We start from the raw sequence: 72,089 nt of genomic DNA on the forward strand, positions 1-72,089 counted from the left end.
TTCAAGCTCCTGTCCATAAACATCTTTCATCATCTTGCTGTTTAGCTTCATACACCTGCCTACAGTTTTTGGCAAACCTTTTTCTTATATTGTAGTTCTCAAACCTGAAGTGTACAAGCAGTTTCCTTTCACTTTGTAAGCTCCTTAGTATGACTAAATATTCATTCCATAGAAAGTCATTCTTTTTAGAATAAACTTTTATTAAAAACAAGTCTGCTTATACTAGGGATTTAAATGTCGAAATTCTTTTTTTTTTTTTAGCAGTGCATCCTGGGCTTTGAAACATAGTCATGCTATTATCTTATGCTAAATTAGATATCTTTTAATCACAGTACTTGTTTGGATGAGATTTGTACGCACAGGTTTCTGAAAAAAAAACACAGTGATACTGCACTTTTCAGATCAACACTTCTTCATAATATTTACCTTTGGGCTGCAATGGCTACCCTTTTTCTAACATATATCCACCCTGTACATCCTTTACAGCTCAGGCCAATAGAAATTTTGACCCCCATTATAATCTGTTTCATCTCCAAACAAGCCTTCTACCTTTACACTTGCTACTTAATCAGGAGGATAGAGTCGTTTTCAACTCCACACATCACTTATCCACTACATCTACATATTACTATGGTGACACTGTTCTCCACAGTGATTTGTTACAATAATGCAACTGGTGCCTGCAGCATATAGCCCTGCCTGCACTGTTGTGTCACAATGCTATCATCCAACTGTTTCAAGTACATACATTTTGTACATTGTACTTTTGAACAATGCCATTTTTAAATCACTTACTGTCCTAGGTTGCTTTTCCTCAGTGCTGCTTTGAGAATTTTCATGTGTGAGGATAGGACAACATTTGTTATGTTGTTTTCTTATGGTCTGTACTTTCCAGTTTGCCCCCATTATGCACTCTTACAAGATTGCAAATATTAAGCATTTTATCAAATCCAAATGTGCATTTTTTCATTTACTGAATACTATTTGCTTTCCATCCACATGTGTCTGTCTGTCAGTTCTACCTGGCCATTCTCTATGTGTCACATCTGTAGTGTTACTTCATGTATAAAGTGCTGTCTGAGTGTCACCGACTTCTGTTCTTACCTGCGTGCTGGTGTATGTCTATCATTTGATGATATTTATTTATTTTAACAAACTGAAAAGTGCATTGATCCTATTAAGCCTTTTTCAACCATAACCTGAAAAAAAAAATCAAAAATGAAAAAGGGTTGAGATATACTCATAGCACCAGGGGTGCACAGTGAATATACCACTGCATGTGAGCAAAACAGAAAGAGCACATTCTGTTGCCCTTTGATGCCTTGTTGACTGTGATTTGCTGAATAAATAAAGAGAACTTCAGGCAGACAGTTTCAGAAATGCTTCCTGACACTATCAGAGCTAATTTATTTCAGTTTCAGGAATCTTTTCAGAAGTTTTCTATCTGGATGGATGTCCATTTACAATTTTATTTGCTCATGGTCCATTGTGTAATTATAGACCCAGGACACCTGAGCAGTCTTGTCTATAAGCCTGTGGAAATGATCATTATGGAATTAATATAAGGACATAGGTAACCTACAGACCCCTGACCCAGCAGTCTGGATTAATCAAGGGCAGGTCCTCCCTGTTTAACCGGGTTGACTTCTTCAAAACAAGTTACTGAAGTAATGAATGAGGGCAAAACAGTTCACACCAATTATCTAGACTTCAATAAGTGTTCAACATCACCCCACACTTGGGTACCATAGTTAAACTCTCATGGCTAAATGTAAGAAACTACTTAACTTATTGGATAGCAAATTGCCTCTCACATAGAAGCCAGGAAGTTAGGGTGGGTGGGTGCACCTCTTTCAAAAGACCTGTTAGAAGTGGTGTACCTCAGGGTTCAGTCCTTAGGCTATTTCTCCTTGCCAATTGAAGGTCAAAGCTAATGCTAAAGATTTGTGGCTGACCAAGTATGCAAATGACTGCAAACTTGGTACCATCATAAAGTCCACAGAGGACATCAAGATCTTCCAAGAGGCCCTTTTCCAAATAAATAGATGGTGTCAAAACCATGGACGAAAATGAAATGCCAAAAAGTGTATAATTGTATCCTTCAGCAAACATACTCTCCTTATAACTATCACATTGATAACACTTGTGTAAGGAAGTCCATTTTCATTGCACAGCTTATATCTAAAGCTATTGCATCCAAATCCAATAATGTAATTGTTCCACTGTACTCTGCCTTCATTAGGCCATTCACTGATTGCCCCTTTCAGTAAGTACCTATCCAAACACTTATCACAAATGGAACAACCACAATGTTTTCTCACTAAAAAAGTCAAGGTCCTAAATTATAAAATCTATGCAGGCCATCTCAAATTCATATATCGCTGTTAAGTATCATACAGGCTACTGACAGTCAGTCTTTTCTTTGCAAATAGAATCTATCCTGTCAGACATATTATACATTCACAAGTTCAATGGTATCATAGCCACCCACAAAGGGATCTGAATCTCTTTTGCAAAATAAATAGAACATGTTGACTGGATACATTTGTGTCACAGAGAATATCAAGTCAATGGAACTGTTCTCCACTCTACATAATGCAAAACACTTCTTTTACTCTAGTCAAATGTAATTTGAATGAATAGGGTGGGTAACTACAAATTCATCCCTGGTTTAGCATCCCTATCCCTCATTTATAGGAAAAACATGTAAATATCCCAATATAGCCTTGTTCAGCCCATCTGTGAGTTATTTGTATGCAGAATATAAGGGCTAAAAAACACAAGAAAGTAAGGCTAGACTTCTTTAGTTTCTCACATATCACTGGCCTAGAAAGTATACCTATGAACCTATGCACTTTATCCTATTATAGGTAATAGGAGAGACATAGCCTATCCCAGCAAACTGTGGGCAAAAGGCATAGAGCAAATCCTGGACAGAAATACAGTCCATTGAAGGATATACATACCTGCAGGTAAGTTGGAAGATCATTAGTTTGGCTATCTGCATGTATGTGTGTATTGGATGTGAGAAGAAACTGGAGACCCCAAAGAAAATATGTATGGACACTGCAAGATATGGCAAGTCCGTGTGGAACCAAACTGGAGAACCAGGTGCTATAAGGTAGCAATGCTAACCACTCAACCTCCCAGAGTTCCAGTCAGTTATGTTTTAAATTTGTGTGTATTATCAGTCAGTAATTAGCAGTTACCTAATGCTCATGCAATATAATAAATCATACCAATATGAGTGACCGTATGCTTACTTGTGCCCTGTAAGGATGATACCTCTCCTGATGTGCTGCCACATGAATGTAGCTGGTGGGGGGCTTACGTGGAGATCCTAAAAGATTTATAGAGGTGCAGCCCCTGAAGTACTGTGGAAGAATGTTCCATCATACAGAACCAGTAACAGTAAAAAACCTATCAGAAGCAGTACGTTTGTCTTTGGAAAGGTACAAACTGGCTTGTGAGGAAGATGAGAAGAAAGAGCACAGGTTTCTAATATGTACAGACTGACCCAAGGCATGACATAAGGAAGTGAAGTAAATACGCTTTAAAGTATCCCAGAAAGAATCGGGATTGTGATGACCAAGAAGTCCAGCTTACCCTTTGCAGTGCTTTGCTGTATTTCTGTACAATTACTGCTGTTTTGCAGTGCTTTGCTGTATTTCTGTACAATTACTGCTGTTTTGCAGTGCTTTGCTGTATTTCTGTACAATTACTGCTGTTTTGCTGTGCTTTGCTGTATTTCTGTACAATTACAGCTGCTTTGCAGTGCTTTGCTGTATTTCTGTACAATTACTGCTGTTTTGCAGTGCTTTGCTGTATTTCTGTACAATTACTGCTGGTTTGCTGTGCTTTGCTGTATTTCTGTACAATTACTGCTGCTTTGCAGTGCTTTGCAGTATTTCTGTACAATTACTGCTGTTTTGCAGTGCTTTGCTGTATTTCTGTACAATTACTGCTGTTTTGGTGTGCATCTGCAGTACAGTTTGCTGCACAATCCATCTGACATATATCATCCTGCTACAGTATGGAAATATTAGTAATCCTCGTCTGCTGTGTGTTTGACTTTTCTCATTTATGGTGTTGTTTCTTGCCTACTATGAGCACTTCTTTTTCACTCTATCCTTTCTAACATGTTCTCTTCATAGCTCACAACCGTCCATCTCTAAAATGGGGAGCATTTCATCTTATAATGTGGAACAAATGGGCAAAATGTGGAACACTTACTAACAGCTTACTAATAACTTAACCGATGAAGCTCATATGATGGTTAAAATATGCTATTTTGACTTATAAAAAAGTTATTTTGATGAGTTAATATGATTCAGTTCTCTTTATCATGGACATCAGTTAAAAAACTCCCTAACACTAAATGTGTGACAGATGCTTTCAATGTGGAACTTCGAGGAACATGAAACTTTTTAAGACCCCAAATGAGGAAGGTTCCTCATGATAAGGTACCCTTGAGAGGTATGGTTTTCTTGTTCTGTTGTGCTGTTGTGGTCCATGTCACATCAGTTATCTCAGAATGACCAATGCTGCTCCTGTTTTACATATACAAATGGATTTGCTCCTCTTTTCCATGCAGTGATACCTTCCTTCCTGAATACCTGCACTAACACTTCAAATTGTGTGTTAGACTTCTGTGCACGATATTCCCAGTATCATCCTTCTATTCACTTCCTCTGTTCTGTGTCCTGCCATACTTTTCATTAACTGTGTGTGCATCCACGGAGTGAATGAACACTTGATCTACTCTTGTTACGTCTGTTTATGCACCCATGAAAGACTGCCCTCATTTTAATGTGCTTCTTGTATAACGCACACTCTAATGAATACATGCATTGTGTCCATACGTAGATCCTACGCACAATGCATGTAGTTTAGTACAAACAATACACTTTTGTAAGCTGCATCCTGAGCTACAACTTTCCTGCAGTAACACATTTCAGGCTTGCACTAGGAATACTGTTTGATAAATCTCACTCAAGAGCAATCTCGCCTTTTTAATTCTGTTTCTTCTGCAGTGAGCCCAGATGTGAGCATTAAATGCAATTTAGTATTTAAAGAGTCCAGTGTAACTTAGTGTGGTGGGCTAAGGCCATTGAAGGGAATAAAATTACACAGTAATCGGAAACTGGCAATCAGGACAAGATGATAATGTATAAGTCAGGCAGTGGTGTGTGTTGGTTGCAGTTGTAGCTGCAGTTCATAAACCACAAGTGATTACAGTATGAAACTGACTGCTCGTTACGCCTTGTCAGTCAAAGACTTACAACACAGCAGTCAAAGTCATAAACAAAAGCAGCTCTCCACCCCCCACACACACACACACACACACACACACACACAAGTGTCCATTACCAGTGCTGAACACTTCCAATAAGGGATGTTTATCTTCTTCTGCAGCATTTAGTGGCTAACTACACTGTTAACTAAACTCGGTAACTGCAACATAATTCTAAAGAAAGGAAAATCTTACCACTCTGGTGCAGCACACTAGAATATGGACCTGTCTGCTCTAAAACTGCCTGCCCACGTCTTACTGGGGTCACACCTTTCATTAGTGCCAGGACCAGGAATGGCCCATAGGGTATGAATTAAAGGCCACATATATGATGTGGAAAATATAGATTTCAGTGAGGAGCTAATATTTGTTCACTGTGCATTAATACAGAGTCAAGGATCATCATGTTGGTACTGATAAAAAAAAAAACCCTCAAGGTTGATGAGAAACAAGGTATAGCTGAATGCTTTACATTAATGGGGTTAATTTAATACAGATAAACTACTCTAAGTAGAACGTTACAAAGCAATGTAAAAACTGGCTTTATATGCACTAGCACAATATGACCTTTTATTGTGTATTGTAAACTGTTGTTACTCTATCAAACATGTTATATACATACACTGGTACAGTGGAATTTTCCATCTTGTATTGTGAACTTTTATTCTGTTGGAGTGGTAATACACAAACATTAGAATGGAATGATTTTCTACCATATACTGCAAACTTTTATTATTTTGGTGTGTTAAATATAAATACATTCTTACCAGGTGATGTTCCACTGTGAATCATTGTGGGAAGTCACGGTATAAGAGATGTAAGTAGTATGGGAGATGCAGCGGTGGCCAGTTGAGGAATGCTCGGAAGGTCATCAGTAGAAGATATCTTGCAATGAGAGTTGGTGAGTGTTGTGTTTTTATTACTGTCTCCCTCTTCTGAAGTTTTTGCGATGCTGACGCATGTATATAATTCAGGACTGTGGGGGGCTGTTGCCACATTGAAGGGGGGCAACTTTCTTTTTGTGTTTTTCAGCCTTGGGACTATTGCTGTTTTGAATAGTGACCTCCCAAGGTAATAGATGTCTTAGGTTCAAATAATTATGCGTCAATTAATCAAGGAGAAATTATTCATAGTAAGCCTGGATAATACTGCAGATGGAGAACGTCCTGGCTGAAAAATGACTTGTACAAAAGCAGCAGCTTTTCAGGATGGGAAACAATGTGTCCAGAAATTGGCCCTTTGTCTTGCTCTGCATTGTTAGTGCTAGTGGTATCTCCACACTTGGCTACAGTGATGTGCTTTTTTCTTAATTAACAGATTTGTTTTTTGTTTTTTGTTTTTTTCACATTTCTAAACAAAGCAACTTCTCATTTCTCAGCCATATGAACTGCAAAATTGAACTAAATGTGATTAAGTGTGGGCTCCTGTCCTGTGACAGAGACACTGATCTCCTATCATCCTCTGGGCGTGGCAGCAAAGAGGGCTCCTGCTCTATGACAAGATGACACTGATCTTTCATTATCCTCTGAGTTTGGCAGAAAACTGAATTCGATTCCCAGAAAATCTTAGAGAGAACCTTATTAAACCAAGGGGAATGCTGGAAATCCGGGTACAACCAAGCTGATTGGATTATAGATGGATGCTATGCTAATGAGGAGAGTGGTGAATATGAGCTGTGTGTAGGAGCAGGCTGAAGGAATTAACAACAAATGTGTAAATGGATGGCAGCATGCAGTAGTTACTACATAATATATATACTACTCTCCCAAATGCCATCAGTGATCACCTCACAGCCTTTGTTTCTAGAACAGCTCCCTCCTTTCATAAGCAACAGCATTACAAACAAGGAATCTAACCGATTCAACCCACACGTTCACCAATATACTAAAAAATATGAACTGGAACAACTTAAATGTTATTCTTCTAGATAAAGCACTGGATTACTTCAATACTACATTTTTATTTATTTAATGATTGATTGATTGATTGATTGATTGATTGATTGATTGATTGATTGATTTACTGATTGATTTTGTTATTTATTTATTGGCATTTATTTACCGGGATAGTCCACTGGGCCAAGCAGAGCCCATTTTCAGTGGATGCCCGGGGAGAAAAGCTCCAACAACTAAGATTAATACAATACAATTACAATATAATAAATTAGATTGTAAGTAGTACATATAGTTATGCAAGACATGCAAGATAAGCTTGATTGTAGACATTACATATAACATAATGGAATGGATAACATAAACAACATTGAAAAAATTGTGTAATAGTGACGAATGAAGCTTTGAGAGAAATGACGAATGCACAGAATGTAGTGGTTAGGGGGCAGAGGATATAAGAAAAAGATGGAGCTGGAGTTTATTTGAAGGTGAGGGGGCAAAAAGAGCACAATGTAGTTTGGAGAGAGGAAAGTTAGTGAGGAACAGAAGGGTAGACTAGAAGTGGATTAGAGAAAATACTAGGTGAAAAGTGAGAAAAATAAAAACTAGGTTATGGGAGGCAGAGGCTTTGCACAGCTCCAGTTCTAGGTAGAGTGAAGTGACTATGAAGGGCTAGTTTAAAGGCAGCAGTATTTTGGGTAATGTGGATGTTTAGGGGGAGACAATTCCAAGTTTAGCTATGTTCCAAGACTATAGGAGTTGACCAGCTGGTAGCTTAGGTTTGTGGACTTGCAGTAGGTGATGGCTTTTTGATCTCTGTGGCCTATTGGGGTTATATTGGGAGAATATGGAAGCTACAGCAGGGCTTCAAGTAAAAAGGGTGAAACCAACCATGACCAATGGCTAACTAAACCTACTAAAGAACTTGTTCTAACTAGGAATAAAACATGGGAACGGTGGCAAAAATAAAAATCCTTCAGACCAATTGAGATTTAAACAGCTCCATAACCAGGTAAAAAGACAAGTAATAAATGACAAAAAACAACATTATTGCATCAAATTTCAAAGCAACTATAAGCAGAACCCCGAAACATTCTGGTCATCTATAACATCACTCCTAAACCCAGGCACAAAAAGCAACCCATGTCCACATCCAGACAAAACACCATAACAAATAGCCAGTCTCTTTAACTCACACTTCATAAATTCTATAGTAAACATCATTGCAAACTTTACACAACCTCATTCTAACACAAATGATACTGTATTAGCTACATTATCCCCTCCCTCCCTGTCCCCTTCTGCTACAACTTCATTTCATCCCAATGAACCAGCCAACAACCCTCACCTACATTCTCACTTAATCCCATTCCAACTTCTGCAATAAAACGGCTACTCCTCAAACTAAAACCTAGCTCTAATGCAGCAGATACTCTACCCACAGAATATCTAAAACTTGCTGCAGAAGCCATTGCCTACCCTATTAATATACTAATCAACAGTTCTACCCAAAAATCATATGTCCCAAAAAATGTGGAAAAAAACTTTTATTCTACCCCTTCACAAATGCAGTAGCTTGACCGATATCTCCAACTATCATCCTATATCCATCCTGACACCTATCTCCTAGTTCCTTGAAAAGTGTGTACACATGCAACTTCTTGATTCTGAACAACCAAACCCTATCCTGTAGTCACCATGGATTCAGACCAGCTCACATTAACACAGCTGCCTTAATATCCTTCATGGACACTGTCAACAAAGCCTGAGATTCTTGCAAAATTGTCTCCACCCTATTTCTCAACTTATCAAAAGCTTTTGATATAGTCTCTCATTCACTTCATCTAAATCAACTCTCAAAAACTGGTCACTCAACTTCTCTCTTAGCTGGGTTTCCAGCACCTGTCACTCAGACAACAGGCAGTTAAATGGCAAAACTCTTCATCTCCATATCTTCATAGCTCTAATGGTGTTCCCCAAGGCTCTATATTAGGACCACTCCTGTTCAGCATCTTTATTAATAATTTTCAGTCTTCTTTCTGTCAGGGTCCCTCATACAATATGCAAATGGCTCTATTATCATATGTTCTGCTGACTGTACAGCAGATCTACAATAGATTACTCAGTCTGCTTTTACATCCGTTGAGACCTGGTTACGCAATAATCATCTGTCTCTCAATCCTAACAAAACCAAACTTATTTTATTTAACCCCAAGAAAAATACCCCCATAAACAAAACTCAATCCATTATACTTTCCCAGAGCAATACTAGAATCAAAGTCATGCTAGGTGTAATAATACATGAAAGCCTAAAATTCCACCTGTACATACAACACAACATGAACAAAATACACCAAAAGCTAGGCATTCTTTAAAACACAAACATGTTCTTAGTCCTTCCACTAAACAAACACTTGCTACCACTTATCTATTTCCGTCTGTCACATATGGTGCCCCTCTACTTACTAACCTGCTCTCCACCCTATAATCAAAGTATGAAACCCATTATAACAAAATCATGTTTGCAACAAATGCCAGACATTCTACTCACCACTGCAGACCTCTACATTCACTGAACTGACTCCAATTCCCACGATCTCTCACCTACCTAAAATTAACTACACCACATAAAATAATTTACAGACCTTCAGACTGTTCTGCTCTTATTTCATTATTCACACACTATCTTCCCCAAAGGTCTCACAGATCTGAGAATCAACACCTATTACATGTTCAGAGGCCTAATCTACCTTCAGGCCAGCTGCTTTCTCTTGCATGGTAGCTAAAGCGTAAATCCCGTGCAGTACTAATTAGAACCATACACTGTCGTTCTTCTTGCAAAACTTCTTTGTGAGAACACCTGTCTGCTAACTGGATCTGTACTTTTACTGTTACTTCCTCTTCTATAACCTGACATCCATTTTCCACTTGTATTTATTCATATTTCATTTTACACAATCTATAAACTCTCCGCAGACTACTTAACTGCACTTGCAACAGAATCGTTTACAACTTTTATTACCTATTCTGTAATTGTAAGTTTGCATTTAATTGTACCTACCATTCATTTTCACTTTCTGCTTTAACTAATTGTTGATATCTTCTATTTGTGTATTTTTGTGTTAATTTTCATAGTTAATTTGTTTTATATATTCTATGTTTATGGAGCTTTTCTCCCCTGTCCTGCACTGAAAATGGGCTCTTAAAAATATCAGTAAATAAATAAATAAATAAATAAATAAATAAATACTGCTGCTCCAAAGCTCTTAGTTTTACAGTTTGGCTCTTATCTGGGATGGGTGTGGAGAATGCATATCCTCCCTGTGTCCTTGGAGGGGTTTCCCAGGTCCCTTAGCATCCCTACATATCCTAAAGACATGGAGTAAGTCAGCTGGTAATGTGTGTATGTGTGTACGTGTGTGTTTGTTGGTGTGGGTGTGGATGTGCACACACAAGCACACAAGCAAGCATGTGCATGCATACACATCTTGTGATGGGCTGGCACACCATTCAAAATGAGCTTCTCCTCCTTGCATCCACTGAGTGCCAAGGCCGACTCTGAGAATGAATGAATATATATGTTGCTCTTAGTAAGGAGATGTATGTGTGGTTGTGGTACACAGGAGTGGTTGGTAGTGTCCACACTTTTATAAATATAGAAAGTTTTAGCATTAGGACTGCAACTATGTATACAAGTGTTTGTGTGTTAGGGTTAGAGTTAGAGCTAGAGAAGAGAACAGGTTTTTGTTTTGTGTGTGTGTGTATGTGTGTGTGTGTGTGTGTGTGTGTGTGTGTGTGTGTGTGTGTGTGTGTGTGTGTGTGTGTGTGTGTGTGTGTGTGTGTCTTTTTTAGGAGCACTATTAGGGAAATGGTATAATGCAGTGTGTAAGGCTGGGGTTATGGGTGAGGGCAGGGTTAGCGTTAACACTTATGAGTAAGATGGCACATGGAAGGTCATATCCTCTCCCTCACGTCTGTCTTTGAATGTGCACAGAAACATCTTTCTGTCAGTGCAGCTTTTCTGTTTGTCTGGCTTTCTCTTGTCTTGTCTGTATGGTCCCTGGAATCGTACACAGTACCGAACCATGGTCTTAGTCCCCTTCTCATACTACTTATCCCAGCATTGTATTGGCCTTTACCATTACCTTTTCATACTGCAAAGCATGTCTCAACTTGTAATTATTACCCATGTACTCTTTGTCTCATTTAATACTACTGCATCATGCATGTATGTTTTCCATTCAGCTCAACTCCAAAATGTACAATGTGTCACTTTTTTACATTAAAGCTCATGTGCCACCTATAGTAAACCATCACTTTTAATATCCGTTGCACTAAATTACCAACACATTAGCAAAAAATGCAGGACTTTTTTCCCCATTACTAGATACAGGCTAAGGGCTAAATGGTGCCCATGGTTAACAACAGAAATAAAAAAATATATAAAGCAGAGGGAGAATGCCAGGGTAAACTGGAAAAAAGATCCAGAAAACACAGAGTTGCATGACTGTTTCTCATCTACTAGAAAAGATGACAGAATAGCAACCCACAGTGCTAAAGCCCTACATCTAAGACAAAAACAAAACATCCATCTCTCCAAAAACAACTTAATCTGGAAAGAAATTAAACAATTTACAAGAAACTATAATAGCATTGTATCCTCTAATAAATCAAAACTTTCCCCACCAGCTTTAGCAGACAGCAAAAATACTTGCTTCTTTACTCAATAAGTTAAATTATCAAGAAATGTCCCTGCCACTTTTGGAAAAAAAAATCCCTACCACCACAAACAGCTTGGACAGTGAAGTCATAGCTCGTCTACTCCCAGCCTTTTTTATAGCATTGTTTCATTCCTCAGCTATAACAGCAAGTGAAAGCAAATCCCTACTACTCAAACTAAATGCTAAAGGAACTACAGTCAGTGAGCTTCTTTCTATGTTCCTTATATTAACATAACTAATACTAACAGTGAGAAAAAATTCAAACCACTTACATACTTCTTTAATCTCTTACTCACCACAGGACCACCCTTCCCCATTTATTTAAGCACTATCATAGGATCATAGGATCACAGGATCATAGGAGGTTACTAGGCTAACAGCCCCAGGGCCCTTACAAGCCTAGCCAAGTTCAACCCATGTTCCCAAGGGTGTCTGGTTCAAGCAGACACTAAAATCAGTCCCCTCTAAGAGGGACACAGGTGGAAACCCTGGGGTGAATTTTCAATTACCCATCCAATCTTCCAAATTGTGCTTAAATAGGATCAATGAAAGGCTTTGTTTAACATGAATAGAAAACTTGTTCCAAAGGTGGGGCAACCTCTGTGAGACAAATCTGTTTCTCCAGCTCTGTTCATGTCACATAGCAGGTTAAGGTCCTTTGAGGGAGTAACCCTTTGTGCCATTTGACTTGTGAATGTGCAGCATTTCCATTAAAGTTGGGTCAGAGATTGCTCTATATGCAAGGCACAGATCACCTTTGAGCAGTCTGTATGACACAGAGTAAAGTGACAATGATTTCAGTCTGTCCACATAAGATAGATCTTGAAGACCCTAAATTTTCTTTATAAGGAACCTTTGTGGTCTCTCCAATTCCTGCAGGTGTTTGGAAAGGAACATGCCAATGGGCACATTGTAGTCTATTATTGGCCTGATGAGGGAAGAGTACAGGAGGGTTATAAACTCTTTTTTTCTGGAAGCAATACCCTTACTTATGAGATCAGCAATATAAAATGCCCTTCTTACTACTGTAGAGACATGGTAATAGAAATTAAGGTTGTTGTCCACCTGTGTGCCCAAAGCTCTCACCACTGATTGTGAGCTTAGGATATTGCTATTGATGTGGTAGTTTGCAGGAACATCACCCTTGCTGAAGGGGGATGATAATGCTTTTTTGTGTTAAGTTTAAGACAATGTCTTTAGCACCAGTCATTGGCCTGCGTAAGACCTTCTTGCAGGATGTTGACATCACTAGGGGGTTTTAAGGATCACTCCCAGTTTGCAGTCATCAGCAAACTTTGTCAGCCAAAGTCCTTTCATTTTAGCCTGTACTTTGGAGAAGTAGATTCCAAACAGTAGGGTTCCCAGAACTGATCCCTGTGGGACACCACTGGTTACAGGACTGCTGGAGGATGTGGAGTCCCCTATTTTGACTGTATGAGTTCTATCAATGAGCCAGTTTGCAACCCACCTGACAATATCTGGGTTGATACCCAGCTGGGTGAGTTTATCAATGATGCCTGAGTGGGGGATTGTGTCAAAGACCTTGGCTAAGTCCATGTAGGCAATATGCACAGTTTTGTCCTCATCTAGGGCTTTGGTGACTGTCTCGAAAAAGTCCACCAAGTTTAACAGGCATGATCTCCCCCTAAACAAAGCCAAACTGTGTGGGGTGGAGGATTTGGATTTTCTATGTCTTTGTTAATAAGGTATATGATCATTTGTTCCATGACCTTGCAGACAAGGCTGGTCAGACTAATGGTTCTATAGTTCCTGGGGTCCGTGGATGCACCCCCTTGGTGCAAAGGGATGATAATAGCTGTTTTCCGTTCTGCTGGGACAAAGCCAGTGCTTAGGCTGTGACTGAAAAGCCTGCTCAATGGTGATGCTAATGCCTGTTTTAAGCCATATATCCAAGTAGGCTGAGTGGATGTCCTGATTCATGGAGTGGGTTCTATAGCTGAAAATGGCCTGAAGAAGGGTCTTACCTACAGTCAATTGCACCTGAAGTAATTCAAGTGAATTGCGCTGTTTAACCAGTCTAGAGGTGTATTTATCTTTAATGAATCTTGATACACCAACTCCTTTAGTTATCATGCCTTCAGTTTGTGGCCTGAATGTGTAGAAGGAAATGGAACCTCATATAGATGGGGTGCTCTCCACAGCCTTAAACCAGGTCGTAGTGCTTGAACAAATGTCAGCATCTTCCAGGGTGAGGACTGCTTCCAGTGAGTGTAGTTTCTAGTTTAGACTATGAGCATTTAGCAGCATAACCTTGAGGCTGTTTTTAGAGGGTATTTTTACATCGGGAATTTTCTTCTTGTGACATTGCCTAAAAAAGGCACTATGGAGATGGCAAGAGCCTTAGCCGGAAACTGAAATCCCAGGGATGACAGATGAAGACCATCTCTGGCAAAGCATCGAGGTCTGTTGACCATGTCATCCCAGGCTGACAGATAGTGGATCCCCTTTGAATGACACCAGAAACTAAGCCAATTGTTGAAGCCAACCATTTTTTTGTTTATATTGAGGTATCATCCCAGGTGAAGATAAAATGTTGCTTAGGGTTAGGACATACCTTCCTGAGACACATAATCTGAGAACTCAGTCATGTCTGTCTTCAAATATTCCAGTGAGGTATGTCTCAAGTTGTTCACACCAACATGGACTATGACGGAGTCGTAACAGTGCCTGTTGTTGAGAGACTTGAGTGCATAGGTGATGAGGCAGATCCTGGCACCTGATAGACACCTGACCATGACCTTTTCCTTATCCAACCTGGTGAGAGGGACATCTGTGTGTCTCACAGTTGAGTCGCCTATGACTAAGATGTTTGTTTTTGTGTTATGCCTTAGGGGCTTGACTGATGAGACACTGGTGTATGATATATTATGTGTGCTATGTTCTGCAGTAGATGTATTATGTGAGTGAAGTGTGCTTGTGTTTGGGAGGTTCTTGATGTTTAGGTAAGCTTCTTGTAAGGACCTCTGCATATGTAAGTTTATATGTTGTTGGTTTGGTAGGTGCAGAAGGTGAGGTGTGCATGCTGATAACCTGCTTAGTATCAGATAGACTGACTGGTGAGCAAGAGAGCCTGGATTCTAGGTTCTTGATATAGATGTAGCTCTCACATAATGAATTTTTGTGGACTAGAAGAAGTGGGTTGTCAGTGTACATGAGGCAATTCCTTCATTCCTTCAGTATGCCCATGTCGACCAGGTTGGCTGGGAAAAACTGTGGAAAATTGTCCATCCATAATGCTAGGTAAGTTGATGTGGTCAGAAAACAGGGAGAGGACAGGAAGGACCAGGTAAAGTAGAGGACAGGAGACGTGGACAAAAAAAAGGGGCTAGTGCAAGGATCTGTGTTGGTACCTCAGGAGCTACATTGAATGCATCACCTGTCAGTGAGGGGCCATCACAAGTACTCACCTATGAAGCACCAGCAGAGTACTAAGGGAAAATTTGTAGGCAAAAGTGTTTGCGTCTATAACCACCAACAGTGCCCACTGCTGCTCGGCAGCGCACAATGCACAAATGCAGTGCTATGTAGCAAATGAGCACAAACTGAGCTAAACAAATTAACCGATACATAGCTCAGAACTGAGCCCTGTTTCAGCAACTTTCCACTAGGATGCAGAGGAACCCTCTCCAACAAAAGATGGCCTGGTTTAATGCTCAAGTTATACAGAGCTATATTCAGCAGGTCTGAATCTAGTCTATGCTACAGCAAACAAAATGCAACAATTTCAGAACAAAAAAAAAAAAACAGTTAAAATAAGCAGACACAATACGCCTTCAACCATCAATTCCCACCTCAGAAGGGCAGAAGCTACCCTCTCCTACCATGACAGTGTTGACCACAAACCTTCTTAAGGTAAAATAACTGGCCTGAAGCCCAAGTGCTTAAACCAGAACTAAGACACTTTTAGAATAACAGACACACTAAGCCTTCAACTAGCAATTCCCAACTTAGAAGGATGTAAGCTACCTCTCCTGTCACAAGAGTGTAGACCATGAACCTTCCTAATGTAAAACTGGCCTAAAGCCCAAGTGCTTAAACCAAAAGGCTTAGATTAACCATTACAGTTTAATTGGGCTACTAACAAGCAGTAATAAGTTCAGCAGAATAAATTCAATTGAACACTTTTAAGAATAAGGAGCAAAAGCAAAATAAAATAATAAAGTAGGAAGAAACACAAATACAGTAAAAGCAGCTAAATAAAGTGCATTTTTAGGTTGTGGGAAGGCAGGAATCAGAAAATAATTCACGGTTGAAAAACTAAGGGGGCGGGGCTTCCCAAATGATCTCTCTGTACTCAGTAGAATGAGCTGACAAGATGGGACTAGGACGAGTGTGCAAATCAGACTTATAGTAGGGGCATGCAACTCAAAAGCCTCTAAGGCAGACAGAAATCAGCAATATTCAGGCAGAGTACAGCAACTCTTCAGCTAAATAGAAATATTCCTAACTAAAAGCAATGCTGTTTCTCAGCTTCTACCACTAATTAACTGGTGTTATTCACTGTTTGCAAAGGAATTCTTTACTAACTTTAACTGACCCTAGCCTAGACTTCTTAAAACTCCAACAGAACAGAAAACTTGAAACAAAACAAATGTAATACAAGAATAAGATATAAAATAAAAGTAATGAAACCTTAAATGAAAAGCTTCAATTCAAAATAAAATGCAGCCAGAGATCAGCAATATTCAGGCTGAGTACAGCAACTCTTCAGCTATAATTATCTCACTTCCAAAACACCCAGCATCTACAGACCTAAAAGATTATTTCCTCATATCAGACCTATGCCCTATCACCAAAGTATTTGAAACATTACTTTACAATTATTCAAACATATAAATAGTATGGATTTTGCAACACTTTGGGCACTACAACTATCTTAATAACTGCTACCAATGCCATCTATAACAACATTAATAATGGATGTATTACAGATGGAGTGTTTATTGATATGACCAGTGTATTTGAAACAGTTAATCACACCATCATACTTAGAAACCTATCCAGGCTTAACCTCAGGGCCAATGTACTGCTTTGGTTTCAAAACTACCTAATAGGTGGATCATTTCACATTTATGTCACTAACACCCTCTCAACATCAGCAGTTATGAATACTAGAGTGCCACAAGGATCAGTCCTAGGGCCTCCCCTATTTTTCCAACAAATGCCATCAGCATAGATCTGTTGCACCCTATATACAAATGATATCCTGGCTACTTGAATCAAACAGGTCTTATAATGACCATCGAAACAACCTTCAATCCAAGTTCTTAGAACTCTACTACTGTACAGTGTCAAAGAAATTGCTCATTAATCCCAAGAAAAGTAACCTTATGTTATTCTCCACTAAATAAAATATATCATCCTTACAGCCATTAACAGTTAAAGACATTAATAATAACATCATTCCAAATCTCGCAGAAGAGCAATTCCTCAGTCTAGTTTAAATCAGTGCCTAAACCCTACTACACACAGACAGAATTATCACAATGGTATTATCCCATCTTAAATTGTTTCAGACCTCTGCTCACCTTCTGCCAAGAATTCCATATTAAGAAATGCTCTTATGGCAAAACATAAGTATGGCCTACCCCTATTATGCTTCAGCTCAGCCCAAAATACATAGATGTTCCAGACCCGCAAATCTAGAGTATACGGATTTATAATCCTATCAGATCCTAGAAATATTGTGATGTATTAAAGAATATCAGATGGCAGCCTGTTTCTCTCTATTTCTCAGAGATAGCCTTCTGATTTGTACCCTGCTGTTAAAACTTGGAGTTCTGCCATTCACTAAAAAAACAAATACTGCCACCAAGGAAGCAAACAGTCTCACAAGTAATTAAGATGAAAACCTACTTCCAGACCCTTTCCCCATTTGAGGCTACCATCATAGAAAAAGTCTTCTCCAAATTAAGCCCAGTTTTGTGGAATACACCACTAAATAAAGTTAGAAATCAATAGACCATAGTAGGTTTAAAAAACAAATTAAAAAAAAAAATCTGCCTGAAAGAAGCCACATGCACCTGTTTTATGGACACAGGTTAATGATTATCCTAATCCCACTGCTTCATCCATAAACAGTTGCAGAACTGCTCGTATATGTACAGAATGTAAATATTGTAAATGCTGCACTAAATAGCTCTATCATATCTTACAAAATTGTTCTTTAATGCATGCATGTGCAAGTTATGCTAGATTGCTTTACACTATATTGTTTTATTTCTGCTTTTTAAGAAGCCAGGTCATGACTAAAAATGGTCAGTAGACCTAATCACCAACTCCATTATCAAATAAAAAAAAAATAAATCCATTAGAAAATGGGTAAAACTTAAAACATGATACCCTCTTGGGGAACATACATTCACAAACAGGATATTACTGTACAAGGAGAGCCTAGAAACAAGTCTTTGTGACAGCATCATAGCATATTAAGCCGCTCTGAAGCAAGGATAGAAAAGAAATGGCCACAATATTGCTTGTGGTCACAAAATGCAGGTGTTTAGCATTAGACAAAGAAGAAATGAATGAAACTAAAAAAACGACAGAAAAATAATGAAAATAACTGTAGCAGCAGTTACAAAGAGCTGCCATTTTATTTTCCAGCACTATCTGCAGCACTTAAAATGCACGTCTGCATCAGAAGGACACGTGCTTGTGTGTGACAAAGAGAGGGACAGAGACAGACAGAAAGAAAAAGAGAGAATGTGTGCCTGTAGTTTTCAACGTTCTTGCTCAAGAATCCTGGACAAAGCCAACAATAATGGGGCAACAAAGACTCAAAATCAGGGACAATTTAAAGTCAATAGAGCAAGATGTTCTACATCAGCCTGCTTTTTCTGAGCAATAAAAAGTATTGACTTATAATGCTGGGTTTACTGACTATCTGAAGTACTCATAATTTACTGGAAAATCAAACATTTTACAAGGGACGGAGCATAAATATGGGGCAAAATCATGAACAGTCAACAAAATCAAGGACAATTTAGTGGCATGTGTGGAGAGAGATATATTGCTTTGTAATACAGTCTGCTCTACTTAAATACTTATCTGATAACAGCATATTTTGCTTAAATGCATAGAGTCCATTCAGTGCCATTTTTAGTCAATGGAAACTTATTGGAGTATATTCTGCATTAACGCATATCGGTTAATTACATATTTCATTTAAATGTATAGCCGTCACAAAACCAGTATAGATCACTGCCATGTTATTTTACTTCACATAACTGGACAGGTAGTAAGGCTGCGCACTATGACCACAGGGTGCATTTACATGTACATATTGTAGTCATTGTGTGAGCAGGAAGTCTATCGGTTATCTAAGGGATATTACAAGAATGTCGAAGAAAGTTCTTAAAAAGACTATTACTTCAGCTGAGCGGGTTGACATTATTAAAAGGCTTGATAATGAAGAAAGTCAGACTTATATTGCATTGTCCTTAGGTGTGCACCAAAGCATTATTTTAAGAATTCTGAAAAACAGAGAAGAAATTATTAAAGAGTGGCAAACAAATGCCAACCCTAAATGCAAATGTAAGAGGTTCAGTAAAGCTGAAGATGTCAAGAATGCCCTGTTGTGCTGGTTTGCACAAGACCGAAGTCAAAAAATTCCCATTAGTGGTCCATTGTTAATGGAAAAGGCCAGCCAACTAGCCAAAAGCATAGGAGTTGAGGATTTCAAACCAATATCTGGTTGGTTAGAGAGATAGAAGTGATGTCATGACATCGTGTTCAAAAACAGTATGATGAAAACAAGACACAGAGGATTTTGGAGCTGAGCAATGGGTGGTGGTGGGCCTTGAGTTAGCAACCTAAGTCCATAAAGACTATAACTGCTAGAAAAATGAGTGCTTAAAGTTGCTCATTGCCTCATGTATCACATGGTGTGTAAACAGGAAAGAGAGAGAGAGATGGGTGATGGATGTTTTTTCAGACATCATGAATGATTACAATCCATGCAACATTTTTAGTGCTGATGAAATGGGGTTATATTGGAGAACTATCCCAGATGGAACATTGACATTTAAAAGTGTTGAGTCTGCTGGGTCAAATGCTGTGAAAGATCAAATGACCTTACAATTACTTTGCAGTATGAATGGCAGTGAGAAGTTTGATCCTCTTGTGATCAGGAAAAGCAAAATCCCAGGGTGTTTCAAGAATGTAAAGAAGTTATCAGTCACTTACAAGGCAAACAAGCATTCTTGGATGACTGGTGAAATTTGGAGAGAATGGCTTCTGAAAACTCACAGCTCAATGAGAACTAAAAGAAGGAAAATCTTGTTGCTGTGCGACAAGTGTGCTGCGCATAGCGATGATGTAAGTTTGACGAATGTAAAGCTTCAGTTCCTGCCACTAAAAATGACATCCCTTATTCAACCAATGGATCGGGGCATTATCGCTTGCTTCAATGCAGCACATTGTCGATATCACAGATAGTACATATGAATCACAGACAACAGTAGCTGAGCTTGCCAAGAACCTATCTGTACTAGATTCATTACACATGCAGAGAGAAGCATGGAATACAATTTCGCAAACTGTGATAATCAACTGCTACAAAAAGGCTAGTTTTGTTCTGCCGAGCTCAGATGACATCACAGACAATAGTGAAAGAGATTAGCATGAGAACTTTTGCTTCCCTTCAGGCTTGACGGCGGATGATTTAGAGCAGTATGTTGTGATTGATGAAGAACTTGAAACAGACGAAATGGCCACCAATTGTAAATTTGTTCTGGAACAGTGCACTGCTGGCAATCGAAAAGAAGATGATGACAGTGGTGATGAGGATGATATCTCTACTGCTCCAGTTCACTTCCGTGACATTATTCAGTCTCTGGATATATTGTGCAGATTCATGGAACAAAAGGGATGTGAATCGTTTTCCACTTTCTGGAGGCCACAGTGGTGCAGCGGTTAGCATTGTTGCCTCACAGCAAGAGGTTATCTGATTCGATCCTCAGCTGGGGTGCTTTCTGTGCGGAGTCTGCATGTCCTCCCTGTGGCCGCATGGGTTTTCTCCGGGTGCTCCGGTTTCCTCCCACATCCCAAAGACATGCTGTAGGTGGATTGGACACTCTAAATTGGCCCTAGGCATGAGTGCGTGCGTGTGTGTGCCTTCCGTGGAAGGTTGGGTGCCGGGCTGGCAACTCGACACTGTAAAACTCCACTGCCAATCATGAGCAGACATGTGATCCACGGTAGTGACCCCTAACCAGGAATAAGCCAAAAGAAGAAAAAGATGAACTGAAGGCAAACAGCTGTTCAGATATCAATAACATTTTTTTTTCTAAACCATTAGGGACTGTATTGACTACTGTAAGTGTTGTATACTGCACATTTTTCTATAAAGTTTCTGAAATGTATCACTGTCTGTGCACATTGCCTAACCTAGCATAAGAAGACAGAAAAGGCATATTGTGACTATAGGGAATAAAATCTATTTTAGATGGAAGTCATACCATGCTGATTTTGTAAGCTAGAGACATCAGAAAGTACACAGGCTGAATGTTAAGCAGAATAAAGCTAGAATAAAGTGAATATGTGAATATGTGAATAAGTGGTACTGAAGCCTGTAGAAGGTAGAAAAATGATACTGTAGTACAGTGCTTTTTCTTTGTAAACAAACAGGTGGTGGTACACATATGTTGCATTTGGGTCAACCCCCCTCACCCCCCCCCCATGCAGTCATTCCAGTGTCCCATTATTTGGCTATTTCTCCCCAGTTGCCATAAACACTGTTCAAAACTCTCAGTGTGCATACTGCTTTCTGCTTTACTTCTACAATCATTACACATATTTGGATTTAATTTAAAATTTTATTTCAAGTTTTCCAGCACAAACACTGATTGACGTTTGCTAAACAAAGGAATACAGTCTCACAATGAAAACAGACTTAGCATTAAAACTTCTGTGACTTTGAAACTCACATTCATTGAAACAGCATTGAAACCCACATTCAAAGAAAATCCATCTGGCCAGTAGCGGATTAAGTTTACCTTTGGGCTGTTTTCAAATCACAGACCCCTTGCACACATTTTTAGGGCCATGCAAAATTTCTTTAATTCACCTTCATGATTGAATTAAATTATAATATATAATAATTAAATTATATCCCTTGTATAATAAACCACTTGTTAGAGAGTGTTTAAATGTATAGCCAGTAAACAAAGAAACAAAACATATGAACCAATAATGCCAAAACTGCCCAGTTCAGAACATTTCAACCATAAAAGGCCACTCAAACTTCTGTCATTACAACCCACCAATATCAGTCAATATACACAGTCTCTGCAGAAGTAAAAGTCATCTGAATAATTCCACATTAAAGAAATCTGACTGTAACTAATGAAAAGGCTGCTGTTAACAAAAAAACTTTATATATAAGTATTTCATCTACAAATTCACTGCCTGCTGCCCTTGAAGAATAAAGTGCCTATGTTACATTAAAATGATAAGCTGGTAATATTGCAATAGGGAATGGATGGCAAACTAAAACAGGTTCATGGCTACTAGGCATTTTATCCAAAGGAGGACATACTCAGGACTGTAGCACCCCACCCTCTTAAAATCCAGCAAAGTATCATCAATCCATCTACATGCTGTGGGAATAGAACCCACAGCCTTCTGCATCAAAACAAAAGTATGCTACCTGCTGTGCTACTAACACTGCTTTAAAACTCTAAACACACAACAGTAATACTATTTGTTATGCAAAACAGTTGCATATTTTGAGTAGAGGATTCAGGCTCTTGTTTCCTGTAGCTAAGGTACAGGGCCTGAGCCTAAGCAAATTACTAACCACCTGCTAACCCTAACTAGGGCATTTCACTGTCTCACACACACACCTCATCCTTTTAATGCAAGAAGTCAGGACAAAGTCTAAAATAAATAGGAACAGATTATAAATATTTCTCTCATGAACTTAGAAAATTGTTGGATAATAGGATTTGTGTTAGTATGCATTTTTCTAAAGGATATGAAGTCTAAACCTTAAATATATGTCATTATTTAGCAACTTTAGTCTTTTTATGAGGAAAAAACAAAAATATGGGGCAAAAAGCTGATCATTCTGCAAAAACTTGGGTAGTTGAGGGATATACTACCTATCTCTTACACGCACACACACATGCACACACACACACACACACACACACACACACACACACACACACACACACACACACACACACACACACACACACACACACACACACACACACACACACACACACACACACACACACACACACACAATACCTCTCAACCTCTTAGCACAAGAAGTCTGGGCAAAGCCTATCATAATGGGGGGACAAAGGACCAAAACTAGGGACACATTTTAAATATTGCTCTTATAAATTCAAAAAGTTGCTAGAATAACAGGATTTGTGTTAGAATACATTTTCTAAAATATATGAAGTCTGAATCTAAACTCAAATGCATGCCATTAGTTAGCAACTTTAATCCTTTGATCATCCCGGTGATTTCTCAAAAAAAAAATGTTTATGAGGAACAGATGAAAAATATAAGGCAAAAATGTGGACATCTGTGAAAATCTGTACAGTTGAGAGGTATTACACACATATATACCCCTACCTCCCTCTTAGACCCTCCCCCATACCTCTCAACCTTTTAGAGCAAGAAATCTGAACAAAGACATACATAATGGGGAGACAAATGTCCAAAAACAGGGACACTTTTTAAATATTGCTCTTGCAAACTTAGAAAGTTGACAAAACAAGAAGTTTTACACATGCATGAACTTTCTGAAGGATATGAAGTCTAAAGCTCAAATGTCTGTCATTATTTGCTGTCTTAATCCTCAATGATTTGCTAGGGATTGCCAGAAAAATACAGCTGATACATCATCTTTGCAAACACCGACACACTAATTTGCATGCACCAACAATCTCAGTGTATGCAAAACCTTTAATAACAAAAATAGGTTAAAACATCATTTATGCAGCAAGGCAAGCCCTCTGCACCCCTCATGGGGGGGGGGGGGTTGCACTTCCATACACCCCAGCTAATTATCTATACTAACTCTGAGATCGCACAAACTCAGGGAAAGGGCATATTTCTCTATCCCAAGAACTCTAGGTTTAGTTGTCAAGATGTAACAAATTTGTATGCTCTTATGTATACTACATTTTGTTTACTTTATACTTTATTGATTATTGTAATGTGTGCATGAAAACTTACTGTTACTCATGGAGCTTTTCTCCCTGGACCTCCGCTGAAAAAGGACCTGTGTCCAGTCGGACTTTCCCGGTAAACAAATGTTAAATAAATAAATAAATGTAATTGGTATAGCTAAATACTCAGAAAACTGAACACTTTTTTTGCCAGTTTTCCGACTGCTTATAGTTCTTTGTGAGAGGTTGTGGTACAGCAGGGTTTGTGAATTTACCCTTACTTCACTACCATGTGATCTCAGCTCTCTGGTACATATAATTACAAGGTAGTGCCCTTACTTCACTACCATGTGATCTCAGCTCTCTGGTACATATAATTACAAGGTAGTGCCCTTACTTCACTACCATGTGATCTCAGCTCTCTGGTACATATAATTACAAGGTAGTGCCCTTACTTCACTACCATGTGATCTCAGCTCTCTGGTACATATAATTACAAGGTAGTGCCCTTACTTCACTACCATGTGATCTCAGCTCTCTGGTACATATAATTACAAGGTAGTGCCCTTACTTCACTACCATGTGATCTCAGCTCTCTGGTACATATAATTACAAGGTAGTGCCCTTACTTCACTACCATGTGATCTCAGCTCTCTGGTACATATAATTACAAGGTAGTGCCCTTACTTCACTACCATGTGATCTCAGCTCTCTGGTACATATAATTACAAGGTAGTGCCCTTACTTCACTACCATGTGATCTCAGCTCTCTGGTACATATAATTACAAGGTAGTGCCCTTACTTCACTACCATGTGATCTCAGCTCTCTGGTACATATAATTACAAGGTAGTGCCCTTACTTCACTACCATGTGATCTCAGCTCTCTGGTACATATAATTACAAGGTAGTGCCCTTACTTCACTACCATGTGATCTCAGCTCTCTGGTACATATAATTACAAGGTAGTGCCCTTACTTCACTACCATGTGATCTCAGCTCTCTGATACATATAATTACAAGGTAGTGCCCTTACTTCACTACCATGTGATCTCAGCTCTCTGGTACATATAATTAGAAGGTAGTGCCCTTACTTCACTACCATGTGATCTCAGCTCTCTGGTACATATAATTAGAAGGTAGTGCCCTTACTTCACTACCATGTGATCTCAGCTCTCTGGTACATATAATTACAAGGTAGTGCCCTTACTTCACTACCATGTGATCTCAGCTCTCTGGTACATATAATTACAAGGTAGTGCCCTTACTTCACTACCATGTGATCTCAGCTCTCTGGTACATATAATTACAAGGTAGTGCCCTTACTTCACTACCATGTGATCTCAGCTCTCTGATACATATAATTACAAGGTAGTGCCCTTACTTCACTACCATGTGATCTCAGCTCTCTGGTACATATAATTACAAGGTAGTGCCCTTACTTCACTACCATGTGATCTCAGCTCTCTGGTACATATAATTACAAGGTAGTGCCCTTACTTCACTACCATGTGATCTCAGCTCTCTGATACATATAATTACAAGGTAGTGCCCTTACTTCACTACCATGTGATCTCAGCTCTCTGGTACATATAATTACAAGGTAGTGCCCTTACTTCACTACCATGTGATCTCAGCTCTCTGGTACATATAATTACAAGGTAGTGCCCTTACTTCACTACCATGTGATCTCAGCTCTCTGGTACATATAATTACAAGGTAGTGCCCTTACTTCACTACCATGTGATCTCAGCTCTCTGGTACATATAATTAGAAGGTAGTGCCCTTACTTCACTACCATGTGATCTCAGCTCTCTGATACATATAATTACAAGGTAGTGCCCTTACTTCACTACCATGTGATCTCAGCTCTCTGGTACATATAATTAGAAGGTAGTGCCCTTACTTCACTACCATGTGATCTCAGCTCTCTGGTACATATAATTAGAAGGTAGTGCCCTTACTTCACTACCATGTGATCTCAGCTCTCTGGTACATATAATTACAAGGTAGTGCCCTTACTTCACTACCATGTGATCTCAGCTCTCTGGTACATATAATTAGAAGGTAGTGCCCTTACTTCACTGCCATGTGATCTCAGCTCTCTGGTACATATAATTACAAGGTAGTGCCCTTACTTCACTACCATGTGATCTCAGCTCTCTGGTACATATAATTACAAGGTAGTGCCCTTACTTCACTACCATGTGATCTCAGCTCTCTGATACATATAATTACAAGGTAGTGCCCTTACTTCACTACCATGTGATCTCAGCTCTCTGGTACATATAATTACAAGGTAGTGCCCTTACTTCACTACCATGTGATCTCAGCTCTCTGGTACATATAATTACAAGGTAGTGCCCTTACTTCACTACCATGTGATCTCAGCTCTCTGATACATATAATTACAAGGTAGTGCCCTTACTTCACTACCATGTGATCTCAGCTCTCTGATACATATAATTACAAGGTAGTGCCCTTACTTCACTACCATGTGATCTCAGCTCTCTGATACATATAATTACAAGGTAGTGTTGGGGTGTAGGGTGTTTCCCTGCCCTGCAGAAAAGGGTGTTTTTTATTGAGAATATCCAATCTTTTTAGATTGATCATTTTTTGAATGCTTTGTTGATATATATGGATACTGTACATGTACTCATGAATTGGTTTCATTGAATACTATTTTGGGAGTCACAATGCAGGATTTGTTGAGTGGAAAAACAGTCTAATGCTGTTTATCAAATGCAAGTATGTAGGAGAAGTTACAATGCTGAGACCTTCATTATAATGAAAGATGGTGCAGGTTGACTATCCCTGAAAGAATCTACTCCTTCACAATTGGAGCTCAGGTAAGTTTCTATGGTTTGTAGCATGGAAAGCATTTTCCATAGAATGTCACCAGACAAGTGCCCAACATCCCCAAGCAAGAAGAGGCAAGCAGCGAAAGCCTTGTCCCAACTTTCTCATTCTAGCTTCAGTGGGTGGCAGAGCTGCTAATCAAACTTGACTTGCCCGGCTCATACTCATAGTTTTATCATTATACCAACCGAGTTGCCACAGTTTTTATTCTAGTTGAAGCTTAGACCAGTTTGTTTCAACTGGCTAAACCTTCAGCGAATTTTCTCACTATCAAATGTAGAAGAAGAAATTATATAATATTGAAATTCTGCAGATCCTCATAGCAACTTACAACAATTAGTGACACTTGTACCATAATACATTCTGCATGGACAGCAACAATGCATTTTTCTGTCTCCTACCATGACATTTCTCATGTGGTGATCTTGTATACCTACAACACACTCAGGTGTGAAACTATGAATAGAAATATGAAAACACACAACAGCTCACACACAACGGTCGGTATTCTCATACCACTGCAAAACACACAAACACTCTCACTATAATTTTGTCTTTTACATCCTGGCCTTTCATACCTTATTGTATTTAGTTTGTGAACCAATAACCTGAAGAATTACAACTCATACAATTTCATGATGCTATAAGGAGGTTTGCCTTTCAATGAACAATACCATAAAAAGGTCCTATTAAGTTTAAAGGTTACACTATAGCATGGCACTTACTCAGTATAACATTAAATAGGCATTTGAAGGCATCATGCAACATTTCTTTATAAATAGTCAAATCAATTGCAACTAATACATTTGAAAATCATTTCTAGTACATTTTGGATGGGACGACCCTTCACTGTTTATCAGTATAACACACGGAAGCACATTGAGGTAAATAGTCTCTACTTTTGTTTTGTTAAGTCTGAGTGCTTCTTTCTTCACCAATATGATTCAAACACAAATATTCAGTCCCCCACCACCTGCACACATACACATACTCACTCACTCATTAGTCACACTGAAAAACAGAGCACAAATGTGCAGGACCGGCCTTTGGTCAACTGGTGCCCTAGGCAAAAGGGCTCCATAGTGCCTCACCATCACCACCCGGTGCCCCCATCCTGGTCTACATACACCATCCAAATTACTGGAAAAGTGCCCCTGCTACAACGGCGCCCTAGGCGGCTGCCTAGTTGGCCTATGCCTAAGGCCAGCTACGCAAATGTGAGACTAAAATCTTGACATTCTGCTAAAATCTGGACATTTCACTCACTCACTCACTCACTCACTCACTCACTCACTCACTCACTCACTCACTCACTCACTCACTCACTCACACTCACACACACACACACACACACACACACACACACACACACACACACACACACACACACAGACCTACCTACTTCTTATAAACAAACACACACACACACAGACCTACCTACTTCTTATACACACTTACACACACACACCCACACACACCCACACACACACACACACACACACACACACACACACACACACCCGCATGCCTATTTCTTGCACGCATACACACACACACACACACACACACACACACACACACACACACACACACACACATACACACACACACACACTCTCACAAACACACACACACTCCTCTTAAAAACACACACGCACACCTACCACTCACTTGTCCGGTCGTGGTTCGCAGTCCAGACATCTTCAGCAATTCAAATTCTGTGCACACGAACCAGGAAGATATAAACGATTGGTAGCACATCACACAGATGCAAAAGGTCTTCTGCATCTGTGCGACCCAATGCAAAGGGGGTTCTTAAAAAAGAACTCCCTTAAAAAAGAAAGTTTTTTTTTTTTTTTAAAGAAACAGGGCAGCAGAGGTGCCATACCGGCACGTACCGGCCCAAAAAAAGCCTTGCTGTAGTACAGTACCAGTTTGCAAGGAGACTTTTCTCCTGGAACTATCTGTAAATAATTCTGTTAATGACAGACTTCCTGCTCACTTAACTGTATATCATCTGAAACAGCAAACAGCTATAAACAGTAACTTTTCTATAAAGTTTCTGAAATGTATCACTGTACTTGTGAACCAAACACAAAAGCATGTAGAAGGCACAAACCACACAGGGACAGAATGGATCCAGTAACAGAAAACAGCAACACTGTAGTAAATATCCAAAGAATGTATTTGTCCACAAGAACAGAGATTAAGCGCTTTCGTATAATACTTCATCAGAATCACTGATGAAGTACTTATACGAAAGCGCTTAATCACTGTACTTGTGTTTTTTGCATGATTACTGTGTATCCAGCATTAAAGTAACTGTTTCTCTTAACAACTTTGTTTAAAAGCATACTCCGCTTAACTGCATTAACTAACTAACCTCGGTCTTAAGGTTATGTATTTAAGCAAAGTCAACTGTATACGGGTCTTTTCATTCATTTTGTCGCAATGAGAAATCTGGGGTGTAGACAGTCAAGAAAGTGACTGTAACTGCTGGGCACGTGTGTGTGTTTCTATGTGTGTGTGTGTGTGTGTGTGTGTGTGTGTGTGTGTGTGTGTGTGTGTGTGTGTGTGTGTGGGGGTAAATCTGTGTTTCTGCATATGTGTAAGAGACTGTTTCTTTGCCTCTGCATCGTTTAGTGTGCGTGTATATATATGAAACCACAGAGTGTGTGTAGACATTAAATACTTCCACAATGTATTTATGCATAGTTTGAATACAAACATGCCCTCCAGCGGCAATTACATATCTTGTAGCAACTATGGAATATTAGACAGAGATTTTGAATCACAAATTTCAAACAGTGTGTATATTAATGATAAAACACATTCAAACCGCCTTAATAGTAATGCCCACCTAGATGGGTGCTGTAGGAAAATAATGGACCCTCCAATGGTACAGAGGGTCTCCACTGGGATGCTGCCCATTATTTCAACAATAGCACCCACCCCATCAGGCATTATTGTTTGCATATTTCTTACAATTCTTATTAGACGAGTTTTCTAAAACAGAACAGTTGTGCTGTATTCCACAGAGTTTAGATGACATTCCTGTGTCTAACCTGGGTTTTAGCTTGGGTCTCCAGTTTTCTCTCACATTCCAAAAGCATGGGTTGATGAACTGGCATTTCTCCAAATTATTCCTACATGAGTACACAATGTATTTTATGGCAGACTGTCATCTTGCTCTGGACTTTTTATTTATATTTTATTTATTTCATTTTTTGCTGTGGTAGGGTACTGATTGACCTGGATCATTTTCAAACCAAGCATGTAAGGGTACACACATAAGAAAAACAACAGCATTTGAAATTTACATAGGTAGACTTAATACAGCTGATATACATTTTCACAGTGAAACAGTTATATCAACCATAGATTTGTTTACCTATGTTATACATTATTTCGGATATGAAAAATAATTATTTGTTAAACAAACAATATGTAGTGATAACTGGGATACATACAATAGGTCTGTTGTAGAAAAATACTTAAAAGCATTGACTATGCTACTACATGTCACATTAATGAAAGGGGGCATTAGTAATGGATGGGAAAGAAGTTAGTAGGAGAAGACGTCATGAGGGTTAGGGTAGATTACAAGATGACATATGGGTAGAGAAGGGGGCAATGGAAGGGGTAAAGTGGGAACAGTGATAGATAGATAGATAGATAGATAGATAGATAGATAGATAGATAGATAGATAGATAGATAGATAGATGAAGAGGGAATGAAAGAAAGTGCATTGTTGTTGCCTTCCTTATGTCAATTGCTTACTGGGATAAAGTGCAGTTCTCAACAAATAGGCACTGAAAATGGATAGAAGGATAGAAGGGTAGATGGATAGATGGATCGATCGATGTGAAGAATATACTCATAAAAGTTATAGTTGGCAATTATATAGGTTTACCTTTGAATTGTCGTACGCCATGTGTCCAACGTGCATAACGCCGAAAGTACAGCTGCAAAAAACGACAATGTCGATTCACCATGTGTTTGAATGGCAAATAAGGGAATGCTTTTTTGCTATTCAAACACATGGATCAAATGTCAGAAATGGCTTTCCAGCAAACCATTTTTGACATTTGATCCTTCAAAGTTCTCCGTATTTTGGTAATACGGGTCACACAACAGGACGATTGCACATACCATTTGCGACAAAACAAAGGTAAACCATTATATAATATAATACAGACATACTGCTTTTATACATTTCACAGTTATATGCTTTCTAAACAAAATCTGTAACAAATTCATGGTGCAGTCCATCTTATATGATTGAGTCTATATTATTAGTTATTGCATGCATCCGATTCACAGAAGGAAAACATAATTAGGATTTGTAGAGAAAAGGCTGGGTATACAGTTTTGCTGCTCAGAGGTACATACGGGTACACAGCTTCACCAATATTTTTTCAAACATGAACTGCATCTGCTTCTGTTATAGTTCTAATCTGCACACATTTATTGCTACTAAGCTGTGGGGTTGTTTATTATTAGACTATAAGTAATGCAGCTTAGTTGTTACTATTTTCTAATTTTAGAGAAAAAGCAAGTAGCAGCTAACATCTACTCTGTTATTTATTTTGGGACACTACAAAACCATACAATAGAAATATTTTTTTTACATCAAATTCTGAATAGGACTTAAAGGCTTCTTCACTGGATTAGTTGTTTAGACTAGTTTTCCTTTTTCACAGTTCCTGGTATTGCAATAGAAATGACAGAGGTAAAATCAAGATATCCACTCCACTTTCCATTGCAGTTGACTAAACAATAAAGGCTTCGAGAATGACCAAAAAAAAAACAGAAAACATCAAAACTAGACTTCTATACTGGCCAAAACATGTAAAACCTAATAAGCCAACTATCAGCTATTTCTGGTTCTATGAGTTTTTGAGTGAAATAGAGCAATATTTAAACAATCGCCCCTAATTTGGGGGCCTTTGATCCCCCTCCATCCAGTATGTTTGGATTGTCCCTGATAGTTGAGAAAAGAAGTTGAACGGTATAACTGAGCAAGGCTTGCCTCACTGAGCTGTAACAGCATGATAAATATAAGAATGATCACAAAAGATTTCAGAAAACTGGAAAACAAAAAAAAAAGACAAATTACAAAGGGACCATGGGAAGAAATCTGCAGGGCTTTGAAGTACGCAACAAAGTCCACAAGGTTTAAGATTTCTGCATGGAAGTGCTTGCACAGGAATTTTTATACCCCAAGCAAACTTCAGAGGAGTTTTTCTGATGTAGATCACAAATGTAAAAGATGTAATGGGGAACGAGAAAGGAAATGGGGAGCAGGATTTTTGGGAATGTAGTGAGTCAGTAGATTTTACAAATTCTCAACAAAGTACTTTGATAGACATCTTGGTAAAACAAATGGTAGTAACATAGGATTTTTTTCTTTTGAGCTGTGCTATATAATCTAAATTGTCTAGACATAGTAAGGCCTTACTAAGTTTACCATTATTGGTGGCCAAAAAATTAATTACTGGACAACAGGAATCAAAATGTGTACTAACCATAATGGATGTTTTGTATCTTTCAAAGGAGATAAAAGAACTGCAGTTAGTATCTTTAGAGAAGGAGAAGGAGCACATTTTTATAGAAATAAATGGATTTGGGGGGAAAAATATATGCAAAATAATGTTCAGAATGAGGACTGAGGTTTAAGAGAAGGCAGGAATTAAGTAATGTACGTAATGATGAAGTGAATAAAAAAAATAAATAATGTACGTAATGATGAAGTGAATGAAAATTATTAAAAAGAAAATACACTTATTTATTTTTATTTTATTTATTTAAAATTGTTTACCAGGATAGAACTCGAATCCCAATTGACCAATTTCAGTCATAGAACATAAGTACAGAAAGTACTGAAACAAATGTGTACAAGATAATGCAATTAAATCAAAATAGTTGCAGTATAATTATTTTAGAACAAGAAATGTAATAAACACACTTGAAGCATAGTATAAAAGTATTTGAGATTACTGCACCACTACTTTTATAGTACATATTTATACATATACAGTGTGCTCAGGAGTAAAATAAAATAAAACAAAAATTATTTTTATAAATAGGGGTGAGTGGTAGATTTCACAATGATAATAATGATAAATGTTATTACATTTTTTTTATTTACTATATATGTATGTGAACTTATGTTGAAACTTAAATTTTGATCATTTGATAAAGATGTTTTCAAAAATCCTGAGCTATTATTTTCTGAGTAGCAGCTTATCTTCTTTGTGTCTGCTGCTGGAAATATTTGTTTTCCTTGAGATGCTGTAGTGTTGCAGGATATTATAGCAGACGGATGAGAGGCGCAGTCCCTCTATGAACCAGAGGAATATCTTTAGTTATAAAATGCTGTTTTACTCAGCATTTCCCTCACCTCTTGACTCGACTACCTTTATAGATAAAGCAGTGTGATATACACTGTCCTCCTTCACATTGGGCCTGGATAACTGAATGGATATTCATAAATTCATCCTGAGCTTGACTGGCCTAGCCTTCTTTGAGATGGGATGTGCAGTCTAGGGTGGAAACTGGTGAGGCATAATGGTTGAAGTCTCAGTAGCCTTGAACATCCTATGATTTTAACATCCTGGCTGCTTTGGGGCTAACATCCTAACAGTGCTTATTTTACTGTTTTATTTCAATTACTAAATTATATTTATGGATTTATAGATGAAATTTAACTAGTTTTAGTTTTCTGTGACCAAGCATAAAAACCCAAATGTGTGACATACTTTACTATCAACTTTTACTTAATATGAGAAACATAAAATAACTAAGCTGATTAAAAAACACACACAAGAAATAGAGTCTCAAATTATAAAGCCTTTGTATCCATACCAGCTATTATCAAAGATAAGCTCAACCCAGTACAAAATGTGTATCTAACAAACACGGACCAGCAACAGACTATATTTTAAAACTGGCAGATCATTTACAGAAAACAAAATCTCATAACTGCCAAACTTACATTCAGGGACAGTATTATTTGTCACGTTACCTCATTTTTGGAAACATGGAAAATACGATCACATCTGTTTTCATTGTCTTGTCCCCAAATGTAACACTGTATACATTTTTATTCTACTGTGTACTATTCCCATATCAGATGTAAAAGTCTGAATCAAACTGTGACTAACTTATATTGACCAAAAATGTATTTATGCTTATTCCTTAAAATATATTAACTATTGCTTTACTGTTTATTCATTTTATTGTGGAGCTTTTCTCCCTGGGCTCCTACTGAAAAAGGGCAGCTTATCTACCCATTTGGACCATCCCTGTAAACTAATGCATAAATAAAAAAAAATAATATGTGGTAGCTTTACACTTTGATTAAACAATAAAAAGCATATGTATTTGCTGTTATCACTAATTATTTGACCATTTACTCTGTTGTAATTATTATTTTTCAGCTGTTCTCTGACAGAAATCTAGTAAATTCTGAATCCCAAACTGTTCCGCATAATACGACTGCCTCTAGCTAAACTAGAGACAAACAGGTAAACAGAAGAAGGTAAAACTGTTTAAATTACACTTAAATTTATTTTCTGTACTTTCTACACTTTCATTCACAGCTTCTTAAAATGTCTCTCATTAACATTTTTATAACATTAAGGACAGTGCTTACAAATTCAAATAAACTCAATGAACAGCATCAAAACCATCAATAGTTTAAGAAAATGCAGTATATGGTAAGAAAAGATCTGGAAAGCCAGTTTTCAAATAATTTACTCTAAACCGGGTTTCATCACTGTTATCTATGAGTTTCAGTTCTTGGTCACGTGAACCCTAGATTAAAACTATCTGTGAACTTTTCACTCACACAGTGGGTTAAACAGCAGGTGTGAAAAGATGTGAAAATGTCCCATTCACCTTGATGAGTCACTGACTCCATTTTCATAGAGATAGAAGGGTTTTGCATGAATGGGCTTCTTCTTAAATTAATGAGTCATTAGGTGGCTTGACTGTTAAAAGCAATGAATATGTTCAAAGGAGTAGGAAGACAATGATTTGGTTAAACTGCCCAGAAAACAAATGGAAATATCCAGGCTATTTATAGTTAAACAATCATTTTAAGTCCATACAGTTAATGGCACCCTGAAAAGCTACAAACAAGTGCAAAACATTATCATTAATACAATGTACTTTGCATGTAAGGGTTTGAGAATTAAATGCTGCTGCTAAAATTATTGTGTGGGAGGGCAATAACAATCATTAAATGATTTGTATTTTTTCAGCAAAACACCCTCAGGTAATTGAGTTGCTCAAGATATTGCTAGTGAATGAGTATGTAATATGTATGTCTCACTGCTTAACAAATATGTTTAGCTGTACTGAACATTTATTATGTAAATTCTAGTCTGCACTGAATTTAAAGGAGAAAAGGTTGTGCAAAAAGCAGCCACGCAGTTGCAATCTGAAGCATGTAGACAGTCTGTTAGGAAGGAGTGAACTTACCGAACCCCATATATTTTCCATAATTTTCTTTCTTTCTTTCATTTTACAAAACATTTTCTTGTTTGTTATAAGATGTTTTACAATTTTCTTCTAATTGTAATGGCTACTATTTAGCTCACATTGCTGCCTGTTATATAGTGGTATGTACCTCTCAAGACATCTGCAATAACTGTAAAGGCCGCAGAAATATCTCACTAAAAGAATCACAGGACTAAAGCAGATGCCCTATGCTGACCGTCTAAAAAAACTCCAGCTATACTCTGTGGCATATCGTCCACTCAGAGGCAATCTCTGCTTAACATACAAGGCCATGTCAAACCCAGAGCTGTTGGACATGCTACACTTAAAGAAATCCCAGTCCCTTACAGACACACGCTCCAGGGATCTAAACCTTGTCATCACAATGAACAAAACATGCTGGAGGGATAGGTTCCTGACCCAGAGACTCTCCAGACTCTGGAATAGATTGCCCATACATGTCAAGCAGAGCGCCTCTTTGGCCCTCTTCAAAAGGAACCTTGACAATTGGATGGGAGAAAGGAAATTCACCCCGGGGATCATGTCAGTCGCCCTGCTAGACAGGGGTCCAGGGAAGTAAATAGTGTGGGAAGAAATAGCCAGGGAATTGTTATGGCTAGGTTTATATAGGCCCTAGGGCTGATAGCCTAGTACCAACCTATGAACCTATGAACTTATGAACCTATAAAATGACAGTTTTTACAGATGCAGGTACAATACATATTTAAGCATTTCTTTACATGACAGTTTTTATAGATGTGGGTACATTAAATATATAAGCAATTATTTTCACTTCAGCACATTTCTGCTTACAGAATCGTATTACTTATCATATTTGGTTAGTTATAAGAAGACATTGAAAAAGACATTCAATTAATATATAAAAGCCCATTTTCTTTATGGTTATCAGAAAGCAACTAGTATATACAGGTGAACTGACAGGTGTCTTTTGATAAATGGGGTAATCAGTCTGGGTTCGCACAAGGACATAACCAAGGTGATTTAAGGTAGAGTTTCAGTTTGTTTTTAAATAGTGTTTTTGAGGATACCAGGAATAACCATAGACTATGTGAAGACAATATGAAGAGAGACATCATGGAGCTCTCAGAATATGTACTCAGGCTGTTATGAGCCTAGCATTGAGCAGCATTTTACCTTCTCCAAGGATGATGCCACAACACAAACAAAAGATGATTGACTTTAACAATTGGCTTAGTTTCTGGTGTCATTCTAAGGGGGTGCAATATCTGTCAGCATGGAAGAAGATGGTCAACATACCATGCTGCTTTGTCATGGATGGTCTTCACGTCTGCTCTCTAGGCTTGAATATTAGCTACAACATTGTCTTCCCCATAGTGCCTTTTTAGGCAATGACAAACTGAAAGCACTTCCGACATAGCAAATCAAAACCAATAAAATCTAAAGGTATTACTGCTCAATGCTAGGAGTCTAAGCAAACAACTCCACTCCCTAGAAGCTCTCTTTACCGTAAAGAATGTTGATGTATGTGCGGTCACTGAGACATGGTTTAAAGTCGCGAGACGATACCAACAGTGCAAGGTTATAATGCCTTCCACACATTCAGGTCAGTTACTTCACAGGCAGGGACTAAAGGTGGTGGTGTCTCTATTTACATCAAAAATAAATATACTTCAAGGCTGGTCAAACAGGACAATGTACTTGAGCTGTTCCATGTTCAAATCACCATAGGTAAAATCCAGTACCATTTCCTTGAAATTATAAGTCCCCATCTATGACCCAGGAAACCCATACCATGTATTTAAACTTATTAGAAACACTAACCATCCAACCCAATACCATAATATTCATGGGTGACTTTAATTACCCCAGTATTAATTGGGAATCCTATACAACACCAAACATACATGCACAGAGATTTCTGGATTTTGTAAACATAAAATCCCTGGTCCAGATAGTCAAAATACATTGGCATAGTGGTTAAGGTGTTCACCTTACAGGCACAAGGTGCAAGGTTTGATACTCACATGGGGTAACTGACTGGGCTTGGAATGGCACACAAGGAAAGTTAGACTAATACTAATTTATTGGGTGGGAGGTTGGCATAATGATTAAGGTGTTTACCTTATAGACACAAGGTGCATGATTTGATTTTCACATGGGGTAATTGGCTAGGCTTAAAATGGCCCACAAGTGCAGTTAGCCTAGTACTAATCTATGAACCTATGAACCTATACCAACCAGGGATGCAACCATACTGGATCTGGTCCTCACTAATATGGGAGACTGCTGCACATCCCTTACTGTAATGCCTTCTCTGGTAAGGTCAGAACATAAAATGGTCTCCTCTGAGGTAAAAATAAAACCTGGACTCCCAGCTAAACCTGGAATATTCAGGAACTATTCTAAGGCTAACTTCCTACTATTAAGTGAGAACCTAGCAAAATTTCAAGCCCCTATAAACTCTGAGAACACTGCTGCCTATGCAGAACTGTTCACAGAAACCCTGTACAAGCATGTTAATAGCTGTATAGACACAGCTTTACCCACCAGGAAGAAGAACAGAACTAACTCAAAAACAAGCCATCCTGGTGGAATCACAACATCAATAGGCTGTATAACAGAAGGAAGAAAATCATGGCAAAAAATAGGAGGTGCAGCACCCAGCAGGATAAAAGGACTCTCATCAAGCTAAACAAATAACTCAAAGGACAAATAAAGTCTACCAAAGCCAAATTTGAGGTAAGTTTGACCTCACAGGCCAGGGACAACCATAAAGCATTATTTAGCTATGTCTGCAACCGCAAAGGCAATAAACAATTGTGTGCAGAGCTCATTGTACATAGACCTACCTATACTGAGCCAGAAGATATAGCAAACCTTCTGGCTGATAAATTCAGCTTCAGCTTTACCCCCTCTCCCCCCTCAATCTTCCCTCAGGAAATATCATGAAATATAACTCACCCTACTATCACTAGGGAACAGGTCCTTAATGATCTCTCTAAGACCAAGAACACTGCATCAATGGACCCAAACAATATCCCAGAAGGCCTTCTAAATAGCATGAAATATTATCTATCAGGGCCTTTGGTATTACTATTTAACTGTAGCCTCCAAACAGGCGTCATACCTCATGAATGGAGAAAGGCAACAGTCATCCATCTGCCATCTACAGACCCTGGAAACTAAAGACCAATAAGTCTCACTAGTCTTATATGTAAAGGCATGGAAAGAATTATTATGCAGATGACCAACAGAGATATAGTAAACCTCCAAACACTGGACCCAACCCAGTTTGGATTCGTCAAAGGCAGATCATGCCTACTCAACCTGGTGGACTTCCTTGAGAAGGTCACCAAAGCAGTGGATGAGGGCAAAATCATTCACACTGCCTACCTTGACCTGGCCAAGGCATTTGACACAATACCCCACTCAGGAATTGTTGACAAATTCAAGAGGTTAGGTAAAAACCTGTATGTCACCCGGTGGATAGCCAAATGGCTCACAGACAGGATGCAGAAAGTTAGAATTGGGGAGTCCACCTCTACAAAGAGGCCAGTCAGAAGTGGAGTACCACAGGGATCAATTCTTGGACCACTCCTTTTTGGCATTTACTTCTCAGAAGTCAAGGCCAATGTCAGTGGTCTCTGGCTGACTAAATTTGCAGATGATTGCAATTTAGGAGCCGTCATTGAATCTCACACTGACACAAGTGTTCCCCTGGAGAGGATGACATAGACAAACAACTGGTTGCAGAGCCATGGACTAAAACTAAATGCCAAAAAATGCATAATAGTATCCTTTCAGATGTCATCCATCCCTGGTAACTATCATATTAACAAAACACCCCTCAGAGTTGACGCAGTAGTCAGGGACTTACAGACACACATAGACAGTAATCTAGCCTTTGGTCATCACGTCTCTACAGTGGTGAGGAAATCATTCTATGTTGCACAACTTATAAACAAAGGTATGGCATCTAAGTCCAAGAAAGTCACTGTTCCACTGTATTCGACATTCATCAGACCTATCATTGAGTACAATGCCCTCTTGGTATGTACCTAACCAGGCATATCCAACAATTGGAATGTCCACAGAGGTTCCTTACTAAAAGGAAACAGGGTGTAAGTAAAATGTCCTATGCAGACTTACTCAAGGCCCTATCCCTGTAATCTGTCTCCTACAGACCTTTGAGGGGGAGATCTATGCCTGGCATACAGGGCACTGTCACACTCCACTCTGATGGACCTCCTGCATATCCACAAAACAAACAGCACCAGAATTACCCATTCTAAAGACTTAAACATTGCCTGTGATATAAATAGGACCTGCAGGAGAGATATGTATGTATCCCAGAGACTACCCCTTCAACGGAATAGGCTCCCCATCCATGTGAAGCAGAGTTCCTCTCTAACCCAATTCAAGTGCAACTTGGACAATTGGTTGGGAAAACAGAAAGTCATCCCAGGTTTGGCACCAATGTCTCTAATGGACACAGGTAACTTGTAAATTATTCATCTTCCAGGCCCAAGCTTACACTTATCAAGGGTATCAGAACTTGTCAGAGATTTGGGATGCATGGCTAGGCTTAAAAAGGTATTTGTGGTTGTTAGCCTAAACACCTATGAACTTATGAATCAGAAGCCCTGTACCCTGTGAGATAAACACCTTAACCATTATACCAACCTCCAACCCAAACACTGAGTTTCTGATCCAACATTGGCAAGTTTCAGTCAGAGACAGGGAAAGGTCATTTCTCATAGGCCTAAACTGAACCAAACATGGGAAATATGGAGGAAAAACTGAGGCTGTATATAAAGTCAGTGCCAATATTTAATGTCATTCAATAAATAATGAATACCATTCAGTTAAGGTGCATATATCAAGACCGTGTTTCCATTAAGGGGCTGACGTATACCATATGGACACTGGAATACAAAATTATGGTCATCAGTTCTTCTCATTCCTAAGGTAGAACTGTATAGTAGGTTGAATAGCTGAATGTGATTACTGGTGTTTTATTTATTAATCAATTTATCTCTCTGCCTATCTATCTATCTATCTATCTATCTATCTATCTATCTATCTATCTATCTATCTATCTATCTATCTATCTATCTCTCTCTCTCCTTGACTTCTTCTGCTACTGTGCTGTCACAATTTACACACTATTTGCTGTTAATCTACTAACCCTAAAGAGTTTGTACCAGGCCCCAGCAGTGTACAGCAAATTGTAGTAGCTTAATACATACATACTACTTATAATAAATCCCAAATCCAGTAGTTATAGGCCTGGGAGGGTCTATAAAAATCTTGCAATGCACATCTGGAGTAGGATATTGCATTTCTGAAATGATTGTACATAGATTTTGGGAAGAGTGAATAAGGCAGCAAACATGAAAACCTAACATGTGGTCAGGTAACATGTCCTAGTCAATCAAATGTTTAATTGCTTTTTGTCATGCTATAAATGACATGAATCTCAGGGGTCTTAGTAGAAGGAAAAACATGCACCACAGCTTTCTGTGAACTTTGAACTTTGTCCAGCAACCAAGTACCAAATGCACAACAGACAAGCTTTATTCATGGACAAGCATTTAAAAGTAAATGCACAGAACCCACATAGAAATAGTGTCTATTTATACTGTTTTTTCACTCCATAACGGTGCTATCCATAAAATGAGTGTGGTGGGTGGGGTATTTGTTTTGCTGGCTGTTTTCCTGGCTAGAGTCCTACATCAGTAATTGGCCTGGGTCTTACTCATCTGAACATGAAACTACCCATTGCCATATTCAGTATTACTATACAGCTATGTAATTTCACATTTAAGTAATTTAAATCAAAAGTAAATAAGTAATTAGACTGGATTTTCCCTTCTCATGTAAACCTTGGCTAGGAAGAAACTATCCCTTAAAAGTCACCGTGGCCTCTGTGGAATGGAATGATAAAAAGAAGAAACTGAGAAGGCTTGTTCCAAAACTATTAAAGAATGTGAAGCTGGAATGAAGCCTGCTCACTCAGTATCATTTTATATCCCACACATTTGGTTCTTAGCTGACTTAACTGCATCTCCCTTATTTGGTGGCACATCATTTTATAAGAATTAGAAAATAGTCATAAATGATTAATTCAGACAGAAAATAAAATACATACATATTTGTGGTCTGACTGAGCATGATTTGCAACATGTATTCCCTTTTAAAGCACAACACAGTCACAGATGGTTAAAAGTCGTGTAGTTTTAAGAGGGACTTGCAGACTATATAATTGTCCAGAACCAAAAAAATGAAGGAGAGTGACTGCATGTCGGTACCTTTTACTACATCCAGGATAAAGAGAGCGACTACATGTTGGTACCCTTTACTACATCCAAGATAAGGGAGCTACTGCATGTCGGTACCTTTTACTACATCCAGGATAAGGAGAGTGACTACATGTCGGTACCCTTTACTACATCCAGGATAAGGGAGCGACTGCATGTCGGTACCCTTTACTACATCCAGGATAAGGAGAGTGACTGCATGTCGGTACCCTTTACTACATCCAGGATAAGGAGAGTGACTGCATATCGGTACCCTTTACTACATCCAGGATAAGGAGAGCGACTGCATGTCGGTACCCTTTACTACATCCAGGATAAGGGAGCAACTGCATGTCGGTACCCTTTACTACATCCAGGATAAGGAGAGTGACTGCATGTCAGTACCCTTTACTACATCCAGGATAAGGGAGCGACTGCATGTCGGTACCCTTTACTACATCCAGGATAAGGGAGCGACTGCATGTCGGTACCCTTTACTACAGCCAGGATAAGGGAGCGACTGCATGTCGGTACCCTTTACTACATCCAGGATAAGGAGAGTGACTGCATGTCAGTACCCTTTACTACATCCAGGATAAGGAAGTGACTGCATGTCGGTACCCTTTATTACATCCAGGATAAGGAGAGTGACTGCATGTCGGTACCCTTTACTACATCCAGGATAAGGAGAGCGACTGCATGTCGGTACCCTTTACTACATCCAGGATAAGGGAGCAACTGCATGTCAGTACCCTTTACTACATCCAGGATAAGGAGAGCGACTGTATGTCAGTACCCTTTACTACATCCAGGATAAGGGAGCGACTGCATGTCGGTACCCTTTACTACATCCAGGATAAGGAGAGTGACTGCATGTCGGTACCCTTTACTACATCCAGGATAAGGGAGCGACTGCATGTCGGTACCCTTTACTACTACCAGGATAAGGGAGCGACTGCATGTCGGTACCCTTTACTACATCCAGGATAAGGAGCGACTGCATGTCGGTACCCTTTACTACATCCAGGATAAGGGAGCGACTGCATGTCGGTACCCTTTACTACATCCAGGATAAGAGAGCGACTACATCCAGGATAAGGGAGCGACTGCATGTCAGTACCCTTTACTACATCCAGGATAAGGGAGCGACTGCATGTCGGTACCCTTTACTACATCCAGGATAAGGGAGCAACTGCATGTCGGTAGCCTTTACTACATCCAGGATAAGGAGAGTGACTGTATGTCGGTACCCTTTACTACATCCAGGATAAGTGAGCGACTGCATGTCGGTACCCTTTACTACATCCAGGATAAGGAGAGTGACTGCATGTCGGTACCCTTTACTACATCCAGGATAAGGGAGCGACTGCATGTCAGTACCCTTTACTACATCCAGGATAAGGGAGCGACTACATCCAGGATAAGGGAGCGACTGCATGTCGGTACCCTTTACTACATCCAGGATAAGGGAGCGACTGCATGTCGGTACCTTTTACTACATCCAGGATAAGGGAGAGCTGTTGTCTCAGCTCTGGTAGAATGTGAATGGTGCACACATTTATGCCACCCTCCTTGCCAAAACCTGAACAAACAGCACTTGCATTGTAGTAGGAGACAAAGAGGGGTTATATAAATGAGGCCTGACTATTTCTCTTTGGGATGCATTTTTCTAGTGTTATAACCTGACCAGCTCTGGAAGCATACACGCTTGACATTCAGATGATGGTAAGACAAGAAAGACCCTGTTCTTGGCACACTGCCCAATGATGTTAGCATGCCAGGTAGTGTGCGTCAGTCACTGGAGGAACATTGTGTTTGTTTTGTTTCCTTCACAGCAGACCAACTCATTATCCCTCCCCGCCCCGTGCCCCGTTATACCTTCGTCTTCCACTGATACACGGGGGTATCTGAACTGGTCTTACACCACATTAGAATATTTCCAGTGCATTAAATGGTACCTCTGCTCTTTGCTGTCAGTGTCCCCTAATCATTTGCATTCTGAGTCCTTACTAATTCTGATTAGAATATATCAAACATAGTCAGACATCGCTTTTACGCTATATGAATAAAAACAATTCAAGAGTTTCAACAACACAAAAAAAAATGTTCTTTTAAATCTCTCTCTCTCTCAATCTGACCTTAGTTCAAAGCTTTGTGTCAACATCCAAGCAATTCACTGGGCTGCTGGCATGCAAATCTCCCGTTAAGCATTATTCACAATAATAAATATCACCTTTGCCAGCTAGGCTTAAGTAGTTTTACAAAGTGGATCCTGTCTACAATGACACTGGTTGACATTTATATGCATCTTATGTCATGTTTGTTCTATGTCAGACATACAGTGCAAACCTGCATATTTCATGTATTTTATGTCGTGTTTGTTCTATGTCAGACATATAGTGCAAACCTGCATATTTCATGCATCTTCTGTTGTGTTTGTTCTATGTCAGACATACAGTGCAAACCTGCATATTTCATGCATCTTCTGTTGTGTTTGTTCTATGTCAGACATACAGTGCAAACCTGCATATTTCATGTATTTTATGTCGTGTTTGTTCTATGTCAGACATATAGTGCAAACCTGCATATTTCATGCATCTTACGTCGTGTTTGTTCTATGTCAGACATATAGTGCAAACCTGCATATTTCATGCATCTTACGTCGTGTTTGTTCTATGTCAGACATATAGTGCAAACCTGCATATTTCATGCATCTTACGTCGTGTTTGTTCTATGTCAGACATATAGTGCAAACCTGCATATTTCATGTATTTTATGTCGTGTTTGTTCTATGTCAGACATATAGTGCAAACCTGCATATTTCATGCATCTTCTGTTGTGTTTGTTCTATGTCAGACATACAGTGCAAACCTGCATATTTCATGCATCTTCTGTTGTGTTTGTTCTATGTCAGACATACAGTGCAAACCTGCAATATTTCATGCATCTTACATCATGTTTGTTCTATGTCAGACATACAGTGCAAACCTGCATATTTCATGTATTTTATGTCGTGTTTGTTCTGTCAGACATACAGTGCAAACCTGCATATTTCATGCATCTTCTGTTGTGTTTGTTCTATGTCAGACATACAGTGCAAACCTGCAATATTTCATGCATCTTATGTCATGTTTGTTCTATGTCAGACATACAGTGCAAACCTGCATATTTCATGCATCTTCTGTTGTGTTTGTTCTATGTCAGACATACAGTGCAAACCTGCATATTTCATGCATCTTCTGTTGTGTTTGTTCTATGTCAGACATATAGTGCAAACCTGCATATTTCATGTATTTTATGTCGTGTTTGTTCTATGTCAGACATACAGTGCGAACCTGCATATTTCATGCATCTTCTGTTGTGTTTGTTCTATGTCAGACATACAGTGCAAACCTGCAATATTTCATGCATCTTATGTCATGTTTGTTCTATGTCAGACATACAGTGCAAACCTGCATATTTCATGCATCTTCTGTTGTGTTTGTTCTATGTCAGACATACAGTGCAAACCTGCATATTTCATGCATCTTCTGTTGTGTTTGTTCTATGTCAGACATATAGTGCAAACCTGCATATTTCATGTATTTTATGTCGTGTTTGTTCTATGTCAGACATACAGTGCAAACCTGCATATTTCATGCATCTTCTGTTGTGTTTGTTCTATGTCAGACATATAGTGCAAACCTGCATATTTCATGTATTTTATGTCGTGTTTGTTCTATGTCAGACATACAGTGCAAACCTGCATATTTCATGCATCTTCTGTTGTGTTTGTTCTATGTCAGACATATAGTGCAAACCTGCATATTTCATGCATCTTCTGTCATGTTTGTTCTATGTCAGACATACAGTGCAAACCTGCATATTTCCTTTAAAGTACAATAAAAGCATTTGCCCCTTCTTATTCCTACTTTTATTCAGATTCTGATGTTCATTTCAGGTTTGTTTTCTTGCTCTTTCCTCATATGTTCTTTGCTAATTAGACCAAGTACCTTCTAAAGTGTATAGAAAATATTTATTATATGTAGTTTCTAACACTGTTAATCATTAATTCTTAATTGCAGTGTTTCATCCCAATGTTGTGCTAAACAGGGCAAACAAATCCTGACAAAATAATACTGCCAGCAGGGCAAAGTATAGCTCACTGTAGAAAATAATAAGACATCGAAGGATTACCTACAGATATAAAATAAAGCAAAGTGCTCCTGAAATTGAACATTAAACAGCTCACTCCCAGTGTGCCATAAAATCAAAACACCATACTCACAACATTAAAGTGCTGTTTGCAGAAATAGACTGTTTCTGTGAGAATGCTGTAAGGACGCATACAATTTTCACTATGGTGCAGTGCTCTTGGGAGACATTAGGGGAGATAAGAAGACACAGCCCTCCAAAAGAAGTAAGTTGTCAAATATTCTTGTCCAGTCAAAACTCATGATCTAAAGGCAGTACAAGAAAGCACCATGGGTAATCATGTGTAGTATAGTAACACTTGCCTATGCACTTTCTGCTTTTCTAAAAAATACCTTTCTTGCTGGGACTGTTTTATCACTGTCTCCTATTACTGGTCTGCATGCATTTTATTTATTTATTTATTTATTGTCCATGGTATATAAACAAAATGTGCATGGATCCTGCCGTCCTACCTAATGTGCATTTCAGTACTGATGAAGACTGCACATGTAGAATATGAGAAGAACCAAGAACGTAAATTTACAATATGGAGCAGAGATCACTACAAGTTGAATACCACTTCAGATAAACTAGTAAGATTCATTACCCGGAGGATCTGTCATTACACACTGCAAAAAGGATAAAATAAAGCTCATCTGATGGAGGCAAAATGGGAGTGAAATGCAGTGACAGAGTTTTTAACTGCAGATTATGATGCCCCGAGTTCAAATCCAGGTGCCCACTATTGGGCAGCTTTTCTACCCAGCATCTCCCCCTTGCTTTGGAATAAACTCCAAAAGGGTGCCATGCATTAAGTGCCTTACAGTAAGAGGTTCTCCGGTTTGATCCTTGGCTGGGGTGCCTTCTGGGAGGAGTCTGCATGTCCTCCCTGTGGTCGCGTGGGTTTCCTCCGGGTGCTCCGGTTTCCTCCCACATCCCAATGACATGCAGTAGGTGGATTGGACACTCTAAATTGGCCCTAGGTGTGTGTGCATGTGTGTGTGTGTGTGTGTGTGTGTGTGTGTGTGTGTGTGTGTGTGTGTGTGTGTGTGTGTGTGTGTGTGTGTGTGTGTGTGTGTGTCTGTGTGCCTTCCGTGTAAGGTTGGGCACTGGGCTGGCAACTTAACACCGTAAAACTCCACTGCCAATCATGAGCGGACAGGTGATCCACTGTGGCAACCCCTAACTGGGAAAAGTTGAAAGAAGAAGAAGGATGCCATGCATTGTACTTTCTTCTCATTCTTGAAACATAGCTTGGATGGTTGGATGGGTACCTTTAAATTTACAATTTAAAAAAGAGAGGCCAGCACCAAGAGAGTGGAAATAACCTAGTTTATTGTAGCGGCAACACCAAAATCAGACTGGTTTCGGCATAATTGCCTTCTTCGGTGATAATATTACCTATGCAAGAATGCACACACACACACACACACACACACACACACACACACACACACACACACACACACACATATATATATATATATATATATATATATATATATATATATATATTTATTTATTTATATATATATATATATATATATATATATATATATATATATATATATATATATATATATATATATAGATATATATATATATATAGGATCACTACTAAATATCGAATTATGGAATCCCGAGACTCTGAAAACCTAAGACCAGAATCCTGAGATTCTGTAATCTCGAAAGTAAAAAAAAATAATAAATGTTAAAAAAAAAATATTTAGACAGGTGTATGCAGGGGGCAATCCCCTCTGCACCCCCACACCCCCTGCAACTTAAAGATCGCAATACAGTGGAGTGAATGGCAAAATTTCTGTTCCACTCTGTATGGCACTATTTTGCCATTCACTCCACTGTGGAGCGATCTCGGAGTTGGTATATTTAAGTTGCAGGGGGTGTAGGGGGCGACTTGCCCCCCCCCCCCCCCGCTTATGCTCTTTCAAAATTGTTTTTTTTTTTATTTCGAGATTATGGAATCTCGAGATTCTGGTCTTTGGTATTCAGAGTCTCGGGATTCAATAATTTGATATTTAGTAGTGATCCCACACACACACACACATATATAAATATATATATATATATATATATATATATATATATATATATATATATACACACAAACACAGCTAATTGATTAACAATACATAATCAACAATTAGTCATTACATAAAGTGGTCATTAAGACCTGGGGAGAATAATCCACCTAACTTAATAATCCAACTCCTTTCTTTTTATTTAGTAGAGCATGCCAGCCTAGCTTATTTGTCCTATCTCCCTGAATTTTATCTATCATCATAAAATTAAATCTAGCCGAACTGTGTATAACAGTGTGTCCATATAAAGCACTAGAAGATCTTTTGTTCCGAATGTCACTAAAATATTCACACATTCGTGTACGAAGTGAGCGGGAGGATTGACCAATGTAAAAGGCTGAACAAGAACAGGTTGCTAAATATATCAACCAGTCTGTACCACAATTAGCAAAATATCTAATATCATAAACCTTACTGGTGTTTCTACTAGAAAATTGTTTTGATTTTAATATAAATTTGCAAGAGGAAAAGTGACCACGAGGAAAGGAACCATTACAATCTATCCCCAATAAGCATCAATTGTTGATTGGAAGAATGCATACCCCCATAATGTTTGTAGTGACTAAAATGGGACCTCAAAGTCTGCCCCCTCTCATAGGAAAATTGGCACCTAGGGGTAAGAACATCACAAAGTTCATTATTTGCTAGTAAAATATTCCAATTACAATTAACAATGTCTCTGATAACATTAATATTTCGTCCATATGTAGTGACAAATCTGATAGTTTTGTTATTCTGGTTGCCTTTGTCTCTATATTCCAATAGATTTGATCTGTCCTGTTTAGAAACCCAGTTGCTGGCAGATATAACATTACCAAGTCCATAGCCCCTTTCCTGAAACCTATGAATTAGATCATGTTGGTAGACCTCATAGTCATCCCTGGTAGAACAAATGCGCTTAATACACAAAAAATGGGACTTGGGTATGTTTTTAATTATGTGCCATGGATGCAGGCTAGTAGCAAATAATAAATTGTTATATTGGGGATATTTCTGAAAAATAGGTGAGTTAAGAGTATCATCAGGCTTCCTAACAACCATAACATCCAAAAAAATACTTTGTTTAAAATCACAATTTAATGTAAACTCTATGCCTCATTGATTTTTAAGATATTGGACAAACTCCAATAAATAAACTTTATCCACTCACACCTTTAAATTTACCCCAGGACTTACAGGCATTATTCACAAGGTGGATGAGCCTGAGTGTGGGTATTTCAAAGACGCATGCATAGCCTGTGATCTTATGTATATCTGGAACCATTGTGATGTCTCCTGAAAACGTTGCAGTCTTATTCAGGGATGTGGGATGATTCCTCACAATTTTGGTTATAATGTTAACCTGTGTAGTAAAATAAAGTGGCATTTTCTATAAGGGCACACATTTTTTCTCACCTAAAACAAAACTGTCCCTTCTCACATATATGTCATACTCCATTTTTGCCTCAGCCTCTGTTAATAACTATGACCAAAAGACCTGTGTCAGTAAAATAAAGAGCAGAGCTGCTTCTAGTTAAAGAAAGGCAATGTCTCTCCAGTGGAAGCCTATTTTTAAGCTTCTGTACAACTATTACTACCAGTTATCTTTATAATAATCCATCCTGTTTTGGTTCCTTAATGTTAATAGTGAGAGACTAGTAGTGCCTAGATGTTTCCAGACCTGGATCCAACCTTAACCCAGGCTACAGGCCCATTTCAGCACTCACTTCATATACTTAAGGTCTAGAAAACTAGATTTTTGAAAGCTATTTAAAATTCTGGAATGATACATATTCATACCTAAAACTGACAGCAAGGTGTATTTCAGATAAACCTTGCTGTTAGTAGCAATACATGATTGGTGCCAGAACCATGGCCTAAAATTAAATGCAAAATCATGCATTATCATACTCATTGGGAAGTCAAATACCCCTGAAAACTGCAACATCAATAGCACACCCCTTAGAGTGGACTCAGAGGTGAGACATCTAGGTACACAGATAGATAGTAGCCTGAAGTTTAACCACCATGTATCCACAGTGGTGAGGAAATCCTTTTATGTGGCACAACTTATAAGTAAATGTATGGCATCCAGGTCCAAGGAAATTATAGTTCTACTGTACTCAGCCTCATCAGACCAATAATAAAGTACAATGTGCCATTTGGCATGCACTTGACTAGGCACTTACAGCAGCTGGAGTGACCTCAGAGGTTCCTTACAAAGAAAATACAGGGTGTAAACAACATGAACTATGCGGATAGGCTAAAAGCCATATCCCTTTACTCTGTCTCCTACCAATTATTAAGGGATGACCTATGCCTGACCTACAAGGCACTCACAAATGTAGCCCTGATGGAGCTGCTACACATCCACAAGTTAGACAGCATGACGGTCACCAGATCTAGGGATCTAAATTTAGTCATAGACTCAAACAAAACATGCTGGAGAGACAAATATTTGTCTCAGAGATTGCCCCTTCTTTGGAACAGGCTTCCTATTTATATTAAGTAGAGTCTTTCTCTGTCCCTCTTCAAATGCAGTTTGGATCAATGGATGTGGAATCCATTGATTCACACCTGGGGTAGTGCCTGTATCTCTTATCGGCAGGGGCAGTCTGTAAGATACTCAATCCACAGGCACAAATCCATGCCAACCTCTTGTCCTAAGGGCCATATATTGGGTACAATTTGATTATATTGGCTAGGCTTGTAAGGGCCTTTAAGCCATTAGCCCAGTAATCTCCTATGTACCTATGAACCTATTTCATATTTTACTGGCTCAGGTAATATACACTGTGTTCTGTATGATATCAATATCTCTCTCACTGGAAATAGGTTAATCAACTTTTCTTGTAAGTTAGACTCAGATTATTCTTATTCATTTGCTCTATTTAGTGTTTTATATATATTATTGTGGACTTACATTTGCTGTTTGATGACAGCAAGATACTGGCAAATGAGGGACTAGCCATTACCTTAACATTTGTGCTAGTAGTGTTTTTATTTATAGTGGAGCCAGTTTTAGGTTCATAAGTGTATACTAGGCTAATGTCCCTGATCCTTTACAAGCCTAGCCCATAGGATTACCCTGGCATTGTACCACCCAGCCTTAGTTCCCAGTGCCTCTGTTGAGTAAAGCCACTGGCGTGATCCCTGTGGTGAATTTTCTATTTCCCATCCACTCATCAAGACTTCCCTTGAAGAGGGCCAGTGAGGTGTTCTGCTTGACACGTATGGGAAGTCTATTCCATAGCACGGGCAGTCTCTGGGTTATGAACTTGTCCCTCCAGCATGTTCTGTGATTGTGGTAATGAGGTTGAGGTCTCTGGAGTGTGTGATGTGGAGGGATTGGGATTTCTTCAGATGTAGCATTTCTAACAGAGCTGGGTCAGACATGGCTTTGAAAGTCAAGCAAAGATCGCCTCTAAGCAGACAATATGAGACAGAGAATAGTTGGAGTTTTTTTAGTCTGTCCATATAGGACAAATGTTTAAGCCCTGGGATCCTCTTTGTGAGGTACTTTTGTGGCCTCTCCAGTTGTTGCAGGTGTTTAGTGAGGTACATGCCAAATGGGGCACTGTACTCAATGATTGGCCTAGTGAGGGAAGAGTAGAGGGAGACAATGACCTCCTTCTTCCTAGATGCAAAACTCTTAGTAATGAGATGTGCCATATAGAAGGACTTTCTGGCCACAGTGGGAATGTGGTTGTCAAAAGAGAGGTTGCTGTCAACCTGTATTCCCAGATATCTTATAACACCTTCTGTGTTGAATGGACTACCATCGATGTGGTAATTCATGGGAAATGTTTTTTTTCCAAAGTGGATGACAACACATTTTTTGGCATTGAGCTTAAGGCCATGGTTCTGATACCAGTCATTGGTCTCAGTGAGGCCTTTCTGTAGGATGTCAACATCACTTGGGGAGTTAATAATAGCTCCCAACTTGCAATCATCTGAGAACTTTGTCAGCCACAGTCCCTTTGTGTTGGCCTGGACTTCAGAGAAGTAGATACCAAACAGGAGAGGACCCTGGACCGAACCCTGTGGGACTCTACTCGTGACTGGTCGGCAGTCTGACTTGGAGTCAGCTACTTTCACACTGTGGGTTCTACCTGTGAGACAGTTTGCAACCCACCTAGTGATAAAGGGGTTGATATCTGGCTTAGTGAGTTTTTCTATGATTCCTGAGTGGGGAATAGTATCAAAGCCTTGACCAGATCAAGGTAGGCTGTATGAACCCCCTTGCCTTCATCCACAGCTCTGGTGACTGACTCAAATTTGACCAAGTTGAGCAGGCATGATCTACCCTTCACAAAACCAAACTCTTTGGGATCCAGAGTTTGGAGATTTCCTATATCCTTGTTTATTAAGTCCATAATGATGCGTTCCATAGCTTTGCATATCAGACTCGTCAGGCTAATGGGGTGATAGTTCCCAGTGTCTGTAGTCCTCCTCCTTTGTGGAGAGGGATGACTGTAGCAGTACACCATTTGGTAGGGACAAAGCCTGAGGTGAGGTTGTGATTGAACAAGGCACACAGATGAGGTGCCAGTTCACTCTGTAGTTCATGTAGAACACAGCCAGGGATATTGTCAGGTCCCATAGAAGCTGTATTCTTGGCCTTGGACAGTGCTGTTGTAACCTGTGCAGCAGTAATACTGGGTGCCTGGCAATCTACTGGTATTGTGATTGGTCCCTTAGGGGAGGAGAGAGGGGTAAGGGTGGCACTAAATCTGTCTACCAGTATATTGGCAATATCTGTTGGCTCAGTATAGGAGGTATCATTGAGCAGTAGCTCAGAGCAAATCTGGGTATTGCCAGGGAGAGTCTTTACATGACCTGTTTTCATAATTTACATTGTTCTGGCAGTGTACGCCTCTGTCTATCCTGTTTATTTTATCTGCCAAGTTGTCAGGTCTGTTGCTTATTTTTCTGAATGTCTGCCCACCATCTGCTGTGTTTGCACAAATGTTTTCACCAGTACCTGTCACTCTTCCTCTGTTTTTATTTACAGCATCAATAGATCGATTCTGTTCTAGAAGTCCTTAGATACCTTGTTCCTTCAGTGGACTCTTAATGATCTCTGCAAACTTGGTTTAAGCACTCTAATTCTATTTAGCACACCCTTATGAGGTACACTTTATTTACCTGCTTAATTTCAGTGTTTTAGCTTTAACCAGTGCATGATTCTGTGGCCCTACTTGTTCTACCGCTCAGCAGGGTTTGTTCACCTTGGTGTTTATGAGACCCAGCTACCGTGTTTCTTTGGACATTATTCAGTATTTCTGATCTGTGATTCTATCAACTGTCTTGCAGGCTACCTTGGAGTGTCTTTTTCCGGTGCCTGCCTCTTTTGTGGAAGACTTCACAATCCTGGAATTTATCTGGATTTGGTGGTGTCTGTGGTGGGGAAGATTCTACCCAAAGTCCTTACAGTGCTGCAGTAATTATCTTGGACTGAATGTCTTGTAAACATCTTGGGCTGAATTATTTTCTTTGACTGGACACTGCTTATGAACCTTGTATGTATTTATGGACCTGGTAAGTAGTTGTTGGGTGGTTCCAGGAGACTGTGTCTAAACATATACCATTGAAAGTGTCTGCAGCATTGCAGTGGACATCCTTAAAATTCTGTTGTGACCATCCTGAGCTGAAAATGTCCCTTTTTTTGTCTGTGGCATTGCTGGTGGACCTTGTGGTTATCAGTCAGTTCAAGGAGTCCATAGCTGAGTGGATTTTATTGGAAAATTTTCAGCAATATAATGGATATCATGTGCTAGAGTGCATCCTTTGATTTTGGCATTGCCTTGGACATGGGAGTTAAGTGGTATTTGGATACCTGAAGCTTTGAGGAGATTCCATGAAATCCATTTTTGCTTGCTCTATCATGCAGTTTTCATCAGCCAGGAACTTTCTGCATACTAAAATCGCATGATATTTGGAAGTCTGGTTATCTTTTTTGTTATAATAAATCTTGCTGCCATGGAGAAGTTTGATTGAAGTAGGAAGACATTTACTTCTTCTATCACTTCATTTCATTCTGTCCATTTCCATGTGATGACCGTTTGAGATTTCAAATGCTTACTGATGTCAGTGTTTAATTTCTACTGACTGCTGCAACCCAGTGTTATTCATTGGTTTCAAATGAGATGTCCACCATTTTTTAATTCCTGTGACTTTATACCAACCTTTCTTTGTCACAGTTTGATTTGACTTGGCATTGCTTGGATCTGTTTATGATACTTTAAAATTATATTGTTATTATATTGAAACCCTATTAGTTTATTTTGGTTTTTGCCATGGCTTTTTTTGACTCATAGTGACTTATTTCATTTACAGTTACTACATTATTTTAGGTACCTGAGATGCAGATTTAGTGATTTTCATCTTTGCTGAGATTTATATTATTGCATTTTCATCCTGTTTTATTTTTATTGCATACTTCTTTGTGGTAGAATATACTGGTATTCCTGTTTGCACTACACATTCTGTCTGTATATGTTTATTTATAAATTCTAACACTTTATTAACAAAAAATTTCACTTCCTACAAGAACTCATTTCCCTGGAAACCATCAATATATGCATCATTATGGAGACCTGGTTTAAGACCATTGAGAATACCTCTCCAGTACAGACATTCAGTGCCTACCACATGCTTAACCCATCACACTAGAAGCAGGCACTACAGTGGAGATGCCTCCATATTTGTAAAAAAACACTTCACCTCCAGACTAGTTAGACAAGATAACAATCTGGAACTCCGCCACATCCAACTTAGCTTTATAATACCCTTTATCACATCATAGCTAACTATAGGATCCCCTCTATGCTCCCCTCTACCCATAACTCCAACCTAACTACTATGGAATCCTTATGCATTAATCCAAATACTATTACCCTAGGGAGACTTCAATTACCCCTCCATAATATGGGAGATGTATACATCCTCTAACATGTATGCTCAGAGATTTCTGGACTTCATCAATACAAACTTGCTGAACAAGTTAGTCTGCACTCCAACCAGGGGAGATAGAATCCTGGATTTGGTCCTCACCAGTATGGGACAACTCTGCTGCCTAGCAATTGTAACTCCCTCCCTGGTCAAATTGGACCACAAATCAGTCACACTCATTTTAAGACTGAAGCCAGAAGTATCTTCCAATACCTCAGTATTCAAAGATTATGTGAAGGTAATCAACTGAAACTGAGTCATGACCTGGCTAAATTCAAGATCCCCTTTTAACTACATGGCTGCACTGTTTATGCAGAATCTTTTTACTGCCAAATTCTATGCACATACAAGTAGCTGCATAGATGCATCTGTCTCCCTCTGAAGTAAATACAATGTAAAATTCAAAAATAAACTCTTGTAGTGAAACACAAATATAAACAGGTTCTATCATAAAAATAAATAATTGCATATAAAAATAAATGTAACTCTCAACATGCAAAAAAAAAAAAAAAAAATCTTGCTAAACTTAGTGGTGAACTTCAAACCCTGATCGAATCAACCAAAGCCAGAGGATTCCTATCACATTATCGAAAACTGATAATGCCGAATGGCCATAACATCGAAAGTGCCATTCATCGAAACTGTCCTTGTGGGATCACAGTACAGTGAGGATCAGTAAATTTGCCCTTTACTCACTGTAGTGCCATCTTAGAGTTGGTATATATAATTAGCGGGGGTGTGTTGGGGGGGGGGTGCAGCACCCCACAAGAACAGTTTTGATGAATCACACTTTTGATGTTATGGCCGTTCGTCATTATCGGTTTTCAATAATGTGATATAGACCCAAAAAGATTCACCACATAGCCTTCTATAATTATGTTAGAAACCTTAGATGCAACCTCCAGCAGGGCTAACACTAAATGTTACCACATACAACCCAGAGGACATCGCCAATCTACTATCAGATAAATGTAACTCTTACTTAATCCCCCTCTCCCTTCCTACATTCCCAGATCTTATATCCACATTCACACCCTCTTCAAATTTCCCATGATCAAGTCCTCAAGACATTATCCGAGCCCAATAACACTGCTTCTATGATGCCGGATAACATACCGGGCTACTTACTGGCCATCCTGAAACACTTTATTATTATTATTTTTTGTACATCTTTGCTCTTGTGATCTCTCAGTTATCAGCCCCCCTCCACAGCCAATCGGCTTATTCATTCCCCATCAAAATGGTGAGGGTCGGACAGGAGGAGCCATCATTCAGACAGCCATCTGGAGTGGTCTGAGTTTTTTTTTTCTTTTGTTTCTTAGTCCCTATTGCTCATAAATCAAAGTACTTCTCTTACACTATTCAAACATAATCTGGCCAAATGAGTGAGTAACCGCAAAGAAGTACAAAAATAATAATAACTTTATTTATTTAACATTTGTTTACTGGGAAAGTCCGACTGGACACAGGTCCTTTTTCAGCAGAGGCCTGGGAAGAAAAGCTCCATGAGTAACAGTAAATTTTAATGCACACATTACAATAATTAGCAAAGTATAAAGTAAACAAAATGTAGTATATATATATATATATATATATATATATATATATATATATATATATATATATATATAAAAGAAAATACTAATTTATTACATCTTGACAACAAAACCTAGGCTTTGAACATAGCTAGCATTATTTGTAAAGTATGACTTATGTCAAGATATAAGATTAAGACAGGTCGGTAGGAACAAAGGATTAAACACCGGGGAAGAAGTTGGGTATGGTTGGGGTATGCTGTGATGTATCAGAGCATTTATGAAGGATTAGTACAGGAACATAGCCAATTATTTTTTAGATAAGCTTTAAGTGATGGCTTAAAGTGGTTCGTGGATGAGATTGAGAGAATGGATTTAGGAAGAGTTAGAAAGTATAAATAACAGTGGCTGTTCAATGTCAGACTCCAAACAAGCTTCATGCCAGATGAATGGAGGACATCAGCTGTCATCCCTTGGCACAAAGGTGGGGCATCAATGGAACTGAGATATTATTGTCCTATAAGTCTGACCAGCCTTGTCTGTAAAGCTATGAAAAGCATCATTATATAATTAATAAATCAGGACCTACAAATCATTGACCCAGCTAGTTTGGATCTGTTAAACGCAGATTCTAACTACTTAACCAAGTTAAATCATTCAAGAAAATTACTAAAGCAAAGGATGAGGGCAAATCAGTACACAATGCATAGCTAGACCTAGCAAAGGCATTCAACAATATTCCACACTCAGATAGAAGTTAATTACTATGAAACCCACTCAGTAGCAAATTTCCTCACAAAGAGGGGCTGAGAAATTTTTGTGGGCTACTCTACCTTCTCCAAAACATCTTTCATTAGTGGTTTACCCCTGGGGTCAGTCCTTGGGCCACTCTTCTTTGGCATTTACTTGTCAGATATCAAATTTACTGTTAAGGGTTTATGGTGGACCAGGTCTGCAGATGACTGTAACTATCATATTGACAACACACCCTTGAAAATTGATCCAAAATGTAGGGATCTGGGTACCTAGATATGTACACAACCAACTGTACTTCAGTCACCACATATCCACTATTGTAAGAAAGCGCTTTTTCATTACACAGCTTATGACTAAGACTATGGCATCCAGGTCTAGGGATGTGATCATTCCACTGCATTCAGGCCAATCACCGAGTATAATGCCCCTTTCGGTATGTACCTGTCAAAACATTTGACACAACTTGAATGCCCACAAAGCCTTCTTACTAAGAAAATCAAGGACCTAAATCATAAAAACTATGCAGAGCATCTAAAACTTTTGGACTTCTTCTCAGTGCCATACATGCTGCTGGGGAGGTGATCCCTGCTTTGCATACTGATCCTCAACAGTCTGCATCCTTTCAAACCAACTACACACTCACAAGTCCAGCAGGGGTATAAATACCCACTTAGGAGATCTAAATCTCTTTTGCAATATAATAGAGCCTGTTGGAGGGATAGATACGTATCATAGGGGATACCACTTTATTGGAATTGTCTTCCTCTGCACATAAAGCAAAATATGTCTCTTACACTATTCAAACATAATCTGGCTAAATGGGTAAATAACAACAAATTCACCCCTAGTTTAGCATGCCTGTCACTCATGGATAGAGGCAACGTGTAAATGCTCTGCTTATCTTCAGGTTATTTGCACTTAAAATGTAAGGGCTAAAGCTTCATGGAACAGTATAGCTAGGTTTCTAAAGATCCTCACAGATAAACCGATAAGACTAATTTCTAACACTTTATTAGAAGCAATATGTTATGATAAGAATAGTGTTTTGGCATTCCACCCCTTTTTTCTTGTCTACCATGGTTGTTTTTTTAAACTTGCAGGCAGCTATGTGTCTTGCATAGACACAGGGACAGACGACAGAAGTGTAGCCACTTCAGGGTATGTTCACCTGGTGAACAGTGGGTCTATGTATTTTCTCCTTAGGAAAAACAGCTTTTTGCGGGGCATCCATGTTTTCTTCAAGCTGCACATGTGCCTGCTTCTGGTGCAGATAACTTTGTGGTACTGGAATTTAACTGAATTTGTTGGACTCTGTGTGGCTGAATATAGTTTGATTAAAGTTACACCACCCGTGGGTAAAATCCATGTAGCTCTTATACTCTCAAAGTGGTTTTTATTAGATGCTAGATTGTAAAATTCATGTCTTGTGATTGTTTAATGATCACCCTCTGAAACTGATAAAATTGTCATTACTCACGGGAATAGTGTGAGTTAACCATATAAATGCAATGACTCTTATATAATACTCATAGGTTCATAGGTTCATAGGTTGGTACAAGGCTATCGGCCCTAGGGCCTATACAAGCCTAGCCATAACAATTCCCTGCTATTTCTTCCCACACTATTTACTTTCTGGACCCCTGTCTAGCAGGGCGACTGACGTGATCCCCGGGGTGAATTTTCTTTCTTCCATCCAATCGTCAAGGTTCCTTTTCAAGAGGAACAAAGAGGCGCTCTGCTTAACATATATGGACAGTTTATTCCAGAGTCTGGGGAGTCTCTGGGTCAGGAACCTATCCCTCCAGCATGTTTTGTTTATTGTGATGACAAGGTTTAGATCCCTGGAGCGTGTGGCTCTGACAGATTGGTTTTCTTTAAGTGTAACATAGCATGTCCAACAGCTCTGGGTTTGACATGGCCTTGTATGTTAAGCAGAGATCGCCTATGAGTAGATGATATGCCACAGAGTATAGCTGGAATTTTTTAAGGCGGTCAGCATAGGGCATCTGCTTTAGGCCTGTGATTCTTTTAGTGAGATATTTCTGCAGCCTTTCCAGTTGTTGCAGGTGTCTTGAGAGGTACATACCAAATGGGGTGTTGTATTCTATAATGGGTCTAATGAGGGATGAGTACAGTGGGACAATGACCTCCTTTTTTCTGAATGAAAATCCCTTAGTGATAAGGTGTGCCACATAGAAGGATTTCCTGACTGTTGTGGCCATGTGGTTATCGAAGGTGAGACCACTGTCCACCTGTGTCCCTAAGTCTCTTATCACACTTTCAGTGTTTAGTGTACTGCCACCTATGTGGTAACTCACGGGTACATTTTTTTTCCCAAAGGGGATAACTATACATTTCTTGGCACTGAACTTGAGCCCATGGCTCTGGCACCAAGCATCTGTTTCTGTAAAGCCTTTTTGTAGAGTATTCACATAATTTGAAGATTCAATAATGGCTCCCAGTTTGGAGTCATCTGCGAACTTTGTTAGTCAGAGTCCCTTAATATTGGCCTGTACTTCAGAGAAGTAGATGCCAAACAAGAGTGGTCCCAGGACTGAACCCTGAGGTACTCCACTTGTCACTTGTCTGGAGCTGGATGTGGAGTCAGCTACTTTTAAAGTGATGGTTCTGTCAGTAAGTCAGTTGGCAACCCATCGAGTGATGTAGGGATTAATGCCCAGCTAAGTAAGTTTATCTATGATTCCAGAGTGGGGGGTGGTGTCAAAGGCCTTGGTGAGGTCCAGATAGGCTGTGTGGACTGCCTTACCCTCATCCACGGCTCTGGAGACTGATTTGAAGAAGTCAATCAGGTTCAGGAGGCAAGATCGGCCCTTCACAAACCCAAACTGGGTGGGGTCCAGTGTTTGAAGGTTGCCAATGTCTTTATTTATAAGTTCCATGATAATACATTCCATGGCTTTGCAGATCAGGCTCATCAGACTGATGGGGTGGTAGTTTCCAGGATCCAAGGTGGATCCCCTCTTGTGGAGTGGGATAACTGTAGCTGTGCACCACTCAGTGGGCACGAAGCCTGAGGTGAGGCTATGATTCAATTAAATATTGTGTAAACATAATTCCTAAATTGCTACTAACGTTTTATTTTAATATTAACTTCAGTAATATGCAGCATATATTCACATTTTGGGAAGCTATTTTGCATGTTTTGGTCTTGGAACTTTAAGGATTTTAATGTCTTTCTCTACTGGACTCATGTATGGACCCATGTGTTTTCCCACCAGTGTTGATATATTGTATCACATGTTGCTTTGTAAGGATTAGCTTCTTTCTAGTTGAGATTAATGTCTTTCAGTGTCCTAAATCATCAGCTGTCCAGTTAGCTGTGGGTGGGGGTGACTAATGTTATAGACTATTGCCATTGTAGCCTGGGGGGTCTGGATTTTTTTGCACTATCCTGGGCCTTGAATGTAGCAGAAAATCAATATAAGCGTATACACTTATTTGTGGATAGGAGAGCCATTGAAAGTGACTTTCCCATAATGCTTTGCTCTGCACAGAATTATAATCTGACTTTGCCTAGAGGTTGAGTCTACAATGAACTACCCCACACCCTTGTACAAAGAAGCAGAGAAGGTCATCTACTGCTTATTCTGCTCTCCCTTTCTACTCCAAGTGGCCCTCTGAATCCTGGGATACTAACTGAACCCAGGACACTGGTGTCATGGGTTAGTGCCCTGTCACAGTTCCAGTGGGTCTGCTGAGGATTGTTTTTTTTTTTAACCCAGAATAGCAAAATTTATCCTATCATCAGTAGTAGGAAAAGTCATGAAGAAACACCCTGAGGGAAATGTTTTCTAGGAAGACAGCAATTTCCAGAATGGCAACTAGCAGAGATTTATGACCAAAATGAGCTGTCAATCACACTTGATTTGGTTTTATGTCTGTGTTATAGCAGAATTTGACAAGGGGTACTACTTGGTGTGGTCTGTCTTGACCTCATTCACAGTAAGGCTTTTGGCTTGCCCCATAGGAATACCTGCTAGACAAATTGCAGGGATTGTGGGTATGGCAGAGACTGGAACTCTATACTGCTTTATTGTTTGAGGTAAGGAACTAGAAGGTTGCTGTAAAAGGAATGTTGCCAGAAATAAAGGAAGTGGCTAGTGGAGTAATGCAGGGGTCAAGCCAGGATTATGATTTCATCAGTGTGTGCATTTAAGAAATATCTGAAGAGATAAAGAACAGGATCAGCTTCTTTGGTGATGACACAAAGATAGAAGCAACATTGAAGGAAGGGAACAGAACTAAGGAAAGATTTGGAAAGCCTGACCAAGTGGGCAGAATGATGGCAGCTGATGTTCAGCACAGACAAATACAAAGTACCACTTAGGCTATGACCACTCTGGGTTTACCTACCCGCTGGAAGGTGTAAAACAGAGCAGCTCCCCTAGCTGGGTCATCAAGTGCCCCATCCCACAGCTCAAGTGAACAGCAAAAAAAAAAAGGACTTTGGCTTTTTCTGTTTTGTGTACACCACTGCCACCTTTCCAAGCACATATTCACTTGGAATCTTCCATCAAAATGGAGTACTTTACTTTACTCTTTTTGAATTAAATCTCCATTGCCACTTATTTGTTTACCCTGTTAAAAGCTACATCCAGCCTCACTGGCAAATGGCTTGTTCAGCTGCCAGTACCACACATATCACACAATTTTTTGTATCATCCAAGTATATAATGAATATGGTCTCCATCCCCAGTATAATGCCTGGCACATATGTGGTTAAAAGGGATTTACTATCATTTAACCGGATTGCACAACAGCGAATCGCGGTTATGTCGAAGCAAAACCTCGAAACTGAAAATAACGAACAAAAATAAACTCGAAGTGTGGTGACTGTAAATGTTGACTTCAACATTTTCAAACAGTCACCACACTTCCGGGGACACCACTACTGTGCGTTGTACAGTAAATAAAATGTTTGCAGGAGGGCCAGCCCCCCTGTGCCCCCATGTGGGTGGGGGCTGCACCCCCCCCGCTACTTAAATATACTATTTTGGACATCGCACTAAAGTAAGGGAAAGGGTACACTTCCCGATCCCCACTATAGTGCGATCTGCATTGAAATGTCGGAACTGACAGCAGCAAATGCTGTATTATATTCACTGTTGTCAGTTCCGACATTTTTTTTTCGAGTTTTTGATTCAGTGACAGCCAGATTCGAAATGTTGTCAATCACATGAACTGCGATCGACAGAATGATAGTAAGCCTTAACAGGATCAGTCCTTGTGTTGCACTATCTGGTGTTCCATTATTTATTGTTTTTTTCTGTCCTTCCTGACAATGCTGTATTGGCTGACATATTCATCCAGGTAGCCATATCATCTCCCATCCATGTCTGCATTCTTGAACCCTTCTCATGCTGTCTAATTTCCAAAGCAGTTTCCTATGAGTTATGGTATCAAAGGCAATGCTGTACTCCAGAAACAGCACAATCATGAGGAACCCCCTTTTTACCTCAATGGTAGTCCACTTACAGAACTGGATCAAGTTAGGTTGGTAAGACCTCTGGTTCTTAAAAATATTCTGCTGGCCACCAGGAACAAAACTAGAAAGGAGATCCAAGTTAGAACCTGCTTCTGTTCATGTGGATTGTATAATCACTGAGATTGCAGAAGGATCCAAATACTTTTTAAATGACTCCTGGCACTTTTTGGAGGAATCAGACATTTTTTTCAACTGCTGGTGTTTTCTGGTCACCTTAAGAGTTTGTATACTATTATCCCACTGAATTTGGGATTAGAAATGTTAAGAGATATTTTGTTCATCAGCATGCCTCTCACATGAGACCAAATTCACCTTGTATGTTATTTATTAGACGCTGTTTTGACTAATAATTTTTTATTTGTTAAAAACAGATATTTCCATCAGTCTAAATGAGTGGCAATGGGACCAAAAGGTCCATATTTATGTTTCCAGTTTTGAATAATGCACAATATTTTCATACTATGGTTAGGCACAGCTGAGAATTTTGATGAATTTATGCCCAACATAAAATAATACCACTGACTTTCTTGAACTTATGACTCTCGAGTGCCAAAGCACCATTGATTTTGTTGATGTCATAATGAAACCATATGAGAATAAAAGACTGGTGAAAGCTCATTCTTACAGAAAAGAGACTTTAATTAGTTTATATTTACTGACAACAGCTTGCACTCCCAATGGATAAAGAGGAATCTCATCTAAGGTCGAACAGCCAAAAATTGCAAGATTAGTGTCTAATGATCCAGACTTACAAACATAAGTATTACAATTGTTGGATATCTTTAAGAAAAGAGGTTATGGATCAACCAACAGCTGAAAGATGATACAAATAGAAATATATCCAAACTAGGTTTATTAACAATTCAACGTTAACGCTTTCATAGTGACAACCCACTACTTCTTCAGACAATAAAAACCTACACAACATAAGAAGCACATATACTCATTCCAATTAAATATTCAAGTCACATAGGTTACAAAACAATAGTCTTAAATCAGCAGCCCCATTATTTAATGCTGTTGTGGAATTCTGAATTATTTTATTTTTGTTCTGCTGGACTGTTTATTTCTGCCATCTGCACTAATTTGTGGATTTAATTTTAAGAAGTGATCAAATCCAATTGAAGATTTTTTCAGGTAAAGTTAAAATGGCTGGAGTTCTGGGCAATGAACCAGCTTCCACCCACAACAGAAAGAAAAATTCCACATTAATATAGTTCTAACATGGACAAAATGACAAAGAAACTGGTGGGCACTTACAAACATGGCATATAATCTCAATGCCATTACCTTACTGAGAGGCACAATGTTTTTTGTATACTAGGGTACAAGTTTAGATACCAAAACCAGGTACACCTGCAATTCCAAAGGAGGAGTGAGTATGGTGACTGCTGATTAATGTGATGTATGTTATACAGATAGGCTGTCTTACAAGATGTGATAAAGGTTTTATGAATATATCTATGACTAATCCACAATAGGAACACTCCACAAGAAGTACTTGACAGACCTTAATGAGTAGCACTTCTGTTCCTATTACAAGAAGTTCATCAGAATAAAAGACATCCCTGTGATCAAGTTTAAATATGCTAAAAGGGTAGGAGTGAAAGGAAGCATTAATGCTTCAACCTGCAAAGGACAGGGGAAGGGAATGCAAAACTGAAGGTAGAGGAGATGAAAACGAGTACTGATAAGACTGATGTAATGGCAGCAAATGGAAATCAGAAGAAGCTGAGAACTGAGACAGAAGGGAAAATAGTGGAACAGGTAAACAGTTTCAAGTATCTGGGAGGGGGGGGTTGAGGAGAAGGGAAGTCTGAATGAGGAGATCAAAGCTAGAAGAGGAGACACAGCCAAATGGCATAGAGTGTCAAGTGTAGTGTATGATAGAAAAATGCCAAAGACTTTTAAAAGAAAGGAGGTGCAACCAGTACTACTGTATGGGATAGAAACTGGGGCAGTTAAGGCAGAGCAATTGTGGAAACTAGATGTGATGGAGATGAAGGGTCTGAGACAGGTAGTAGGATGCACACTGTAGGACAGATGAAAAAGTGAGGACATCAGAGCAGAAGCCAAAGTGTCTCCAATTTCAGAATAGGCCAAAGACAACAGAATGCAGTGGTTATGGCAAAGCAGAAGACAATCTGGTGGTGAAGATTTGGGAGAGACAGGAAGAAGGCAAGAGGAAACAAGGGAGGTGGAGAGATCTGTGTGAAAGGAGAACTGCAACATTAGGCAAAAGGGTAGCTACGGTGGGGTGAAAAGGGCAACTGCCCTGTCTGGGGCATGGTTGGCTGATCCCGATCACTGTTTAATACATATCATCTTTTAAAAGCTGGTATTGCATTTGCAGGCAAACCTGAGTGCCTTGCTACAGTTTTTTTTTTAAACTTAAACCTCAGTGCTCTGTGCAGAGTCTAAACTGTAGCAGCAAGCAGTTTGCTACAAATTAAAAAAAAAAACATACATATATAAAAATACACACACACACACACACACACACACACACACACACATATATATATATATATATATATATATATATATATATATATATATATATATATATATATATATGTTTACATGATTGGCTCCTGGAGCAGGAGGGAAGGGTGTGTACCTGGCCAGGAGCAGCCTTTTCTTTTGTTCTTCAATTAAAGAGCCTTGGCAGGGTATGGGGGTGGGGTGCAATGTCGTGTGACCAGCACAGGGCACTAGCTGAGCTATCTACACCCCAGGAATCGAAAAAGATGGAGACAGTTGACATCACACTCTGATCCCATGTAGAAAAACGGAAAAAAGGGAGTCGATGATGACGATGATGAATATTAAGGCAGCACTAAAACTGAGGCCAGAAGGAAAACAGAAATGATTTTATTAACAAAAATTGTAAAAACACACACACACGCATATATATATATATATATATATATATATATATATATATATATATATATATATACATATATATATATATATATATATATATATATATATATATATATATACACACACACACACACACACACACACACACACACACACACACATATGATCAGATTTTTGGAAGTTCGAATAAAAACAAAAAGGTTCTTTCTTTTATGTTTTGCAGTGGAGGGGGTAAGCCCCCTGCACCCCCCACACCCCCTGCAAATTAAATATACCAACTCCACGATCACACTACAGTGAGGAAAACGGTCAATTTCCCAATCTGCGGTACCTTTCAAAACATTAAAAGTTTCAAAACTTCAATCACATGGTAACGACCGTATGAATTTTGAAGTCTTGAAACTTCGATCTGATAGGGATATATATTTAATGTAAAACAAGTTCTGACTGGCCCACACAGTCATGTGATTTTCTGAGAAGATTTATTTAAAGTCTGGATAAGAAGCTTTTATTCATGGTGATGAAGTCTGTAATTTACAGTAAAATGAAAGCACTAAATAAAAAGTGTAGTTTTATATTTGAGTTTGCATTTGTGGTGTTGGTGGACAGTTGCTAAGGAAGATGGCTGGGATATACCGACTTTCATATTTCTGGAAAATGTCCTGATTATAGTGTAAAATTAATAATGTGCCTTAGACACACTCAACAAGTATTGCATACACACAATAATTTGAAGTAGAGGCCATCAGGGCATAGAAATCAAGTTTAGATGTATTTTATCTATTGAGGCAGTTTATATACTGAAACACCAAAAAGTGGTAGTTTGTAAGAAAACACTAGATATTTATCTGCTGCTCTAATGCTAGTAAGGGGTGGGAGTTCAGCAGAGGAGATGAGCATCTGATAAAAAGTCTGCAAAATCATTAGAAATTTTGATTGGATAATTACCAAACTCACCATTAATGTGTAAGAAGGTAACTTATGATATTTTTTTCTTCCATGGTCAGTTGTGTTAGATGATGCAGTAATGATGTTATATTTCAGTGTTTTACTAGCAGTAAGGCACCACCGCCTGTTCTATGTCTTGGTCTCTGGATGTGAATCCCTGATAAAAGCTCAAGCTTATCTTATCTTGCACTGTGTCTATACTTTTTGTTATTTTTATTTGTGTAATTATTGCACTCCTGATTTATCTTATGTGCTTTTCAGTGCCACTACTGTAAATTGGCACTTTAGATCTAGTGCATGTTACCCATAAAAAATAAATAAATAAATAAACAGAATAAATATAGTAAAACCTATCCTCAGTATGCTTCAGTCTTGGAGAATAAGTTGGTGAGTCTTTACTCCACATCATGCATGGACCTTGATCTGACTCAAGATAACAAAGACAACACATGTTTTAAAGGAAAACAGCATCTGATTAACAGCTTGCATTGCGCAGCTGCTGACAACATTTTGCTGGTTGTACAATGTCTGGGCTTTGCAGTTGTTTGAAACTATATATTTCATAAACATGGGTCATTGCCAAAAAGGGAATAAATACAGGGATGAACTGGTTTACCGACTTCACAAACAAATGCATTCTCACTGATATGTCATACTAGTCAATCTGATGTATTACTCACAAACATAGATATGTTTTTGACATACGTGGACATAGTTCACAGTTCCTCTTCCTCCTATCTGCCGATTATAGAGTCTAACAGTTGGTGTAAATGGTTAAGACTGTGAGCTGTACTTCCTGTGGTACAGGGTTTGATTCCACAGTTCTCATTTACCTACCCTGTGACTTTATGCAACTTACTTAACCAGATATTACTTGAGGGCAGCCAAGAATCAGAGTGAGGCCCCTGGACTGTAAGCCTAGTAACTACCCATAAACCAAAGAACTGTAATGAACAGTGACAGAGGGTGAGGAGAGATGACATTTTCCATAGATACTCTAAGCGAGTCTGATGTACTTCTATCATAATATTATTGAATACTGTGTTTATCCTATATTGTGTTGTTTAAAGCAGCCATTCACATGCTTTTGTTTCTGAACATTCCGCCCCTCAGACAGGCTATGAAATCCCTTTTACACATGACTAATGTCAGCTGAGACGTGGCACCACTCAGGCATGCAAACGCAGTTGTCTGCAGCTGTGGTAACATGGCACACTGATGACTTTTACCTGTATTCATGAATAAGTATTTGGAAGCAAATGTTGCAGTTGCAGCACACCTGCCACAGTGCAGTTTAAAGGCATAGGTACAGCAGTTACACTGTTCTTTCCCAGTATGCCCCACATGGCTGCTTGCACTTGAAGTAGGACAACTCATCGTTCACTATATATTTTTCTGTACTAGAAAAAAGAATTCTTCATGTGCTGCACTGTATTTCTTTATGGAATATCTACCCCTCAGATTTATTTCCAAGTCCATTGTTTAATCATAATACAGCAGTCCAGAACATATGCTGGTGTAAGGATGTAAATTTGGCAGTTAAGTACAAAAGGTTAAGGCTATGAAGTGATAATGAGCTTCATCTCACGGTTTTGGGTTCGAATCTGTCACTTTCTACTTCCAAACTGTGTGACTTGAGCAAATTATTTAATGAGGCCTCTTGTGGAAGAGGAATTTGTGCCTAGGAGGTTACTCTGTTAATGAATGACCTGAAAAATAAAACAAATTAAAAGACTGATTACTCATTTTGATAACTGATAGTAAACCTTAACTGAGTTTTATGTTATATAATGCAAGGCTTGCCTGAATCTTTGTACTGCTGCTGCCCTAACATCAAATTTGTTATGTGCATACAATTAGAAATGAGTACTTGTTTTCTGTCTACCTTTTAAAACACATGCACTTACATTTGCAGAAAGCTTGTGCAAGTAAAAGATGTGATGAATTACATTAGCAATTCTCATGGTCTGTGTACAGGGTCACACAAGTCTTTGGCATACAAAATTGATTAAATACAGTGATGGTGTTAGGCACAGCTATCATATCACCTCTATATCTATCAACCAGTGGAAGCCTTAATGAGAATATATGGCATTATGAAGGTAATGAATACTACTATTTTACTGACAGAACTATGAAAACAATAACTAATTCAGTAACACATGGTACTGCACTGTCCACTGTGAGAAAATATCAGCTTTTGTAACACCATTAGAAAAAGAACCGACTGCAGTATAGGTTGTTATCTCCAGCCTTGAGTTTTCAACTCCTTGACTCAACCATTCACATCACCTATCCTGCAATGGTCAAAGCATGCTTTACATATAATCTGCATCACACAAAAGAGTGGAGTACTGAAGGTCAGATAACATTTTCAGTACTTTCTAAACACTTCTCAGACCTTCATCTAGGAAGCAAATCTAAAATCAGCTACCAGAATTAAAAGGTCCTCCACCCTCCTACCACATAATTATTCAGGTCAGTAACAGAGATCATATTCCTAGTGTCCACCTGTGGAGTGAGCTGGGACAATGGCGCTGTCTGTATGCTAAAAGTAAGGACTGCACTGAGTGCTAAGAAGGCTGACACCATTGTACATGATAATTCTGTGAAATTAAATTACTGTCTCTGTAAACCAAGATAATTATTTATAAACCGGGCCCTCCAAGAGGCACAGAATTCAGGAATCTGTATTCACAGAATTTACAGCTGGCTGTGATACTAGTTTGATCTTAACCAGGACTGACCAAGGTTAATGATGAGAAACTCTAAGGAGTGTTCTACTGGACTTTGCAACGGTATTAAAATGCGATGGCCGTAAAGTTCGGATAGGTGAAGGGTACCATTCTCACCTTCTCTGTTGAAGCCTTCATTTGCTGTCATACATAAACAGGCTGCCTGTTACATCAGGAGTTTCACAAAAGCCACATTAGGAACTTCTTTTCATTTTTCAAACCACGTCTGTCCCGAGCTATGATTCTTCTCTGCTTTTCACTAACAACAGAAGCTGTCCTTAGAGGTACCCTGCCAATACATACTTACATACTCATCCACAAAGTCAGAGTGATTGTACTCCTCACAAAGACACATCTATCAGTTTCATATTGCGTTGACATATTTTTTCTGAGTACTTAATAAGAGTAAAGCTGAGGGAAAAACTATCTGTTATTCAGTTCTTGTCCACCTTTATATTGTACTGATATCACTTATTTACAACTAAACAAGATTCTAATCTAGGTGGAAGCTACAAACCAGAAATAATAATAATAATAATAATAATAATAATAATAATAATAATAATTATTATTATTATTATTATTATTATTATTATTATTACATAGTGAGGTAAGGGAGGTAAGTTGTATTTTTTATTTTTTTCTATTTGTTAGTTGGGTAAACTCACTGGACTTTGGCCTTTCCCCTTTCCAATATTCACAGATCCCATACCTGCATCTACACACCCACAAATCTCGCAAGAACAAGTCCTCAAGGCACTATCCAAGGCCAAAAACACTACTTCTGTGAGGTCAGATAATATACCAGGCTGCCTACATTTTAGCCTGAAACATGACTTATCAGATCCCCTACAAAGGTTATTCAGTATCAGCCTCCAAACAGACTTTGAGCCAGATGAATGGAGGACAGCAACAGTCACATCTCTGCACAAAGGTGGGCATCAATGGACCCAGGGAATTATAGACCTGTAAGCCTGACCAGCCACATCTATGAGGCTATGGAAAGTATCTTTATGGAATTAATAAATAAGGACATAGGTAACCTACAAACTTTCAGTTCAAGCCACTTCAGATTCATCATGGGGAAATCCTGCCTACTAAACATAGTCAGCTACTTTGAGAAGGCTACTGATGCAATGGATAAGGACAAATCAGCCCACAGCACATACTTAGACCTTGCAAAGGCATTCAACACCATCCCATGTTCTCAGGTGTCATACATGAGCTCTCACGTCAAAATGTAAATCCATACATCTCTCACTGGATAGCAAACTGGCTCACAAATAAAACCCAGAAAATTATGGTGGGCCACTCTACTACTACAAAAGATCTGTTACTAGTGGTATACCCAAGGGTTCAGTCCTTAAGCTACCCCTCTTTAGCACTTATTTCTCAGAGGTCAAAACAAATGTTAAAGCTTATGGATGACCTAGTTTTCAAGTGACTGTAAACTTCATGTTATCATAAACTCCCCAGAGGGCACTAAAATCCTCCAAGTGGGCCTTTCCCAAACCAATAGCTGATGTCAAAACCATGGGCTAAAATTAAATGCCAAGAAATATATAATAATATGCTTCAACAAGCATGGCTTTCCTTGTAACTATCACATTGACAACAGACCGCTGAAAGTTGATTCTGTAGTCAGGGATGTTGAAACCTGTATCAAATATTAAACGGTACTTTGATTACCACATATCTACTACTGTAAAGTAGTCCATTTTTATTACATAGTGAGTTTCTAAAGCTATGGCATCCAAGTCCAGGGATGTAATCATTCCACTGCACTTAGCAGTCATTAGGCCAATTATTAAATATAATGCCCTATTCAGTATGTACCTGTTCAAACACTTGTTGTAGCAGGAATAAACACAGCTCTTACTCACTGAAAAACAAATGAGGGCTTTAATCACAAAAAACAATGCAGACTATCTCAAAATCTTATCCATCTAGTTAGTATCATACAGACTGCTAACAGGTGACCTCTCCTTCTCATATAGAACCTATCCTGGCAGACTTCTCACACATTCACAAGTCTAATAGTAGAACAAACACCTGCTCAACGGATCTCCATCTTTATTGCAACATAAATAGAACATTTTAGAGGTATGGGTGTGTATCACAGAGAATACATCTTCCATGCAACCATTTTTGGGTCTACATAAAGTGAAATACTTCTCTTATTCCATTAAATGTAATTTAGAGAAACAGTTGGAGAACCACAAACATACCCCCACTTAACACTCCTGTCCCTCAAAGATAGAGGAAGCATATAAATGTCCAGAGTTAACCTTGTCTGGCCTATTTTTGGGTTATTTGTATGCAAAAAAATATAACTTCTAGAACTACAAGGGAACTGTAAGGCAATGATTCTTCAGATCCTCATAGCAAAATAGCCTAGTAAGTACCTATGAACAATGTACTCCTTTTCAAGGGCAACCCAGCAGCAGTGTATGGTGAAGGGACTTGCTTAGAATCATACAGCGTGCAAATGTAGGTAGAAGGAATCAATCCCTGTATCTTTGACCACAGAAAGCAGTTTGTTAATAACTGTGAGCCTTAATCCTCTAGGCTGACTGCCAGACTGATTTAGCTTTCCTAAACAATAATAAAGTTCCTCCTAGCACACTATCTCTTTCTTACCCACAGGGATTCATAATGAAGTTTCATTTCTTTAGATGTGTTTAAACACTGACTAGGGAGCTAGCTATTTTGTTTTTACTGTTCTTTTTGCTTTTAAATATATATATATATATATATATATATATATATATATATATATATATATTATATATAATGCATATATGTTTAT

Source organism: Protopterus annectens, chromosome 9.part0 (assembly GCF_019279795.1).
Source record: "Protopterus annectens isolate FY-2018-M chromosome 9.part0, PAN1.0, whole genome shotgun sequence".
In the NCBI taxonomy this organism is placed as follows: Eukaryota; Metazoa; Chordata; order Ceratodontiformes; family Protopteridae; genus Protopterus; species Protopterus annectens.